This window comes from Plecotus auritus (genome assembly GCF_963455305.1).
Source record: "Plecotus auritus genome assembly, chromosome: 8".
Classification (NCBI taxonomy): Eukaryota; Metazoa; Chordata; class Mammalia; order Chiroptera; family Vespertilionidae; genus Plecotus; species Plecotus auritus.
Genome location: NC_137782.1, coordinates 124839523 through 124911611, shown reverse-complemented (window position 1 = coordinate 124911611; position 72089 = coordinate 124839523). Strand labels below are relative to the sequence as shown.

At 43.5% G+C, this 72089-nt stretch overlaps 2 protein-coding genes across 2 annotated transcripts; one reads left to right on the top strand and one right to left on the bottom strand.

Annotated features, from left to right (window-relative positions):
- Positions 1-43738: 43738 nt before the first annotated feature.
- On the top strand, positions 43739-47756 carry LOC308256673 (lithostathine-like; the record flags this gene model as incomplete). The annotated part of the gene is made up of 5 exons (XM_080684949.1): positions 43739-43814; positions 44374-44489; positions 44683-44820; positions 45414-45540; positions 47689-47756. 5 exons carry the CDS (start codon positions 43739-43741, stop codon positions 47754-47756), a joined length of 525 nt encoding a protein of 174 aa, XP_080541075.1.
- An 18955-nt stretch (positions 47757-66711) lies between these two features.
- Positions 66712-68867, bottom strand: LOC308256407 (lithostathine-like; the record flags this gene model as incomplete). Its single annotated transcript, XM_080684663.1, has 5 exons — positions 66712-66779; positions 67062-67188; positions 67787-67924; positions 68118-68233; positions 68792-68867. The coding sequence occupies 5 exons, from the start codon at positions 68865-68867 to the stop codon at positions 66712-66714; spliced, it is 525 nt and encodes a 174-aa protein (XP_080540789.1).
- Positions 68868-72089: the final 3222 nt, after the last annotated feature.

Genomic DNA, 72089 nt, shown 5'->3' with positions numbered 1-72089 from the left:
TACCGAGCTATGTGGCTCGGTGTCAGAATTTAAAGAGAGAGACAGAGACAGAGAAAGACATTAACCATTAATGATGCAGGTTTATGACAGGATACTCAGAAATGTGGTACAGCACACAAATGTGACATCAGCAACGAGATCACCTAGACTCCACTATGAACATAGGCTGGAAATTGAAAACCCTTTCAGTGTCACTCAGCACAGAAAACTTAGTCCAGATGGCCCATTTCAAAATATATTTTAACTAGCACAAATATGTCCTCAAAATGCTTTATCTGGGATTTCTTTTTGGAAGGAGTTAGCTATAAGCCACCCATAGGTAAATGAACTCTCTCATCCCAGACATATGGCTGCCTCTACGATCAAAGTTCCTCTGACCATAATATCCCAAGCTTTCCCTCACGCACAAAACACACAGCAGGAATTATAGCACTGGCGCCTGGGAAACCCGATAGTCACTTTGTTTCTCCAAAGGCGCCCTATGTCCCCAACAGTCAAAGCGAGCCTGACCCGTATGCCAGGTCACCAGTTCAATGCGCCCAGAGAGTTGGCGGCAGTGATCCTGATCTAAGAGCTTCTGAACTTACCGAACTAGAAAATATTGAAGCTAAGTATTAATGTTCCCTTGAGGGATGTGTCCTATTTTTTGTAAGCTCTAACTAGCTACTTAAATATTTAACTCATGAGTCTGTCAAAATATTTAATGAACACCTATTGTGAAACTGGAAGAAAATATTTTTTACGCATGAAGAAGTCAGTATTTCTTAAAAGTGATACATGATGTTTGCCTGATGGAGGGCACCCACCACAAATAGCACAGTTGTTCAGAGGGTTAGGCGCTTAGTGTTCAGAGGAAGTGCTATAGGAGGATTCGATATAAAAACAGGACTGGGAGAAGCATCCCATGAAAGGTAGATAGCTACTTGCAAAGACAAAGAATTAGTGCAATTGACTGTGGATCTTCTACTAATTCTTCTCATGTCTTCCTCCCTGCTCAGTGCTTACCAACATCTAAAAGCCAGCCCCTGCTTCTCTTTATGGGTATGGGACATAAAACTCCACCACTACTTACTGCCTGGGAGACCTTGGGCAAGTCATGTAACCTCTCTGAGCTCCAGGTGTTGAATTCACAAATTGAGGGTAGTAACATCAGCTAGCAGTCTGTTTGGGGGATTAAAGGACTACTTGTGTACAAAGGAAACAGGCACAGTGCCTGGAAGAGAGAAGCCAGTCAAATAACATCACTCCCTTTTGCCTGTTCAGAATTCCTCTTTAGCTAAGGCCAAGGCACCGTAAATGTAAGGGGGGAAAGAGTAACTGAGAGGGCGACGACCTGAATTCTATTCTCGACTGTACCACATACCAGCTGTGTGGTCTGGGGTGGATAATTTTGGTTTGCTTCAGTTGGTGTCTGTGAATGAGGAGGATGGCCCTGTATTATTGAGCATCACCCAGGGAACGTTTTATCATAAAGAGCAAGGAGGAAAGATGAGCAGCAATGCCTGTGTTCCCCTCTCACATTTTAGCTACCTGGACCGTGTCTGGAAGACAAGGTTTTTCTGGAGAGTGCTATCGGATGGCATGGCTCTGACTCGGCTTCAGACCAGTGGTCTCCAGCAGAACTTTTTTTCCAAATTGTCCCCATGAGACAACAAGAGGACAGGTAAGCTGGCAGGATGGTCCCACCCCGAAAGGTAAGGATTCTGGGAGTGGTGCTTCACCCGCCCTCTGCAGCTGGTGGAGAAAAGATCATGGCTGGTGGGTTTCTACCTTTCATAGAGCAAAGAAACTTTTTTTTTTTTTTGAAATTTTCCTTTTAACTTTATTGTTTTTTAAAATACATTTTTATTGTTGATAATATTTACAGATACCTTTCATTCCCCCACACACACTTTTTTACCCCCTCCTCCCAGCCCCTACCCACCCCTTCCCCCACCCTCAGGTCTTTACTACCCTATTGCCCCTGTCCATTTGCTATAACTAGTTGTCAACCTGAGGTGGGACTCATCCTTAAGAAGGAGGTAGTCCCTCACTGGTAGGGAAACACTGCCACCTTCTGGCTCTCTGCTTTTTTACACCAAAGAATGCTTTTCAAGGCCAAAGCAATGGACTCTCCCAGGCAGCCTATCTATACTAGTATATACCAGAAAATATCAATAGTTTCGAATCTATTAATTCTGAATGTATAACCAAATATTGAGAGCTTAATGGAATAAAAATTTTAAAATAATTCCTCTGTGGAGAAAAACCAAGATGGTGGCATAAGTAAACACCTAAACTGCTGCCTCGCACAACAATTTCAAAACTACAACTAAAAGACAAAATGGACATCATCCAGAACCACAGGAAGGCTGGCTGAGTGGAAATTCTACAACTAGAAGGAAAGAGAAAAGCACACTGAGACTCAGAGGAGCTGCACAAGGCAGAGGTACTGAGACACACGTGCAGAGAGGACTGGCAACTGAGTGCATGGCTGGCTTTCTCAGGAGGGAGGGAGAAAAAAGCTCCCGACTGCACTGAACTACAGTTCCAGGCAAGACTCTGGGGACCCAGACTCATTCGGGGAGAGGTTCGACTGTAAGGAAAGAGAAAAGCACGCTGAGATTCAGAGGAACTGTGGAGGGCAGAGGTACCGAGGCGCACACGTGGAGAGGGTGGGCAGCTGAGTACGCGGCTGGCTTTCTCAAGTGGGAGGGAGACAAAAGCTCCTGACTGCACTGAACTCCAGTTCCAGGGGAGACACTGGGGACCCAGACTCATTTGGGGAGAAACTGGACTGTCTGGCAGTGGGCAGAATTCGAGGGCGGCTTTCTCTCAGAGGTGTTTGCAGCGATTACCACGGGACACTGAGACACAGGAGCCTATTAGGGCAGGGCTAATGGGAAACCAATTCTGTCTGCTCCGCCCTGAGACTCCGCCCCATCCAAGCTGACCACAGAGGCTTTTGCAAGTATTGTCTCATGCGGGTGTCTCCAACACAGAAGTTCTCCCAGCATACACACAGCTGATCATCACAGTCAATTGGCCTGGAGGTCAATTCCTCCCAGTGATAGCAACAACAATCAAGGCTTAACTACAACAAGACTGTGCACACAGCCCACAAAGGGGTGCACCAAGAGTGTCCACCTCAGGTAACTGGAGAGGCTGAGCCACTGGGCCCTATAGGACACCGAGCACACAAAGCCACTCTATCAACTCAGGGAAGCAGCCAAAATGTGGAGACAAAGAAACAGATCACAAATGAAAGAAATGGAGGAAAGCAAACGACTGGATATAGAGTTCAAAACCACAGTTATAAGGTTTTACAAGAATTTTCTAGAAAAAGCTGATAAATTTAGTGAGACCCTCAAGGATATGAAAAAGGACCAACTAGAAATTAAGCATACACTGACTGAAATAAAAAATATTATACAGAGATCTAACAGCAGACTAGAGGATCACAAGAATCAAGTCAAAGATTTGAAATACAAAGAAGCAAAAAACACTCAACCCAAAAAGAAAAAAGAATTCAAAAATATGAAGATAGTGTAAGGAGCCTCTGGGACAACTTCAAGCATACCAACATCAGAATTATGGGGGTGCCAGAAGAAGAGAGAGAGCAGGATAGTGAAAACCTATTTGAAGAAATAATGACTGAAAACTTCCCCCACCTGGTGAAAGAAATAGACTTACAAGTCCAGGAAGTGCACAGAACCCCAAACAAAAGGAATCCAAAAAGGACCACATCAAGACACATCATAATTAAAATGCCAAGAGCAAAAGACAAAGAGAGAATATTAAAAGCAGCAAGAGAAAAACAGTTAGTTACCTACAAGGGAGCACCCATACAACTGTCAGCTGATTTCTCAACAGAAACTATGCAGGCCAGATGGGAGTGGCAAGAAATATTCAAAGTTATGAATAACAAGAACCTACAACCAAGATTACTCTACCCAGCAAAGCTATCATTCAGAATTGAAGGGTAGATAAAGAGCTTCACAGATAAGAAAAAGCTAAAGGAGTTCATCACCACCAAACCAGTATTATATGAAATGCTGAAAGGTATTCTTTAAGAAGAGGAAGAAGAAGAAAAAGGTAAAGATAAAAATTATGAACAACAAATACATGTCTATCAACAAGTGAATCTAAAAATCAAGTGAATAAAAAAATCTGATGAACAGAATAAACTGGTGAATATAATAGAATCAGGGGCATAGAAAGGGAGTGGACTGACAATTCTCAGGGGGAAAGGGGTGTGGGGGGTGCGGGAAGAGACTGGACAAAAATCGTACACCTATGGATGAGGACAGTGGTGGGGGGGGCGGTAAGTGCAGAGGGTGGGGTGGGAACCGGGTGGAGGGGAGCTATGGGGGAAAAAAGAGAAACAATTGTAATAATCTGAACAATAAAGATTTATTAAATTAAAAAAATAATAAAAAAATAATAATTCCTCTGTGGATATTCAAGGTCACCCATCTAAAAAAGATTTTCACTAAAATTAGTAGCCAAGGATATTTGAAGATATTAATTTTATTAACTTATTTATGTGTATGAGGCATTTTTTAACACAAAGGAGTACTTTAAGTACATTGTGTCACTTGATATTGTGGAAAGAGCTTTATTTCACTTGGAACTTATTAATTTACTATTTACATACACAGTAAGAGATAATACAACTGCATTCTTATGAAACACTTCTGGCACTTGGTACTATCAGTAATTCAGATTTGCCCTCACTAATTTTCATGATTAGGCTCTGTGAGTAATCTTCTTCTATTGGAATGGTGCAGAGGTTAAAAATTAATACAGATATAAATGGAACAAGCTCTGTACTTTGATCAGGAAAGTGGTTTGAGGCTAAGAGTTCAGGAGCAATTTATTTGAAATGGCTTTTGTGTTTCTCCATCACTGACAGTGTTCTTTGGGTCTGGAACCTCTAATTGCTTTTACCCCTCCCCGCAAATTGTTCAGTTGTGTGTGACCGGTGTGTGTATCTACACTAATGCATAACGTTTGATAGCGAAGTAGTCACCTTCCCTTTTCACCTTGCAATTAGGTCTGTAGAGAAATAATGTTTGGATTTTTATGCAGACAAGTCATTTAGTTCCACATTGTCTTGGCTTTCTCCATTTTGAAGATACATTTTGGCTTTACACTTTGATAACCAAAAGGTTCATTAAAATATTTTATTTGGCTCTGTTTTTTGATCCATTTCTAGAGTAACAAGAAGAAGAAAAAACTCCTTGGCATTTCTAGCCAATAAGGCTTTTAAAAATATTGGTGTCCAGTCTCAGATCATCCCATTTCATAAGCCTAATGAGGCAAGAAAAAGCCCCACCTTCACCTACCTCCCCCTGGAACCTTTCCCCTCTCTTTCAAGAGACAGTATTCTCCAAAATCATTAAAACATTTTCCATAGCCTGGCCAGTGTGGCTCAGTAGTTGAGCATCGACCTATGAACCATGAGGTCAGGGTTCAATTCCCGGTCAGGGCACATGCCCGGGTTGTGGGCTTGATCCCCAGAGTGAGGCGTGCAGGAGGCAGCCGACCCCTGATTTTCTGTCATCATCATTGTTTCTATCGTTCTCTTCCTCTCCCTTCCTCTCTGAAATAAAAAACAAATATTTTTTTAAAGCAAAACACTTTCTTGACTGCAGATGGATGTCATGCTCCTGACAGGGAAGAAGAGGTCGCCAGTGGTGCTGAGATCCCCCTTTCTCCACAGCTGGGCCTCTGCCGGGTGCCCCAGCAACATGAGAACACGCTTAGTGGGTGGCTAACTGCTCTCTGGGCTCATTCGTTACTCTCTTGACCCACATTGAACCCTAGCGTGTGCCAGCCTCTTATTCAGCAGTCTGGGCTGTATGCTCCCTGCTTTGGGAGGCAGCGCAGCGGAAGGGACGTGAACTTTGGGGAGCTGCACACCAGGTTTGCTCTGTCTCTTATTAAAGGCACAAAGATACAGTAGTTACACATTCTTCCTGTGGAACAGTTGTACATCCAGCCCTGTGCAAACCCCTGCCAGGAAGTAGCTTAACGGATGCTCACAACAACCTCTTTATGAGGCAAAGGAGAGGCTAAGTCCTTTCCCCCAGGTAACACCGTACAGAGAGGGGAGGGCCTCACACACAAGCAGATCTGACTCCAGAGGTGGCGCTCATTTCGTGACATGGACTCCTCACCCCAGTTAGTGCCTGGCAATAGTAAATGAGAAATAAATCATAAGCATTATGTCAGCCAACACATAGGCCAGATTTGAGATATCTGACGTGCCCATTATTCTTGATCTTGTGCTCTGTACAGAGCAAACTTGGCTTTACGGATTCTGTGTGGTTTGCTTGCTTTAATGGATATTCCAATAATACATACATACATACATACATATGCACTTAACCCAAGAGTTTCCTAGGGTTTGCTATCAAAAGTACCAGAAATTGGGTGGCTTAAAACAACAAAAATGTATTGTTTCACAGATCTGTAGGCTCAGAGTCTAAACTCAAGGTGTGGGCAGAGCTATTCTCTCTGAAACTTAGTGGTTTGTGGGCAATCTTTGGCAGGAATTGGCTAATAAATGCAATCCTCCATCCTCACAGAGCATTTTCCCTGTGTCTGCCTTCACATCCTATCTTCTTTAAGGACCCACCCTACTCCGGTATGACCTCATCATAGTTGATTACATCTGCAAAGACCCTATTTCCAAACAAGTTCACATTCTAGGGTGCCCGGGGTCAGGGCTTTAACATATCTAGGGGGTTACATTCAACCCGTAATAAGAACCATCTCTCCTTAGCCACACCCGGATCATCTCAACTGGGCCCTGAGAACCCAGGGTCAGAGAGACCTTAGGACATTTACTTAAGTGACTAAGGCCTAGTTTTCTTGTCTGGAAAGTGAGGGTATTTACAGCCCCTCCCCCAGAGAGTTGTAGTGATCTTCAGATGGAAGAAGATGCACAGGGCACTGAGCACTGAGCCTGGCACATGGTCATCCCAGTTCCACTAGTAGTAGCTGGACACGGTGCCTGGGTCTCCCCTGGGAAGCACCGCCGCTGAAATGGCTCTGACCCCCAGGCAGACGGAGACCAGAGCCTTCAATCAGGCAGTCCTGTTCCCAGCCCTCCCTCCAACCTCCTCTGCTCTCTTTTGAAAAACAGTGAATGACACCCGCCTACCCATAACGGCGAGTCAGAATAACCACTCTGATTTCAAAATGAGAAGTTTCACTAGCTTGGCATGATCCTTGGAGATTTAGCATTTATTCCAGACTAAGCTGACTTTGCCTCTCATCATTGTCAAATCTGGCTTCTCTGACACAGGAACTGGCTGCAGCATGAAGGCACCACTGAAGCGATTGCAAGGCAAGGGAAGTAAAAGACGATGGTTTTCACATGCCTGCTGCAGAAGCTAGCCTCCTTCATCACGACTTTGCATCCAGATCCTTCCGCTGACAGAAATGATAATCATTTGGTTCATTGATTCTGGGATTAATCACTGAAGTTAATCTTGGCAGGTATTGATCCCATTTCTGCTGGCTGTAACTAAAGTGTTCGAATTACTTATTCCTACTCTGACAGCAGTAGGATCCCAAAACAAAGGAAGTCAAAACTGAGCTATTACACCTGACAGCTCTGAACAGCACCCAGTGACAGTGATGACTACCCATCTCTTGGTGGGAGAGCCCCTAATAGGGAACGATCAACCACCTGTTCTTCCTGTTATACATGGGCATCTTATAAAGTTGATCCATCAGTGTCTAGAAGAATTGAAGGAAGTTTTATCTCAAAGAATCTGAACTCAAAACTTGGCTGCAAAGGCAAGAAAATCATGTAGGCAACACAGTACAACAGACTCTTGTCACCAACCTGATTTCCATCAGGAAACACCTATTGCCTTGAAATCCTCCAGGTTCCAGGGGCTGACCACCAGCCAAAAGATGCTTCCATACAAAGTACACTTTCCAAAGCCGCAGTGCAGTGGACTCACCTCTTCCTGAATGTGCTGCCTGGAGATCTGGTCTCAGAACCAGTAGACTATCTTTTATGAAGCATTCTTCTGTATGGCAAATATATATATACACATACACACACACACACACACACACACACACACACACACACACTAGAGGCCCAGTGCATGAATTCATGCACCAGTGGGGTCCCTCAGCCTGGCCTGAGGGATCAGGCCAAAACCGGCTCTCTGGCATCCCCCAAGGGGTCCCAGATTGCTAGAGGGTGCAGGCCAGGCCAAGGGACCCCACCGGTGCACAATCAGGGCCAGGGAGGGACAGGGGAAGTTGGCCAGCAAGGAAGGGACCACTGGAAAGCTCCAGGGCATGTCCAGCCCAACTCGCTCAGTCCAGATCAGCTGGAAGCTAACCTACTGGTCAGAGGATCTGCCCCCTGGTGGTCAGTGCACATCATAGCAAGTGGTTTAGCAACCTTAGCATATCATTAGCATATTGCACTTTGATTGGTTCAATGGACGACCGGACACTTAGCATCTTAGGCTTTTATTATATAGGATTGATTTCAGAGAGGAAGGAAGAGGGAGAGACAGATAGAAACATCAATGATGAGAGAGAATCATTGATCGACTGCCTCCTGCACACACCCTACTGGGGGTCAAGCCCACAATCCAGCCATGTGCCCTTGACCAGAAACGAACCTGGGATCCTTTAGTCCGTAGGCCAACACTCTATCCACTGAGCCAAACAAGCTAGGGCCTGTATCACTTTTTGAAAGTGATATAAGGAGGCTTGCACCCTGATGTTGCAGCTGACTAGAATTTCCAAGTCATCCCTCACTACAGCACAACTTGAGTGGAGAAAGGACACAATATCTGTGACATGGCCAGTTTCACAAAAGGTAGGGAAAACCTCAAAACATAGTAATATTACACATTAAAATCACTTGGGAGCCCTGGCTGGTGTGGTTCAGTGGGTTGGGCATCATCATGTGCACCAGGAGGTTGCTGGTTTGATTCCTGGTCAAGTGCACATGCCTGGGTTGCAGGCTCAATCCCCCCAGTAGGGGGCGTGCAGGGTGCAGCTGATAGATGTTTCTCTCTTTCTCCCTCTCCCTTCCTCTCTCTCTAAAAATCAATAAACTATTCTAAAAACAAAACACCACAGAGTAATAGTAAACAGGGACCAGAGTGATAGTAACTGTGGGGGTGAAATTAGATAACTTGTTATTGTGAAGGGCAGTCCTGTGTTTTGCAGGATATTTAACAGCATTTTTGTCATCTAGCTGGAGGGTCATGGGGCAAAATCACTCCCAGTTGAGAATCACTAATTTAACCTTACACTTTTTAAAACTCAACATATATGGTAAAATTTCAAGGATAACTACTAAAATAGAAATACACTATATAAATTCCAAACAAATTGAGGGGGAAAAAAGTAATAAACAATGTTTTAAAAGCTCAAAATAAACCAAAGCACATAAAAATGAAATAGATGCACACATCATAAAAAATGATGGCATAAAACAAATCCAAATGTATCCATCATAATAGAGTTCCATTTCCACAAAGGTGTGTGAGGAGCTTTTGTCTTGGGGGAAACATTAAATAAAAACATTTAAAGTCTCTGAAAAGTGTCCTAAGAGCACACAGAAAATAAAAAACATGTCTTTAATAAAATCGAGTAAATCCTGCTGAAAACAGTGAGAGTCTATGGCATTTGAACCATGATATGCTGCCTCCTTCCCCCTCCCTCTCAACTCCCAACTCAGCCTGCTGGAGTCATAGGAAATCTGAGACTATCCTATATAATAAAAGGTTAATATGCAAATAGACCTACTGTGGAACGACTGTTCACTATGATGCGCACTGACTATCAGGGGGCAGACACTCAATTCAGGAGCTGCCCCCTGGTGGTCAGTGAGCTCCCACAGGGGGAGTGCCACTCAGCCAGAAGCCATGAGCTGGGCTCATGGCTGGCAAGTGCAGCAGCGGTGGCCGGAGCCTCTCCTGCCTCTGCAGCAGCACTAAGGATGTCCGACTGTCAGCTTAGGCCCACTCCCCCCCAGGGCTCCTGGACTGCGAGAGGGCACAGGCCAGGCTGAGGGACCCTCCAGAGTGCACGGATTTCATGCACCAGGCCTCTAGTGTTAAATAACACATTGGGAATGCAATAAGCCAAATACAAAATGTTATAAATTTATAAGAAATATAGTAAACTAGATGCCCAATGCACGAAGATTTGTGCAGAATGGGCCTTCCTTACCCTGGCTGCCGGCACAGCCTTTGCTCCAGCCCTGAGCCGCCTTTCTGCCTTCGCTCTGCCTGGGGCCACCTTTCCCCCTTCCCATGCTGCCCAGAGGCCCGGAGCAGCTGGGGCGGTGCGAAACGCCTGCGTCATCATGGCGACAACACAAGCGTCCCACCCCCAGCTGCTGGGAGCCTGTGTAGGCAAATTAACCTGCCATCTTTGTTGGGTTAATTTGCATACTCACTCCTGATTGGTGTTGTGAAGGTATGGTCAATTTGCATCTTTCTCTTTTATTAGTGTAGATAATATTGTATGGTCCAGTGTATGAATGGCAAGTAAAAAAAAAAAAAAAAAACCAGAAAGGCAACAGCCTGATTTCTCTGCCTGATCTGTGTCATTTCAAGAAATTTGATTCCCACTCTCAACTGCCAGGATAGAGTCCTCACCTTTGCCTCAGCCAATCCCTCAGTCCTTTCCCCTCTGGCTCCCGTGAGGCCTTCATAGGTGATCATGTGATCCAAGGAGTCTAAACAAATAGGACCAAAATAAATTGGAGGCCTTCTGCTGGGTGCACTCACCTGGTCATTTCAGTATACACATGCCAGATTTGGAATTGCTACAAAATATTGAACCACAATGGAAACAAATCTGAGAAACAAACTAATAAGCATAGAGAGACAAGAGGCTGAGAGCATCACAGCAGAAAGGAGCTGGAACCTTGGATAAGCTGTCCTGGAACCCTGGAACACAACTCTTTTCAGTTGTGTTAGCTAATATATTCCCTTTCCTCACAAGCCAGTTTGACTTGAGAGACCATACACCCTGCAGAAATTCTGCCACTGGGATTTGAAAGTAGGTCAGTTCTGGAAGCAGAGACTGTGTTCTGAACCACTAGGCAATCCCACCTTTCCAAGGACTAGATCAAGAATGAGGAGTCAAGTTGGCCATTTATCGTGCACCAGTTTTCCTAACTGATCAAGTCACCACCCTTTTTTTTTTTTCTTCGTATTTTGGAGTTCTTTATTAGGAATATTTTTTTTTCAAATTTTTATTAAGGTATTGTATGTGTACATATCTTACCATTGCCCCCCACCCCCACCCCACTCCCATACATGCCCTCACCCCCCAATGTTTTGCATCCGTTGGTTACTCTTATATGCATGCATACAAGTCCTTCAGTTGATCTCTTATTTCCCCCACCTCTCCCTAACCTTACCGCTGTAATTTGACAGTCTGTTTGATGCTTTACTGCCTCTGTAACTATCTTTTTGTTCATCAGTTTATAATGTTTTTCATTATCCCCAAATGAGTGGGATCATGTGGTATTTTTCTTTCATTGACTGGCTTATTTCACTTAGCATGATGTTCTCTAATTCCATCCAAGTGTCTACAAATGGTAGTAATTCCTTCTTTTTTTATGGCAGCATAGTATTCCATTGTGTAGATGTACCATAGTTTTCTGATCCAGTCATCTGCTGATGGGCACCTAGGCTGTTTCCAAATCTCAGCTATTGTAAATTGTGCTGCTATGAACATAGGGGTGCATATATCCTTTCTGATTGGTGTTTCTGGTTTCTTAGGATATATTCCTAGGAGTGGGATTACTGGGTCAAATGGGATTTCCATTTTCAGTTTTTTGAGGAAACTCCATACTGTTCTCCACAGTGGCTGCACCAGTCTGCATTCCCACCAGCAGTGCACGAGGGTTCCTTTTTCTCCGCATCCTCGCCAACACTTGTCGTTTGTTGATTTGTTGATGATAGCCATTCTGACAGGCGTGAGATGGTATCGCATTGTCGTTTTGATTTGCATCTCTCGGATAATTAGTGACTTTGAGCATGTTTTCATGTGTCTCTTGGCCTTCCTTCTGTCTTCTTTGGAAAAGATTCTATTTAGGTCCGTTGCCCATTTTTTTATTGGATCCTTTATCTTCCTTTTATTAAGTTGTATAAGCTGCCTGTAGATGTTGGAAATTAAACCTTTATCAGTGATACCATTTGCAAATATGTTCTCCCATACAGTGGGGTTTCTTGTTGTTTTGTTGATGGTTTCTTTTGCTGTGCAAAAGCTTTTTATTTTGATGTAGTCCCATTTGTTTATTTTCTCTTTGGCTTCCATTGCCCTAGGGGCAGTATCACTGAAAAAGTTCTTTTGGCATATGTCTGAGATTTTGCTGCCTGTGGATTCCTCTAGTATTTTTATGGTTTCCCATCTTATATTTAAGTCCTGTATCCATTTTGAGTTTATTTTTGTGTATGGTGTAAGTTGGTGATCTAGTTTCATTTTTTTGCATGTATCTGTCCAATTTTCCCAACACCATTTATTGAAGAGACTGTCTTGACTCCATTGTATGCTCATGCCTCCTTTGTCAAATATTAATTGTGCATATTGGTTTGGGTCGATATCTGGATTCTCTATTCTATTCCATTGATCTATATGTCTGTTCTTGTGCCAGTACCAGGCTGTTTTGAGGACAGTGGCTTTGTAATACAGTTTGAAATCTGGTATTGAGATCCCTCCTACTTTATTCTTCTTTCTCAGGATTGCTGTGGCTATTCAGGGTCTTTTTTTATTCCAGATGAATTTTTGGAGAGTTCTTTCTAGGTCTGTGAAATATGCTGTTGGTATTTTAATGGGGAGTGCATTGAATCTATAGATTGCTTTGGGTAGTATGGACATTTTGATGATGTAGATTCTACCAATCCATGAACATGGTATGTTCTTCCATCTATTTACATCTTCCTCTATCTCTTTTCTCAGTGTCCTGTAGTTTTCCACATATAGGTCTTTTACCTCCTTGGTTAGGTTTATTCCTAAGTATCTTAATTTTTTTGGTGCGATGGAGAATGGGATTGCTTTTTTAGTCTCTCTTTCTGTAAGTTCACTGTTGGTGTATAGAAATGCCATAGATTTGTTGGCATTAATTTTGTATCCTGCTACATTGCCGAATTCATTTATTAAGTCTGTTAGTTTTTTGATGGAGTCTTTCGGGTTTTTTATGTACAATATCATGTCATCTGCAAATAAGGACAGCTTACTTCTTCTTTTCCAATTTGGATGCCTTTTATTTCTTCTTCTTGTCTAACTGTAGTGGCTAATACCTCCAGTACTATGTCAAACAGGAGTGGTGAGAGTGGGCATCCTTGTCTTGTTCCTGTTCTTAGGGGAAATGGTTTTAGTTTTTGCTCATTGAGTATGATGTTAGCTGTGGGTTTATCATATATAGCTTTTATTATGTTGAGGTATGATCCCTCTATTCCCACCTTGTTGAGAGTTTTTATCAAGAAAGGGTGTTGGATTTTGTCAAATGCTTTTTCTGCATCAATTGATATGACTATGTGATTTTTATCTTTCAATTTGTTTATGTGATGTATCACATTTATTGATTTTCGGATATTGTACCATCCTTGCATTCCTGGAATAAACCCTACTTGGTCATGGTGTATGATCTTTCTGATGTACTGCTGGATCTGATTTGCTAGAATTTTGTTGAGGATTTTGGCATCTACATTCATGAGGGATATTGGCCTGTAATTCTCCTTCATTGTGTTGTCTTTATCTGGTTTTGGTATTAGGGTGATGCTGGCTTCATAGAAAGAGCTTGGAAGTGTTCCTTCCTCTTGAATTTTTTGGAATAGTCTGAGGAGGATAGGTTTTAGTTCTTCCTTGAATGTTTGGTAAAAGTCTCCCGTGAAGCCGTCTGGCCCCGGGCTTTTGTTTGCCGGAAGCTCTTTGATGACTGCTTCAATTTCTTCCATAGTTACTGGCATATTGAGCTGTTTAGATTCTTCTTGATTGAGTTTTGGAAGGTTATATTTTTCTAGGAATCTGTCCATTTCCTCCAGGTTGTCCAGTTTGTTGGAATAGAGTTGTTTGTAGTATTTTTTAACAATCCTTTGTATTTCGGCGGGATCTGTTGTTATTTCACCTCTTTCATTTCTGATTTTGTTTATTTGGGTCCTCTCTCTTTGCTTCTTGGTGAGCCTGGCTAGAGGTTCATCAATCTTGTTTATCTTTTCAAAGAACCAGCTCTTGGTTTTGTTGATCTTTTGTATTGTTTCTTTGGTCTCTATGTTGTTTATCTCTGCTCTGATCTTTATTATTTCCTTCCTTCTGCTTACACTGGGCTTTTCTTGTTGCTCTTTTTCTAACTCTTTGAGTTGTTGGGTTAGGTAATTTATTACCATTGTTTCTTGTTTTTTGCAGTAGGCTTGTAGAGCTATGAACTTCCCTCTCAAGACTGCTTTCGCTGTGTCCCATAGATTTTGGATTGTAGTGTTTTCATTGTCATTTGTTGTCATGATGTTTTTTATTTCTTCTTTGATCTCTCTGGTAACCCAGTCATGGTTTAATAGCATGCTGTTTAGCCTCCATGTGTTTGATTTCTTTGGGTTGTTTTTATTGTAGTTGATTTCTAGTTTTATGCCACTGTGGTCTGAGAAGATGCTTGATATGATTTCTATCTTCTTGAATTTGAAGAGACTTTGCCTATGTCCCAACATATGGTCTATCTTTGAGAATGACCCATGTGCACTTGAGAAGAATGTATATTCTGTGGCTTTGGGGTGAAATGTTCTGAAGATGTCAATTAATTCCATCTGGTCTAGTGAGTCATTTAGGATTGATGTTTCTTTGCTGATTTTTTGTTTAGAGGATTTGTCTAATGGTGATAGTGGGGTATTAAAGTCTCCTACTATGATTGTATTGCTGTCAATCTCTCCCTTGATATCCTCCAGGAGTTTTTTTATGTATTTGGGTGCTCCTGTATTGGGTGCATATATGTTTACCAGAGTTATTTCTTCTTGTTGGATTGCTCCCTTTAGTATTATGAAGTGGCCTTCCTTATCTCTTGTTATGTCCTTCACTTTGAGATCTAATTTGTCAGATATAAGTATTGCTACCCCAGCTTTTTTTTCAGTTCCATTTGCCTGGAAAACCTTTTTCCATCCCTTCGCCCTCAGTCTGTGTGCGTCTTTTTTTCTGAGGTGGGTTTCTTGTAGACAGCAGATATATGGGTCATGTTTTCTTATCCAAACCATTACCCTATGTCTTTTGATTGGGGCATTTAATCCATTTACATTTAAAGTTATTATTGATAGGTACTTATTTGTTGCCATTCCTATTCTTTACACCTGTGTTCCTTCTTCACTTCCTATTTCTTTTTTTTTTTTTTTTTTTTTTTACAGCAGACCCCTTAGCATTTCTTGCATTGCTGGTTTGGTGGTAATAAATTCCCTTAGTCCTTTTTTGTCTGTGAAGCTCCTGATTTCACTTTCAGTTTTGATTGATAGCCTTGCTGGGTACAGTATTCTTGGATTCAGACCCTTCCTTTGCATGACTTTGTATATTTCATTCCATTCCCTTCTGGCCTGATGAGTTTCTGTTGAGAAATCAGTTGCTAGTCTGATGGGGGTTCCTTTGTATGTAACTTTCTGTCTCTCTCTTGCCGCTTTTAAGATTATTGATTAACTTATTACATATGTGTCCTTATCACCCCATTGTCCCTCCCCCACCTCCCCACTCATGTCCTCACCTCCCTGTTGTCTTTGTCCATTGGTTAGGCTTATATGCATGCATACAAGTCCTTTGGTTGATCTATCCCCCTTACCCCTACCCTCCCCTACCTTCCCTCTGAGGTTTGACAGTCTGATCGATGCTTCTCTGCCTCTGGATCTGTTTTTCTTTTTTAAGGAGGAAGAGAAGAGCAGGCATTCAAAGGCATAAAAAGCATAGCTACATCATCAGACATCAGACTCATTGTTTTGTTTGTTTTTAATCAATATGTGTGTTTGATAACTTTTAATTTTTTGGTACTCATTATGATTATGTTAAGCTATTGTACCCATTTTTCTGGTAATGTTTCATTCCTGTTTTTCAGATTAATTCAACTGTTCAAGTCAGTAAATGTGTATTGCGTTCCTACTGTGAGGAAGTAGGTGATGTCAAAGTGCTGTTGGCTGAAAGACAAACAGAATCGTGCTCTTCCCCAAAGGAAGTCATGGCTCTTCCCCAAAGGAAGACACTGTGTCAAAAAAATCCTCACACTGGATCCTCACTTTCACGGAAGTGTTACACACAGGGGAGGAGGTGCAGACCCTGACAAGTGGGCATCACTCAAGCCTCATAGTTTATGCAATTATTTTCCCACAAATCAGACCATCTGCTGATCCCTAGAATAAAAATATGATACATATGACATGTCATTTTTTTTTTTCATTTGGACAAGATCAGCCTGCACACTCAGATACCATCATATAAGGAAAAAATAAACTTCTATCTTAAAAGATGGCAAGAAAAAAGGAGAGGCAGCAACAGAAAAATGTGCCTCGATTCCCAAGTTTCCTCTGTTGTCAATAGCCTCTTGGACCATTTGGAGCAAATTTTTAAGTATGCTCTGTCCTAAACCCTGCTTTGTTTTTAGTTTTCTGAGTCTTGGAATTGGCTTCTGGCCCCCTGAGGTCAGAAGACACACAGTTCTTACCCTTTCATTCAGTCTAGTGATAATACTAATCTCCACTCCCTCTCTGAAAAAGAAGGGCCTGACTTAGTTATCTGCCTCAACTCCTCTATGTTTGTCTGTTCCTGAAACTTCTCAATCATCACATAATAAGCTATTTTGCAGAGGTAGATTGGTTGGCTCATTGGTAAGATTTTCTAACATTTCAATTATTTGCTCAGTTGACCCTTGAACAGCATGGGGATTAGGAACACCTACTCCTTATGCAGTTGAGAATCCACATATAACTTCTGAATCCACAAATGAAATCTTCATTAGAAACCCACGTAGTGTGCCAATGCAAGTAGAAGCCTTACCAATAACATAAATAGTCAATTAACACATATTTTGTATGTTATATGTATTATATACTTTATTCTTACAATAAATGAAGATAGAAGAAAATGTATGAAGAAAATCATAATGAAGAGAAAATATATTTATAGTATTTTTGCGAAAAAAAAAATCTGCATATAAGTAGACCCATGCAGTTCAAACCCATTTTGGTTAAGGTCAACCGTACTTTATAATTCCCTACTTTTTCTAAGTGTCCTCTTCCTAATATACTCTAAATTGGTATTCCTCAAACATTTGAAAACTACAAGATATCAATTTTACATCACAATCTTATATAAACATACACATACAGGAAACAAAAGTATCATAGAACATTTGCTTTTACTACTTCAATTTACTGTCTTATAAAAATGTTTTTAAATTCTGGTTGCAAACCATCAAACTGACTTCCCCACCCATAATGTTTTGACAACATAGCTTTAAAGAATCAAACAAAATAAATAAAAGTAGATATTTCTTCTAAAATTTTAGTTTTCAAATTTAACTTGGTTATTACTCATCTCTAATTATTTCTATTATCAACAAGGGACTATATGGAGAATTCTTCAAGTAATATCTAAAATATATACCAAATAAAGAAATAGAGTTGTAGTACTGAATCCTTCCTACAGTAAAATACTTGGATCCACCCTTGGTATGTAACAAAGTTTAGTTCATTCTATTACTTTTCTACAAATGTTTCTGTTGATTTCCTGAGGCTGGAAATCACTCCTAGTGAAATCATTGCTCCTAGTCACTGTCCCTTGCTTTTGATCTTTAACATCACCAGTTTGCTTCTTCCTTCTCCTCAAAGCCTATACATCATTAGGGACATGGCCATGGAATCCAAAGGGGAAATTTTATGTCCATACCCATTGCCTATAGTAGCAAATCATTGCTGTCATAAATTCAATTTACAAATATTTCAGAAATTCTCTAATCCACAAAGTGGCTGCCCTTTTCTTTTTAATTTCATCTAAGTAGATGTATACATAGTTCATAAATCTGGCAACGTACATAAAATGAAATCTTCATTAGAAACCCAAGTAGTGTGCCAAACTTTGGTTTTCAGTCACGTGGTCCAAAAAATCTAACTAACAGTCTAATTCATGTAAGTTCTAATAGCCTATCCAAATAAATATATCAATATATTTCTAAATTAAATTTAAAAATAAATAAAACCTGTAAGCATCATTCTTGGCTGTTATGCCTGCAGAGTAAATAATAGTCAAGCAGACTTGCAGCTGACTGGCTAAGCAATGTTTCAAAGAGCTCTTATAAACACTAAGAATCTAATAGACCCCAAGACCCTGATCCCCAGAGGTGGCCAGGGAGCATGGAGTGCTCAAGACCAGGTTCAGATGGATCTCCAGCTCCATCTGCCAATTCTTCAATCATCCCTGGAGGGCTTGTTCTTCTGTTCTCAATAGTATCTTCCCAACATTTTAAATTTAACCTAGTTTTAGATTTTAACACTAGTGTTTCTAATTATAGCTAACATGTATTGAAGGTTTACTATGGCTAGGCTCACTTTTAATTAATTTATATGTATTAGTTGACTTAACACTCCTAACAACCCTAGAAGGTAGAAACTGTTATAATTTCCCTTTTAAGGATGAAGAAACTGAGGCACCTTAAGGTTAAGGTAACTACTCAAAATCATATAGCCACTATGTGGAGAACAGAGATAAAAATCAGAAAATGTGACTCCAAAGGCAGCAATTTTGATAATGATATTAAAAAAAGTGCTCTTGATAAAAAACTTTCTCAATAATTCTTCTCTTTACATCTACATATATCTAATCTGTACCAATGATTGCAACCTACCTACACCTGCCTGAGATCACCCTTCAACTTCTGTTTTAGAATTGGCCTCCTCCTATAGCTACTTGTTCCTTTTTTTCTAATCCTTTCCATCTCTTCCATACCAGCCCTTCTTTGTCTATCATTTTGTTAATTTGGGATGTCATATTGATTTGTGCATGTTGAACTATCCTTGCAGTCCAGAGATAAATCCCACTTGGCCATGGTGTATGATCATTTTAATATTCTCTAGAACTCAGTTCACCAGTATTTTACAGAATATTTTTACAACTGTGTTCTTCAAGAATATTAGTCTATAGTTTCTATTTATTGTGGTGTCTTTGGCTTTGGTATCACATTATCTTTCTAGTGTGACCACATTAGAAAGAAAAATACTGCATGATTACCTCAGGAGACATAGAAATAATATTTGAAAATATTCACATACATCCACTTATGATTAAAAGTCTCAACAAAATATGTATAAAAGGAACTTACCTCACACAACTGAAAGATCAGAGCTATGGGAGGTGAAGGATATGTTAATGAACTTGATTGTGGTAATCATTTCACAATGTAAACATGTATCAAAACATCATGTTGTAAATCCTAAATATATACAATTTTTATTTGTCAAGTATATCTCAATAAAATGGGTGGAGGAGGAGAATGGTAAAACTAAGACAAACCTACCTTCAACCCTACCTAATCTGAACTTTGAGAATTATCTTTCTTCCCTTTACTACTGAGCTACTTGAGAAGGCAGTCTATTTCTCAATTCCGAATACTTACATTTATTTATCTCGAATTTAACCCTAAATTTACAAATGATTTCTTCCCTTTGAGCTCAGTACTCATTATCTGGTTCTAATTTTTCAGTATAGTCAACAGAGTCAGGCATAGTAGAGTGCTTCCTCCTAGAAGTAGTTCCTTTCATTCCCATGATCCTCTCTGGTTATTCCCATCCTATTTACCAAAGATCTCATTACTAATAGACAATCTTTCCCCTTTTATACTACTCATTACTTAACTATAATGTTGACCTCAATGTACTATCTCCATAGCCTCATGTCTTCTTGATATGGACACATGGTCTCAACTATCATTCTCAGGTTGCTGAGCCCAAAAATGTGCATTCCCAGCCTCAACTCCAACTCTGAAACAAACCCATGTGAATATTTGTAGGCAACTGCATTTCAAAACTAAAATCTAACTCTCTCCCCTTAACTCCCAATGGTTCTTTCTTTTGAATTCCATCTGGTTAATGAGACCACCATCAACCACCATCCATCTTAAAATAGTGACCTGAGAGTTCTCCTACTTCCTTCTCTCTCTCCTCTCCCTCCCTCTTTTCTAAGCAGGCTTCATCTAACAAGACTGTTGAACCAGTTTCCTTGTGGCCAATAAATCGATAAGTGAAATGTGATGATGCCAGGACTACACAGTTTCCAACTCCTACTTTTAATGCCTTTTTCACAACTCTACATCCTGGCAGTGGAGAGTCTTACCATGTGCCAAGAACTGTGCTGACCACTTTATACACTTAATCTAGCTGAGTCCTCCAAAAATAATTAGAAAATAGAAAACCTAACATACATTAAATTGGTTTCTCCAAGTCACACAGAACCAAAATTCCAACCTGGGGCTTATCTGACACCAAAACCATTCTCTTAGTCACTAAATGATGCTGCCACTGCCTCCCACCATCCTTCCTAAAGCTTTCAGTCACTCTATCCAAACTATTGAAACAGCACCCCAAGTGGTCTCCAAACTGCCAGCCCCTGGTCCACCTCATCCCTAAACCCATTCCTCATAGCCCTAAGATTTCATAAAGGAAATAAACAATAAAGTATACTAACTATATCCTTCTAAAAAACTAAAAGCAGAACTCTTTGGCCTGACATGCAAAGCCACATATATCTTTTCACCATCTTCTCCCTACCTTTTGTTCCTACCCTCTCTCCACTCACAAAGTTCTTGCTCTCATGAAATGTATCCATCATTTGTACCAACTGAACAGTTTTACTCTTCTGTGCTGTTCCCTTTCCCGGGAAATACCCAGCATCACCCTTTACCCTCACTCTATTTGTTGTATTCACCCTTCAAAACCTAATTAATTCTTTAAATATATTTTTATTGATTTCAGAGAGGAAGGGAGAGGGAGAGAAATATAGAAACATCAGTGATGAGAGAATCATTGATTGACTGCCTCTTGCAGTACCCTACTGGGGATTCAGCCCGATACCCCGGGCATGTGCCCTTGACCAAATTATAAGTGTCACTGCATCTCTAGGGTCAAGTCTCAACTCCTGCCCTGGACACCTGGCTTTATTTATATATCCCTGCCTTGATTTATGTATCACACCTTAGTTCAATTAGTTTACATATCCATCTCCCTCACTAGTTTTCTGACCCCAGCCCCTATTTCATGACAAACACAGAGTCTCAATGTTTTAAAAGCTAAAGGATAAATAAATGAAGTGATCATAGTTAAAGGAATTAAAACAGTAAGGGCCAGGATGTTAAGATGACATAAAAATATCCAAGAAAAACAGCCACTTATTCTAATTTACAGAAACAGAGAGTGAGAGCAAGAGAGAGAGAAACCTCAGGTGCCCCAGTAAAACATTGCCTCACTTCTGTAAAGTGAGTCTCTATGTTTCCAGATTCTGCAGGAAGGGCAGAAACTAAAAAGCAATGAACTAAAATTCAGTAGAATTGGTTATCTAGTACACCGGGCATCAGTGATAATTTTTTTCTTCTTTTTTTTTTTTAAATATATTTTACTGATTTTCTTACAGAGAGGAAAGGAAAGGGATAGAGAGTTAGAAACATCGATCAGCTGCCTCCTGCACACTCCCTACTGGGGATGTGCCCACAACCAAGGTACAGGCCCTTGACCGGAATCAAACCTGGGACCCTTCAGTCTGCAGGCCGACGCTCTATCCACTGAGCCAAACCGGTTAGGGCGATTTTTTTTCTTCTTAATGAAATCATTTAATCCTTGATCCTCAGTTTCCCCTCTGTTGTGATATGGAGTGTTAAAGCCTGCACCATGCTCCTGAAGGGCCAGGGGAAATAGCAGGGGTGAGCATGATCTCAAGTTATTTTCACATGGGCCTCAGAGAGCTACAGGGAACAGCCTACAGCTCCTCACCATTGAGACACACAGTACAAGGAAGGTGGAATTGGACTCGCCTTGGTCCTCCTCTCAGGGCTGAGTTCCCGAGGCAGGGCTAGCTCCCCCTTCAGGGCTGCCTTCTCCCCTCAGGCTGCACTCTATCCAAACTATTGAAACAGCACCCCAAGTTCACCTTGAACAGCTTTTCCTCCCTGCTCAGAACCCACTACTGTCAGATGCCACGGAAGACTCGGAGGACCATAGCCCAGGTCCTCTGCAAACCATAGCCCAGGGACAAACTTCCTTCTCCACTTGTGCTAGAAAGGATGTCAGTTACCGCTGGCCTGAGCCCTGGACTGAAAAATCTCTCTCCAATACTACATGCTATTTGGCCAAAAGCTGCTGGAATGAAAGAAAGCCAATTGGCTAACAGCCACAATTCAGTTAAAATGATACTTTGGAAAGAAGGTAAAGTCCCCACCAACTTATTTTTTTCATTTGCTTGTTTCTTTTTAAATATGTCTTTATTGATTTTTTTAGAGAGAGGAAGGGAGAGGGAAAAAGACACAGAAACACCAGGGATGGAGCCCGCAACCCAGGCATGTGCCCTATGCTCAGACCATGAGTCCACTGGTGACCTGTTGGTGCTCAACCAACTGAGCAACACTGGCCAGGCCCCATTGACTTGTTTTACTGATACATGTGGGGTGTCCATTGGGGTTTGGGGATGAGTTGGCTTTTGCAACTCTTCCTAAGCATTTGGCTATTCATTAGAATGACTGAAGTCTACTTGTTGTTGTTGTTGCATAAATTCTAATTCGTTTTCAGCCAATAGTGTGTTCTGTGTAATGTGTAGTCATCACAACTGGGCACAGATCCGAGCATGGCCCTGCAGTCCAAGGGGAAGGCGGTAGGCGGCGCTGTGCGGAGCTGGCTGAAGGTCAACCTCCCACTGGTCCAGCGAGTCAGGGTCGGAGGAGATGTCCTCAGATCCGCTTCAGAAGAGCCACTCCTGCAAGTTTTCCCTCTCCTTTATTTCCCAGAGTTCTCTTATCTCCCAATTTCGTCTCCATCTCTCTCACCCTGTATCTCTTTACTTTTCTCTGTTCCGCCCTCAATCTGCTTCTCGTTTTATAGAAGTTTTGGCCTTTTATGTGTGAATATTGGAAATGTTTCTGCGCTCTTTGAAACGGCCACCAGAGGGGGCCCTCTCACCCCGCGGTCCTGTTTCTGCGGCTCTGCGCGCCCCAAAACGACCCTACCAATTCTCAGTTCCCTACATTTCTCCCTCTCCCCGCACCAGGGCTACCCCGCGGCTCCTCTAACCTCCCCGCGTATTCTGCTCCCAGCCCCGCACCAAGGAACTTCAGTTTCCCGCTTCGTCCACGCACGCTGCTTTCCCCCCTCTTTCCGCCTCCGATGCCAGAGTCCCCGTCCGTGCCACAGTATCCCAATTCCTTCACATGTCCTCCACTGTCAGGAACTCACATCGGAAGTCTCCTCTCAGTGGCCCTGGGCCCTGGCCCCACACCCTCGCCCTTTGGTCCTTTGACCGAAATGCCTGCCCTCCCAGGGGAGGCGGCCTACGACCCAATTAGGACTCACCCTCAACAACTTCTCCTCCCTGCTCAGAGCCCCCTGCCTTCGGATGGCCCCGGAGACCCCGCGGACCAACGCCCCCTGCCACTCCCCGCCCCAGTCCGGCCGCCCCCCGAGTGGACCCCCTCCTCCCCCCCCCCCCCCCCCCCCCGCCTTTGGAGGCTCTAAACCTCCTCCTGGGACCCAGACACCGAGGTTCCTAGCCCCTTCGCGCCTTCCTCCGCGCTTCGGGCACCGGAAGACCCGCATGGCTTTAGTCTACCTCCCCCTCCGCCCCCCAGGATCTGCCCGGCACCCTACCCACTCTCCCTGAGGTTTCTAAGCCGATCAAGCCTTCCTAGAGGACCGCGCGGACGCACCCTGGGCTGGCCTCCGGCGCCTGCGAGAGTGCAGGGGGATGTTTAGGGGTGCCCAGCTCCTGCTCCTGTCTCTCTGACACTGCCCCAAGCTCCCCTGGTCAGATCTCAGACGCCCTTTGATATTGCCCCCTGCTCCCCGCTCCTCTGTGTTGCTCCAGGAACCCTGCTTCTTGCTCTCCTGGGTCTTTCTATTCAAAATCCGTCAAGGACGCTCTAACCTGCTCATCCCTGGAGACCCAGGCCCTGTCGCGGGTGTCCGCGGGTCCCTGGTCTCTCCTCTAGAGGGAAGGATTGGCTGTGCATCACTCGTCATTGTTCCAGAGAGTGGGCTGCTCTGAGTAGCCGCTCTGGCCACGCTGAGGTTTCTGGGGATCCCCAGGACTCCCCTTTCCCAGGCTTCTCAGGGGCTCTCCTTGGCACCCAGGGAGCCTTGGCGCCCTAAGCCCGGCAGCGCCTTATGGACCCTCCCCCGAGCCCAGGCCGCGCTGCTGCAGGCCCTGGACATCTGTTCCCAAACCTCCCGCCTCGCTGACCCTACCAGGGATGCGCCTTCCTTAGCTACCTTTAGGACACCCTCACCCCTAAGCTGCCACTTTCCCGTGCCGCACCTACTCCCACGTCCCCAGCCCAGGAGATCCGTCTTCTCACCAGTAAAATGGTAAGATACTGACTCCCGCCCCTCTCGGTGGTTAGGAAGATCAAAAGGGAGTGATGTACAGTTTACAACCATGCCCGACGCGTGGTGAGTGTGATCTTCCCCCGCCAGCACCAGGGGGCGCCCCGGGCCCCCTTCTAGTTCTCTCCAGGGGCACCAGCTGTTTTGGTCAAAGCCTCCCTTAGTTTAAGAAACCCTAAGTGCCCACCTGCAAGAACTCTTAATCGCAGAGCCCATTTCAGGGCAAACAGGAGCACACCCTCTGGTTCTCATTCTGAATCTGACTCTAAGAGGGGCCTGCCCCTTCCTTGTCTTTAGAGCTATTTTATAGCAGTGACTGATAACAACCAGATAATTATTGTCTATAGACATGCCAAAAAAAAAAAATCTGTTGGAACAGACCTCTCCCCTAAATCAATTGTAAATACCCTGGTTTTGTAACCATTTCAAAATTCACTTTATCACTCCTGATCTATAAACAGCTCTTTTGACTTCTTTAAACCTCTTGTAATATCTTCTTGGTCCCCTCACTTAAAAATGAATTGAATACAATATTTATTTTATATCTTAGTCTTGATGTTACCTGTTTTCAATATACCCTTTAACAAAACCCAGGAGCCCATTAGCAGTCATAGTCCCTTTTTTTATGGAAGAGAAGCCAAGATTGTGATTCAGTCTGAGAGAGGTCCTGCTTGACCCTAAGGGAGACTTTCCCCCATGTGCTTCTTCACAAATCCAAGCCCTTTAGCAAAGCTGCCTCTAAAGGACGCCCCATTGAAGCCCTGTGGTTTGCTCTCCTAGCCACTGTAGGAGGGCTAGGACTCTGTGTCCCACCCAACCCCACAGAGCTTCCCCATAACCCACACCCCAACCTAACCTTCCCCAAGGCAGCCCTGCATCCTGGCCACCTCAAAGAATCCTGTATTCTGGATACTTTGAAGAATCTTGCTCTCCTTCAACCTCAGTCCACCCACCTTTACCCTCACAGGACTGTGCAGATCAGGGCCTCCAGAAAAGGGCGCCCTAGACCACTGCTGAGATCAGCCACCAGCCTGATATTTAAGTGAAAGGCCCGGAGACAAGTCAATAAAACCATCTTCACTCTTGGCCAGGTCCTTCTTTTGGACAACAGTTATGCCATTACCTTCAGCTGTGTGTCCAGGGCATTGCTGGAATCCCTGTGGTTAACCTGAATTGTAGGTCTTCAGTCTGCTGCTCCTCTTTCAGATAATGAGAGAAACAGCAGATAAGCGGGGCGGGGGCCAAGACTAGCATCCTAGTAAATTCACAGGAATCCCTGGGGAGCAGTGTGCAAAACCCTTCCCCTTACCCCTGCACCTTCACCTCCAGCTTTTCCCTGGAAGAAGGCATTCCACATGATCTAGTTCAAGAGGAAACTACCCCTACCCTCCAGCTTTGAGGTGCTTCCATCTCCCGCCCTGGATCTGCCCCAGGCGGATCCCTCTTCTTCTTTCCGTCCTTTGTAGATCACCAGACATTTCTCAACTAAGTCTTAAAATGTGCCAGTTATCAGGACTGAGATGCATATAAATGAATGAAGATAGAGATTTTGATTGTAAAACAACAGGGAATAGAGAAGCCAGGCAAAACCCACTTATTAGAATGATTGCACCAGGTCAGAATTGGACTAGGTCAAGCTGACACACCCCTGATAAGTGTCCCATGTTCACCCTTGAATGGGGAACATCAGTGCTGCAGACAGAGGTGCAGGGAACTCCTTAAATCAGAAAGGAAATTCCTAGGCCCTCACAGACCCTTTAGCTGGGTCTATGGCACCCTCTTGTGTCTTCTTATAAGCAATGCAGGCTTCTATCAGAACTGAGCAATTTTTTTTTTGAGATCTTTGGCATTTCCATTTTTTAAAAATAATTTGAGCTGCCATATTCATCCCCCAGAGAAATAACATCGCATCTAAATCCAATATCATTCTCAAATCTACGTATCATTCCATTTCACTTTCAAAATGTCCATCTGGAGAAGGAGGCCATGCAGGGATTGACCCCATTGGAAATAGTGGAGGCAAAGGGCTTTCCCTGTGGTCACAAAGTTAACCCGTGACCCCAGGGCAGAGTAGCCAGTGACATCATCAGGGCTTCTGGCTGCACTTGGCTTTATGCTGGTTATTCTTCATTGCTTATTTCTCAGGACTTTTCAGGGTGAGCACAAGCCTCCACAGCTCCCATCTCTCCCTGGAACAGGTCGTCATCAAAGCAGGCAGAGGTCAGTCATCTCAAGCTAAATTAAAACATAGTTCAAGCTAAATGAAATTTACCACTATTTTCAGATTAAATAGTAGTAAATGTCTCCCAAGTCCTATTGATGTTGAAATATTTTTGATACTTTGGGAGTATTTCTTGAAGAACATCAAATTGTTTAAACTATAAATAAATTGACTTTCAAGTCATCTATGGACCTACTTGTACAACTTTATTAAACTCAAGCTTCCCTTGGCTGTAGTAAGTCCATCTTTAAAGTGGGGCTATCACCCCAGTTATACTGGAGGGGGCCCCCATTTATGCTCTGTGCAGCTGAAGGGCAGGGCAAGGAGTCAGGAGCAGAGACCTCAGCGCTGACAGCTGAGTAGCCTGCACCTCAGCCACAGAACCTCACCCCAGGTCCTCTCCCCGGGCTTCCTATGTTACAGCCACTCTCTGCTTCTCTGCCAAAGTCATATGGGCATGTCTGTATTTCTTCATCTGTTCTCACACTGATCATGCTGCCTGGATAAGTCCCCTGTTTCAGCCTAAAAAATCATACTCATCCTTCATAGCCAAGTTCAAATGTCACCTCTTCCTTCTGGTTCCCTGATCATCACTTATTCTGTTACTAGAGGCCCGGTGCATGAAATTCATGCACAGATAGGGTCCCTAGGCCTGGCCGATGATCACGGCCAATCCTGGCATTCCGGCTGCCAGCCAGGGCCTTCCTTTGTTCTGCACCACCCCCTGGTGGTCAGCGCACATCATACCGAGCAATTGAACTCCCGGTCTCCTGGTCGAACTCCTGATGGGACACTTTGCATATTAGCCTTTTTTATATATAGACTACTGGCCTGGTGCATGAAGATTTGTGCACAGGGAGGTTAGGGGTGGTCCCTTAGCCCAACCTGTACCCTTTCCAATCTGGGAGCCCTCAGGGGAGCCCTCTCCAATCTGGGAGTTTGTGTCTGTCTTTGCAATCATGTGAGCGAATTGTCTGAGACTCCAACCCAGTTTGGTTTGGTGCTCACAGAATAATAGAGGTGGGTTTTTTTGTTTGTTTGTTTTTTCCATTGGTGGAGATTTGCTAGAAGTTGCAGGATATCTTCCCTTTAATTTTTCCTCAACACTGTGACTTTAGTTAAGTGTGTCACCTGTGTTTTCCCTTCATCTCCACCCGCAACAATAACTTGCTCCAGGCTCACTTTGCTCTAGTGTCTAAGTGATCCCTCAACTCCTCTGCCACCAAAACTACGATTCCTGGCATTCCTGGTGCTCCCCATGCTCTTGGTTTCCACTTTCAGTCAGGTGGCTGCACAAACCAAGAAGACTGCCAACTCCAGCCACCCCCAGGCTGACAGTACAACACTCCAGTGACATCCCTGGACCCAGCTGCTAGGCGCCAGCATGGGAGCACACTGGCCGCAGGCTTGAAGCAGGCAGATCTCGAGGACTCCCGTTGCATCGCCCCTGGTACACAGAGGGCAGGAGGCCGTCCCCAGCCTCTTTCGCCACCCCACAGATCGCAATCCCCATGGAGGCTCTGCCTCTATCCAAGCCTCATTCGCTGCCCCGCAGATTGCAATCCCCAGCTCAGTGCCCGGCCATCTCGGCCCAGGCCTGTTCACCCAAGCAACACGGCTGGCATCTCCAGACCCTGAGCAGGCAGGAGAGCATCCCACCCCGCCCCAGAGCTCAGCGTGCTGCCCACTGCCCACACACTCCTGCTGGCTCCATGGCCTCCACCATCTTTGTCCCACTAATTTGCATATTCACTCCTGATTGGCTGGTGGGCATAGCAGAGGGATGGTCAATTTACATGTTTCTCTTTTATTAGTGTAGATGCCCTTTCCATCACACACATATGTCTCTCCTCTGTGGACTCATAATTTCCTGTGCACCTGTTCAAGACATATATTGTTTATAGTCATTGTCTCCCCTATAGTCTGTGAGCATCTTGAGGGCAGAGACTACTCACTCATTTTATTTGGTGCCCATAGGAATCCACAGGGACTCATCGTAGAAGAATGCATGAGCTTTGGACCAGAGAGACCTGGGTGCAGATCTTGACCCAGCTACCTGGGGCAGTTGCATGGGTTAGAGGCCATGCTGATGCAGAATGGAGAAGGAAGTGAGTGGAAGGCAATGGTTACAAGGAGTCCAGGGAGTCAGAGTCACTCATTGTTATGGTGGGGTCTCTCTTTTCCGTGTCCAACATGGAGAGAGATGAACCGGTTCTTCGAATAGAGGTGGTTGGGGATTGAGAAATAAAAGAAAGAAAGAGACAAGACACAAAATAGAAGGAATAAGCTGGGAACCGGGTGGGACCACTGCCCTCTTCTGCTGGAAAGACAATGACCCGGAGCCGAGGCAGCGTGTTTATTTATATTCCAAATACCAGGGGGTTTCACCAAAAGCTTAGGATCAAAGGAGCTTGGGTGGGCCCAGGTCCTATTCATTCCCTCATTCCCGGTGCTAGACTGGATTTACATATCAAAGCCCACTCCCAACACCTGGGCAAAGGTAAGAGTCAGTGCTGATAACACATCTGCCTTTTTGGTAAATGTGTATCCAAGATGCGGCTCTGCCTGTCGCCTTGGATTCAGCTGACAATAATTTAAAGAATGCCCATGTGTCTTCCCAGGGGCCCTCTACACTTTGTTGTTGTGGTGGCAGTTATTGACCCTCCTGCGTCAGCTACCAAACCAAAGTCCTTCTGCCCAGTGACATTGGTGCCAACAGAAGGAGACTGAGCTCTGTAAAGCAGAGCAGAAGCTTTATTCTTTCATCCAGGAATGGAGAAGGGTGAGCTCACGCTCTAAGGGCACCTCCTCCTCAACTCAGAAGAAGCCCTCCCTATCTACAGGCTGTGATGCCACATCCTTCTAGGCACTCATAGTTATTCCCCTGTTGCACTCGGCCCTTTTGCACATGATGCCCCATTGCTATCTTGGCCTTTGCTCCAAGCATCTTGGTCTTTCCAATCAGGAATCAGTTCCCATAAGCAAGCAGAGCTCCTGACACAGTTTAGGTGCTGAGAAATGTTAGGGTCTTTGGGTGATAGCCCCGTGACAGCTGCCATCCTCAGGTGGGCTGTCCTAAGGTAGCACAGAAGTGTCTCTGTCCTGAACATCACCAGCAGACTCCAAGCATGATCCTGTCCCCACCCATACCCATACCCTAGCCCCAAAAAACTCACTTTCCCTGGTCATTAGAGCAGAAATTACCCCGGTTCTAGACCATTTCTTGGAATTGCTTGAGTCAGGGTTCTGAGGCTCCACCTTGCTGAGCAGCCAGAGCGTCTCTCCCCAGCCCATCTTCAGTGTTTCTGGCTTATGAGCCAGGAACTTCTCCAGAGAGGCCAGGCTCTCAGCCATCTCTCTGGGCACTGAGCACACTCCATTGGCAGCTAGGTTATGTCCCAAGCCCAGGCCTGACCCTGCAGCCAGATTCCATCCATGTCCAGGTTCAGTGCCTGGGTCTCCGCAGGCCTAAAAACCCCTGCATCCTACAATATCCAGGACTCCCCACTGTTCTAGTCCCCAGAGTAATGGCAGGGCAGTGGTACTGGAGGCAGCTTCCCCAGCTGGGTAACACAGCCTCACTGCCAAAGCTCAGGGGACGTGGCAAAATTGCAGCATGACACCCAGCAACCCAGACATGTCCTGAGGTATCCTCACTGCCATGAATGCCTGCTTTGCTCATGTCAGTCTCCAGGAGCCTGGCCTCTCTGCCCCTGAGATGACCAAGTCTATGACCTAACCAAAAAGTGAGGTCCAGCCAACCTTCCGTTCAGCCTGTTGTGCTTTTTTGAATTTTCCAGTGATTTGTAATGAGTACTTATTGCTCATGTAATCAAGGAGAAAGCAGCCACAGTCATTACAGAAACAAGATTATTTTCCAAGACTATATGGTCCTGGAAAGGTTCTCTGGTTTTCTCAGGACATGCTTAGCATGTCTAGATCTCTGAGGTCTGAGTGACTCACTGAGTAACCACCCATCATTAATCAACCTTGCCATGGCAGGAAGAACTTAAAAGTTGAATAAATGGAAGATATCAAACACCCAATTCTTTGACCCACAATTTGTCTTTTATATGCACCAACATCACGTGTGTGTGTGTGTGTGTGTGCGCTCGCGCATGCACGTGCATGTGTTTTTCCCCATCTCAAACCCCACCTGTGGTAACAAACCCTGGAGTCAGATCAACTGAAATCTGGATGGAGACCTGGATGGACAGAGAGTCAGTTGGTGCCTCCATATCTCCCTTTCTCTTGCCTCAGCGTGTGTGCATGGAAATAAAGGACACAAAGGCATCAGGAAAAGAGCAGCTGTTACAGAACAATGTCCATGCTCTTTCCCTCCTCCAAATTCTAGATTCTCGAACAGTCACAAATGCCTGCTCCATCAAGCCATCAGACGATTAATTTATTTATTTTTATTTATTTCTCCAGAAAAGTAAATTCCTCAAACCCAGAAACAGATCATTTCCTCTGGATTTCTCCTCTTTAAATCCTTGAGCTTGAATTACAAGCGGAGGACAAGGGCAGAAGCTCAGAGGCCCGGCAGAGGACACTGACACAAGGAAATCATGACCTCAGGAGTAACCTCCTGGTTCACTCTGGGAATTGTCACAGATGTGGTCTCCTTCCCGCAAAGAGTTTGGCAAACTGTCCAAGTCAAAGGCAGACTTAGCCCTTCCCCGAAGCAAGCAGGTGCCTAGTTCCCGTGGCCCTGAGCAGCTCAGGAAGGAAATGTTGGTGGGGGGAAGGAGAGGGCAGCAGGAGGTGGGCCGAGAGTGTGTGAACCTATAACAGGGCAATCTGTGAGAAACAGGGACAAGGGAAGCAGAGGCACATCTGGAGCAACTCTGCTTGGACAGTGGGAAAAGCAGTTTGAAATTTACATAACTGGTTTGTCCAACATCATACTTCTACTCTTTTTTTCTTCTTTCAGGTAAAGATGTTCTTTCTTTTGTCTCTGAACACCCACTTCTTAGAGATTCCGGCTGTTGGCCCTCCCCTACTATGAGTTTCCTGACCTGTCCTCTGCCTGTATCACCCTGATATGTCACTGTACTTACTAAACCGGTCTTTTATTTGAACATTAACCATCACACAAGTAGCCTACAAGCCCATGATGCTCTTCCTCTATTGAGCACACTTACAGGTCAATCAGGATTACAGTGTCTTGTGTGAAAACACCTCTCAGTATCTGCTAAGCATCTCCCTGATGGGACCCTGCTGGCCTGCCCTCAGATCCTGCCATCGGGTAGAATTGTTTCTTAAATTTCCCCTAAACATCCCCTTCTTCCTCAATAAAACAAGAGGGCCTGTTTCACTTATGAGAGTAAGTGATTTTTAGAAAAAGATGATTTATATGGGCTTAAGAGTCAGAGTAACAGATTGTTTTCCAAGACTATATGCTCCTGGAAATGTTCTCTGGTTTTCTCAGAAGATAAACCTGGAATATGTTGTAGGGTTTATTCTGAGAGCAGCTCACAAGTAATAGAGATTCAGAGTATAGATGACAGCTTTCCAGTGTGGCAGCCCCTGGCATCCACTGAGGAGGGCAAAGGCGGGCACCAGACAGCAAAGGACCAGAGTTGGAGGCCAGCCCTCACTGCAGCACCGTGTCCAATGTGAGAAGTCATAACTAGAACAGCAGAAATATTGATCATTCAGTCCTTCCACTTGAAGCTTGACCTTTGAAAACTGCCAAAGAGATGAAGACATTTTCTGCAATAGTAACGACGAGCATGATTGACGTTTATTATGAACCAGGCGCTCTACCAAAGTGTCATCTTATTGAAGATGACGTTCCGCCTAAGAGGTAGTATTATTTCCCTCAGCTACTAAAAGGCAGAGCCAGTATGCAAATATCAGTCTGAAGATGGCAAAGCTCATGCTTTTAAATGATATGATATGTTGTCTCTCATTTATATACAAAAGGACTCAGCTGGTATGAAACTCCAGTACACACATATACACACACACGCGCACACACACACACAGATTTACCCACTCAGTAGATTACTACATGAATCTTTGATAGATGATACATACATACATAGGTAAATATAACCTATGCTTTAGTCCTTACCAAATCCTCGCCAATTATTAACATCACCGTTTTAGTTGGGGTCCAATTTTAGAAAGTCACAAGCTGTTAAGCACAAAGGTGGCCCTCTTCTGGATGAGTTTTCTATGTGACACCTGATGGAACCTCGCAGGCAGGACCGTGAAGGCAGGGCTGGCTGTCAGGCAGAGCGGAGGGTGACCTTTTTCTGGGCATGATTGTTCTTGACAGGGGCAGGCACCGTTTCAGGATCCTAAAATACATCACCAAATTGCAAAGCACCATGTCCCTCCTGGTTGATATAATCCCCCACCCTGAGCTTTGAAACTCTTTTATCATCAGTTTTTCTGTAGTACAGAAGAAGCTCTTTCAAGTTTTTCAGGTAAAGCTATCAATGAAGAACTCCCTAGCCCAGCCATTGTGTCTCAGTGGTTGAGCGTTGACCTATGAACCAGGAGGTCACAGTTCGATTCCCAGTCTGGGTTGTGGGCTCCATCCCCAGTGAGTATGGGAGGGGGATGCAGGTGGCAGCTGAACAATGATTCTCTCTCTTCATTGATGTTTCTATCTCTCCCTCTCCCTTCCTCTCTGAAATCAATAAAGATATACTTTTTTTAAAGGACTCCCTCGTTTTCATTTTGAAATTCACTAGACTGAGGCACTTTTTTCCCAGTCCTCAAATTTTAAAAAATCAATTATCCATTTGAATGCAAGTAAGTATTTATCTCTTTGCAAAAACCACCAAGCCATGAGTCAGATGAGCTCAACCTTTTTCTCTTCCGTTCTTGTTTTGTCTTCATTCAGAGAAATGCATCATGAAAACGTACAATTTTCCCACTTTGCTCCTCATGCTTAATTGATTTCCAGCATGAAGAATATTTGCCAGGAAAAGGAAACCTCAAGCCTCATGCATATCCCCTTAGTAACGATTTAATCTTAAATTGTGTTCATAAATGCTAATTATCAACATCTTTAATTGTGCGTGTCACCCACCATGGTTGAGTGCAATTCAATTTCTTGGGCTTTGACATAATGTTCTACTACTACATCAGCAGCCAAGGAACTGTCAGGAGTTGAGCTTTTTTACTTTCTACTCAAGGAAGCAAAATTGGTCATCAGTTCAAGCCCAGTAAATCAGTATCCGTCAGTGAGAAATGTGTCTGGGGATGTTGCAGCCCGTGCCTGGGTGTGAGATAGAACCACTTGCAGGAACAGCTCTGTATTAATTAATGAATCAAGGGAATTAATTAATTCAATTACCATGTGCGGGGAACCTGGTATAGTTTGTGAGAGTCAGAGATGAGTTGAGATACAGTTCCTGCCTCCAGAGGCAATTTTCCTTAGAAAGAGAGACACTTTCCAACATACTAAGGCAAGCCCTGCTGAGAGCTGTGATACTAGCATGAGCAAGCAGTAGCAGAGGGCAGAGAATTCTTCAGACAGAAAAGAGACAGGGGAAAGGGAGACAGGCCTTCCAGCAGGCAGAAGGGACAGCATGACCAGAATCTCACAGGGGACAACCTGTTTGAGATATTGGCGGCGGGGGAGAGGCGGCGGGGGCTAGCCCTGTGGGGCTGTCTAGAGGGTTATGCCTGGCAGAGTCCCTGCAAAGGCAGTGTGAGATCAGAGAGGACCTGTGATGTTTGCATAAGGGGCCTGGACTTCATCACTTAGACAGGGAGTCACTGAAGTGCTCTCACCTGCAATTGAATGCGGTCACACTCCCATTCACAGACACTGACCTGCGGCTCCCTTGTGTAGGTGATGTTTGTGACTGAACCCTCCACACTCTCATCCCCGCCCCCTTTTTGTGCTATTTCTCTTCAGACCTGGCACCCCTGCTCCATGGCAGGACTCCAGCTGGGGATCCTTTCAGAATGGACAGGCTCTCAATGGATCTAGGCTTATGGCCTCCAAAACCTTAACAGGAAACAGCTCAGGAGCTGCTCCTGTCTCCCTTTTACAGGATACTTTTCCTGCAAACGTCCCCCTTCTGGAAGGAAGCCATCCAATGTGTAAGGAGCCTGGGCAGCCACTGCCTGTCTGTGTGAAATCAGACAGCCTCAGTCTAGGCTCCCACTTCAGGGGAGAGTCAGAGGAAAAGCCAGAACTGCTGTGTCCTGGAGTTGAGACTGATAGTGACGGCCACAATGGGGGAAGGGGGCAGATGTAATGAACTGAGCACAAATGCAGGCTGAGTGGGGAGAGACAGGGACCACAGGGAAGGAAAGGGGCGGGAGAGGAGGTGTGGAGCCCAGTAATGAATTCACTGGACACCGTACTGCTCTGTGAAGTGTTCTGTGACATTCTGTGAACTACAGCTCAAAAGCAGAAAATCAGTTGGTTTTTTTCTTTGACTGTGAATCTCTTCATCTTGCTCTGGACCGCTCATTCTCAGTGGTGGCAGAAATAAAGGAAAAAAAAAAAAAAAGGAGGAAACTTTAACTTTCCAGACAAAGATATTGCATTAATTTGTAGTTTAGAATTTATCTTCTAGGACCAGTGGTCGGCAAACTCATTAGTCAACAGAGCCAAATATCAACAGTACAACAATTGAAATTTCTTTTGAGAGCCAAATTTTTTAAACTTAAACTTCTTCTAACGCCACTTCTTCAAAATAGACTCGCCCAGGCTGTGGTATTTTGTGGAAGAGCCATACTCAAGGGGACAAAGAACCGCATGTGGCTCGCGAGCCACAGTTTGCTGGCCACAGTTCTAGGTAAATAGGCTATCAGGTTGAAAATGTAAAAAATGCATTTGTTTTTATAGAGTATTGATTTCTGAGTCAAGGATCTTGGCTTTTGCCTTGAGCTTAAGCCAAGAATACCAAAGGAAGCCTATTCTGCTAAATACTGTAATTGAACAACTGGCGTTTTTCTGTTGTCTTCTCCATTTGAATGCTGACCACCCACACATTAGTCTCTGTGAGCCATATCCTCTACAGAGGAGAAGGTTCTGTTGATTCATGCTCATTCCCTGCAAGTAGAATGCCTGCAGGTGTGAGCAGCTGGTGGGGTACAAGGTCAATACTTGACTTCCCTTAAACCAGATGTGTTAAACCATAGGAGGCTAGAGAACAAGCATCCAGAGATTTAAGTTCCTACTGGTCTTTCCCTTTAATGAAATAAAGCAAGTAGGGCTGTTCACTTCTTTCATTTGACATAAAAATATAAATGTTCACCACAATGAGCTCCAAGAAAATTTTATATAAGAAAAATTGTTTTAAAGAATTATAGGCTAATGCAAGTTCTACTGCAGAATTAGGAGTTATTTGGACATCAGTTTGATATAGTGGACTGGGATTTTATACACATAAAATATGCACACACAGTTTATATGTATAAAATCCTAGACTGAATGACCTTATGAAATGCCTTTGATGCTTGAGATGAAAAGCACTATGAAAAGTGTGAAAAGAAGAATGTTACTATCACCTGTGTTCCTGTCCATGGTTACAGAACAATTTTCTCAAAAAGTTTTTCAGCATTGGTCCCACTAGATTCTCACATCATACCTCTGAACTAGGAAGGATCATAGGTGCACCATTTCTCAGGGAGTGGACAGTTGTTGCCAGAGAAGTTTCGTCCAAATTCATTGATTGTCCAAGCAAGCCAAATGGCGTTCAGGATTCAGAACACCAGTCTTTTAGTGCAGAATTCTTTTGTACTATCTAGACCAGTGGTTGTCAACCTTTCTAATGCCGTGACCCTTTAATACAGTTCCTCATGTTGTGATGACCCCAACCATAAAATCATTTTCGTTGCTACTTCATAACTGTAATTTTGCTATTGTTAATGAATCGTAATGTAAATATCTGTGTTTTCCGATGGTCTTAGGCAACGCTGCTAGCGGTTCTCAACCTGTGGGTCGCAAACCGCTGCTGTAGAGCCTAAGACCATCGGAAAACACAGATATTTACATTACAATTCATTAACAGTAGCAAAATTACAGTTATGAAGTAGCAATGAAAATGATTTTATGGTTGGGGTCATCACAATATGAGGAACTATATTAAAGGGTCACGGCATTAGAAAGGTTGAGAACCACTGATCTAGACCAAAACCCCACCAGATTAGAAGTCAGGAAACCTGGGTTTGAGCCTCAGCTCCAATAATTATAGTCACATGCCCTTGAGAGAAATCCCTTTACTGAGTCTCTGTTGGCTCAGACTCAGGCCAGATCCAATGTTAAGGATTGAGATATAGCAGTAGGCAAGAAAACTAGTCTCTTCCTTCACTAGCCTATAGCCTAGAGCCGTGGTCGGCAAACTGTGGCTCAAGAGCCACATGAGGCTCTTTGGCCCCTTGAGTATGGCTCTTCCACAAAATACCACGGCCTGGGCGAGTCTATTTTAAGAAGTGGCGTTAGAAGAAGTTTAAGTTTAAAAAATTTGGCTCTCAAAAGAAATTTCAATCGTTGTACTGTTGATATTTGGCTCTGTTGACTAATGAGTTTGCCGACCACTGGCCTAGAGGGAAAATAGGTGTTGGATAACTAATGAAGAGAGAGCAGAAGAACCCAATCTAGACAGGATTTCAAGAAAGGACTTCTGAAGAAGTGATGTTTAAGCTGGGGCCTCAGTGATAAGTAGAAATAAACTTGGGAATGTATAAAGGAAGTAGAAGATGAGTGCTTCATTAGGAAGGAGGAACCTGCATCAAATGCTTGAAGCTGGAGAAAACGTGGTGGGTTTAAGTATCATTTTCTCCACACTGGTGCCATTCATGTTGACCACACAGCCAATCAAAAGTGGCCAGTGTTTTAGTAGATCTACCCACTCTCTTATGGTATCTGAGTTCACTCTTCATGCTTCCAGCCTAGAAGCTGCTGAACTTGGACTAGATCCCCAGGTTGCCCTGAGACAAATCACTCTCATCCTATCAGCCTATTTAGCTTGCCTGAGTTCCAGCCTTTGTTTTATGGTTTGCACCTGAGTTCATCAGGGGTCAATAACCCAGTTTTGCAAATCTACCCTTTACAACTGACAGCACCATTCCCCAAGACTCTTGATATTTTCTTGTATTGTCTCAGATCCCCCAAATTCCAGACAAATGGCTGAGGCCTGAAACCACTGCAGCTCCCAGACATTGACATTTATCCTCAGTCCATCCCTTTGGGTGAAGAAAGCTGTATCTAACGCTTTTCTGTTTGTACCCATCCCTCGCACTTACTGTTCTGAATTTGGAAGGCTGTCCTCTTATTGAGTTTTCTCTGTACTCTTTAGAAGTGCTGATTAGCATACCTTCCCACTCCAGAGGGATTTTCTAGAATACACTGCAGTCAAGCTCTTGTATTACCTACAGCTGGAACAATTGTGGGAAAAGATTCCACCTGAAAAAAATCTTGGAATACATGTCTTCAGTTTTGCAAAGCAAGATCACTATTCTGAACCTACGTACACATACATGTGCACCTAAATTCACACATGTGAGTGCACATGCATTACCATGAAATCCCAATGGCATTTTCAAGGCCAATGGTGCAACTGCAGACAAGAATAACGTAGGGCAATTCCTGCTTGCTCTCCAAAATTAATTAGACCAATATTACGTGCAGTAAATATCTTAGTATAAAATGGCATTTAAACTCTGCATGAAGGTTAGAATAGCTAACCAATCACCTGCTGAAAATTCCATTAGCAGAAAGCAAATAAGATGTTGGAAAATTAATGAATCCATCAACTCAGTTGAAACCTTTCAAAAACCTATCATGGCAAAGAGCAATTAATTGGATCTTTTCAGAATTTAACTCAATGCTTCTGAATGCCAGAAATAATGGAAGGAATTGGCAATTTAGACAACTGTCTAAATCAAAGAGAATTGGAGTTCACAGCATTTGCATGATTTATTATAGCTACAGGAACAATATCAGTGCTTGTCTGGAAACGGAATTGTTAGTATTGTACTTGTGTACATAAAGAGGATCTGTTAACCCTATTGAACACATTCTTTTTCTTAGTGTCCTTTAGGTTAATGTAGCTTAGCAAATAACCACAGATGGCCGTTGGTCACAGAACTTCCCTGGTGTTTTCAATCCTCTCCATGAACATACTATATCAGAAATATGATTTTCTGGGCTTTGGGTCTTCTAAATGTCAGATCCATCCCAATGGTAAATTAAATATCTTAGGAAAAACATTTCCTCTCACAAAGCGCAGAAGTTAATGGTCTTGCAGCAAAGGCCAATATTCTATTTTTTTTTTTTTTCTAGGAGAAAATCTCTTTCCTCCAGAAGTGAATAACATTGATTAAGACCACAGCTTTAGTGTTTGGGTTTTAATCCTCTTTCTAAAGAGGAATCACGACCAAGTTCAACCTCTCCAAAGTTTCATTTTCTTGTGTGAAAAACAACATAAGCATAGCTGTCTCATAATGACAATCTGGATATTAAATACAACAATTTATGTAGAGTGCTTGGCTCAGTGGTAGGCACAAAATTACCAGTAGTGCTGAGTAACTGGTACCTATTATCAGATGAGTTTCTGCACAAATTCATTTGGCAATTCCATGGTGACTGAATTTATGAGGAAAGTGCTTTCCTAAATTAGTAACATCTGAACACCTTTTAAAAATAAAGACCATTTCACTGTACTTAATGCTATATAGAGAAAACAAAAGGCTGGACAGCATTGCTAGCTTGATGTCCTCAAGAGAACATAGTTAAAAGTCAGATCAACTCATAGGTGAGCTACACAAATAATTCAGAGGATTCACTGCTCCATGACTTACATCTGCAGACCATATTTATGTATGTATGTTATTCCAGTGAAAATTATTGAGCATATATTCTGACACTATCAGGCACTGAAGACAATGTTATTATTAGCTGTCATTTACTGTATGATTATATGTATCTGGAATTATGCTTAAGGATATTCATTCATTATTTTGTTTAATTGCCACCTCAATCTGCTGAGATGGGTCTGTCTGACTTAAGAGCCCAACCTTTAATCACTATGCCTCACTGATTATCCTTTCTACTAACCCACTGTCTGGGCTGGCATGGCAATAAATAAGCATGGGTATCTGGAGGCTCAGGGAACATCTCGAATAAAGGAAAGTGAGCACCATAACTTTGAAGCATTCATACTCTCTCAGATAATTTCCAGCCTAAGAATCCTATTGGGAATCCCAACCCCATGTTTCTTTACTCCACACACCCAGGCTCGCTAGTCTGGTTGAGTCATCTAATTCCAAGTACCTCTGAGGGCTGGAGCCAGCATTCTCACCATTCCTGAAAGTATGTCCTCTTGAATTTGTATTCAGAAAGTTCTCCTCCTCGACTCTCTTCAGTTGTCTTGGATCAATCTCAGCTTTGAGACACACCATTCCTTTTCTGCCTAGAACCTAGTTTGGGGTATCCGATTATTTTACCTTCCTTACCTACTATTCCATTTCTAGCTAATACTCAGGTTGGTGTCTACATTTTGATTTGACCTAACTCTTGGCCATCCCTTCAGTTAAAATAGAATCTTATTCATATCTCCATTTTCCCCTAAGCAACAAAGGTGTGATCTATGAAGCATCAAGAGAAAAGGAATTATGAAAAAGAAAAGCTTTTGATGTTATGCACTGTGCTTTGAGTAGTATTTTCTATAAAAGTCCTTTCCTCTCTCTTCTTCCCACTCCAGACCATGAAATAAGAGGTTAAGGAGCAAAACTTGATTTCACTCTGATTTCTTGCTAACTGACAAAATCAGATTATCTGCTAACCGACAAAATCAGATATCTGAAAATTTCAGATTACCTGATGTTTACTTCCTACACTTAATCCTTCTATTTTCTTTTTCCTTTTCTTTTATTAAACTGATCTCTAAAAATTGACCTTCAGAACATTCTCTTTCATAGAACCTATTGCTGCATCAACCTGTGGGCCCTATTCTGTTCTTTGATTTAGCTCAAATGTCAGTGTATTAATGTACACAGTCACCCTACTATACTCACATTAACCCATAGGACAAGGAGTACTTAGAAACAGCACCTATGAAGCTTTACTAAGTTTTAAAAAGATTTTCTGAAAGAATATGATCTTTTAGTAGCTGAATTCTTCCCTGATCATTTTTCATACATGTGCCAGTAGCCATATGAAATACTTTAAGCAAAGTGCTCTTTCTTCTCAAGCACCATAGGGGCTGAGCTCACAGAATTTAACAAAGTATTTCACTTTGAATAAAGATATTGAATTGAAAATATGATGAGCTGATTCTTTAAGTATAATATTTTATGCAAATATGCAAGGAGCTCCTAGCTTATGTGTTTTCATTTTGGAAATCAGTTGTTTCTAATAGCCAAGTATTAACCACCTACCTCAATAATAAAGTGAAAATTCTCTGCAATGTCTGTTTCCAGATAGGTTTCCTGGCAGTGTACTTTTCTCAATGCTTGCTCACAAATGATCCCTCTGGTGCAATAAGATAAAAAAGGTGGCCTTCCTAAAGATTATCTGAGATTTTAATATGGGCTCAGTAACTATTTTCCAGAGTGTCTCTTGACACACATTCCTGATATTCCAGCATTCCAGCCAACAATAGCAGGATTATAGAATGTACCTCTGATTCCTCTCTGGCCAACATCCTTATTGAAAACATGAGAATCAAAGAGGCAAGGAGGCAAAGATAAAGTCACTTATTCAAAATGACACATTAAATAGAAGACATAAAATTAAAATCCAAGTCTCCTAAACCTTTAAGGTATTATGCAATTAAAGGCAACTGCTGTCCTAACCGGTTTGGCTCAGTGGATAGAGCATTGGCCTGGGACTGAAGGATCCCAGGTTTGATTCCAGTCAAGGGCATGTACCTTGGTTGCGGGCACATCCCCAGTAGAGGGTGTCCTGGAGGCAGCTGATCGATGTTTTTCTCTCATCCATGTTTCTAACTCTCTCTCTCCCTTCCTCTCTATAAAAAAATCAATACAATATTTTTTAAGTCAACTGTTGTAATTATCTAAATCATTGTGAATAAATAGATTAATTTATTAAATAAACATGATGTTTGCTTCATGTTCTTCATGAATACAAACTCAGGCTTGACCAATAGAGTATGAGGGAAAAGCATTATGCCATTTCTCAACCTATTCTAAGAGGACTGGCAGTTTCTGCTTTGCCATCTGGGAATCCTGACCAACAATGAAAGAAGTCCTGCTATCCTGACACCTCTGTGTGATAAGAAATTCAAGCTACATGTCAAAGTTCTGTGTTGTCACTGTTTAACAGCCCCAACTGAGCCCTCAGCCAATAGTTAGCTTCAATGACTACTCATGTGTGTCAAACTCTTTGAGGTCCAGTTCATTTGATCCTTCATATGACTAAAGATTCAGCCACTATCTGCATGAGAAACCCCAAGGAAAAACCATATCAGTAAACCCAGTCAACTCACAGAACCATGTGAAATAATAATAAATTGTTACTTCAATCTCCTAACTTTGAAATAGCTCTTGTACAGCAAGAGGTAATTAAGAGTCAGTAATAAAGGAACCACTGAAAGGTTTTAAACAGGAGAGTGATAATAATTCAGTTCTTAACTGAACATTTTAACTAGGCAGGGCCTTAGGAATCAGATTATTTAGCAAGTAGGAGATAAACACTTTGATCCCTACTCCCACCCACATTCAAGTTTATTAGAAGTTTTAGAGCTACTGGATGGAACCAAGTGACGCTTCTCCTCCCACATACAAATGGTATGTTTCACATAGATTCAGAAGGATCTCCTAGGAGACAGAGAAAATAAAAAAGAACCAAAATGCTTACACAGAACTTCAGATCCATGACTGACAAAGTACCAGGTCCCAACTCTGGTAGCAAGCTATAAAGATAGCACCAATGATCCCTACTTCTCAGTATTCACACTCTCATGCTGTGTAATTCCATGCTATTTCAGATAAGCTGACCCATGTAACCAATATGATACTGCAGAAATGGCCATGGGCAATGTGTGAGGCTAAGTTAAATGGCATTGCAGATTTTGCCTTGTTTTCCTGAGCCATTCATGCTGGTCAAATTTGCTATCCCCATATCTGTATTACTTTATAGTAAAAAGCCTTCTGTATTGCAAAAAAATTCAGTACCTCATTGTTTTTCTTCAGAAATTTGTTGACTATCCATGGTCCTTTGTTTTTCCCTCTGAATGTTTAAATTAGTTTATGAAATTATCAAGAAAACCTTATTTGTATTTTAATTGCACTTTCATATACAGAAAAAAATAAAACATATCTATATATATTCTAAGAAGATCGAGTTCTTGGCAGATTGCTAAAAAATACACTATTGACATTTTCCTTATCTACCCAATGACACATTTTCTAAACCATGTAACCTCAGAATTTGTGCCAAGGGCTGCCTTCATTCCCAGAAGTTTTGCAGAACAAGAAATCCGGGCATGGGATGATAAAGTCCCAACTTCACCTGTTCCTAAGGAAAGCGCTGACCATTGCCAGGAAGAAGCTGTAACCCATAGCATAAACCTCCTTGAAGCAATGCCAAGCCCTTTCCCACTATCCCTGTCCTGGATTCCTTTCAGGACCCCACCCTCAGATCCCCTTATAAAAGCCTAGTCTTTTCTGATTTGACCAACCATCACAGATACCTGCAAAACAGGTAAGTGGGAGCTGAGAGAAGGTGAGAGCCATGGCAGGGGTTCACCTCACACATTTGGGGGAAGGAGGATTCTAGGCTTCAACAAACATTGGTCTCAAGGGAAGTAAGGTGTACAGATTCCCCAATTATTTCCAGAATCCCATAAGGAATGATGTCTTCAAGTTCAATTTACTCATAGGGAACTAGCCAAAAGAAAGACAAGATGGAGAACAGAGGGTTCTCTGAATGCCCTCTCTCGGGTCATACTTCATTAATGATCTCTGATTGCTTCTTTAAGTTAGACACACAATGCTGCCTCCCATGGCCCTGCCCAGAATGTCCTGGATGCTGCTCTCCTGCCTGATGCTCCTATCTCAGGTGCAAGGTGAGCTTTCTCTGCCTGTAGCACTGGGTTCCCTGTGAACACTTAGGCCAAGAAGACAAGGAAGCCCCCTGTGTGGCCCATGTGGCAATGGTGAGGTATAGCCTCACCAAGTGAAACTGTTTGCAATTCCTCCATCATCACTCCTTCCTTCAAGGCAACTCAGGGTGGGAGGCACCACAGTGGTCCTTTAACAATGGAGTAAGATGGCTTTCATGTTGTGAGTGGACTTTAATTTATTTTGGCATGTGAAGAGAGAAAGAATGAAGGGTCAGTGGTGAGATAAGCACAAGAATGATTGGAGGACCCATTGTGAGAACAGTCAGCTCAGAGTGGGGGAAGTGCTGGACTTTTGAATAAAGGGGAAGAATAGAACAAAAAGAGATGGTCCTTCATTTAATGAGGCTGGTTTGAGATCAAGCTATCCAGTGGTGAGGTAGTCAGGAGTTGGTGTCACTTCCCCAAGCACTTGCTTTACAGATACTTCCCAAGGTCACTTCCCAACACCCATTTATACTCTTCATTTCCCTCCATCCCTCTCCTTTATTCCCTTCCTCCCCAGGTGAAGATACCAAGGAGGAGTCTCTCCCAAAAATCAGCTGTCCCAGAGGCTCTTATGCCTTTGGCTCCCACTGCTATGCCTTGTTTAGGACACCAAAAACCTGGCCTGATGCAGATGTGAGTAGATGCATTTATAGTAAGAGGTGATAAGGGAAAGAACATTAGATGAGACAGGGGTCTGCATTCTCCAGAGTTTCTTGGGGGTGAGAGTCAGCACCCTCATCTTTTGCACACACACCTCTTCTCTCCTACATTAGTTTCCCCCACTGACATTTCAAGCTCCTTCTCAGTGTCTGCCTTCCCCACACAGTTGGCCTGCCAGAAGCGACCTTCAGGATTTCTTGCGTCTGTGCTCAGTGGAGCTGAGGCATCCTTCTTGGCCTCACTGGTCAGGAAAAATTTGAACACCTGCAATTACATCTGGATTGGGCTCCATGATCCCACAGAGGTGTGATACCATCTCCTGTCTGTTACCTTTCTAGCTGCTATTGTTACCCAGGCCTCCTCCCTGTCCCATGTGCCTCTGCGGGAAATATGCTAGAGAGCCCTGGAGCTTAGAGATTCCAGGGATTATTTGGGCTAAAGGTAGGAGGATACTAATTTCCAGTTGAAAATAATCTATCTCTTATGAAGCTTTTTACAACATTGGCACATGAAGCTTTGAAATTCAGTTCTCTGAGTTTACTGAGTCTACACATAGTGTCCTGGTGGAATCCTAAATGAAAATAATACACATTTTCCCCTATATAATTGACATTATCTTTGAGGTTCAAAGGGTAATCACAAATGCACCCATTATTGTCCAGCCAATAACATGTTACTCTTAGTGGTACCATTGGTGTTTGTGATTATGGCTTTGAGATTTTTCAGTAGGATCAAGTTGTTAGGGAAAATTTCCCGGTGGTGAGCTCTGCGGCAACATCTGGAATAGCAGACCAAATGCCAGCCTGCTGAGAAGGGGATCAAACATACCCCAGAGAGGGCTATGCAAAAATTCCAATAGCCATTCAACCTTACCTGGCTCCATTATCTACTCTCCAGGGCCTTGAGCCCAATGCAGGTGGATGGGAGTGGAGTAATAGAGATGTGATGAATTACTTTGCCTGGGAGAAAGACCCAGCCAGCATCCCAAACCCTGGCCATTGTGGGAGCCTGTCTGGAAACTCAGGTAAGAGACAAAGGAGCTCCCTTCTTGCCAACCTTTCTATCCCTTCATCTTCCATTTCTGGGTCTGAACTTCAGGGAATCCTCCTCAACTAGGAAAGGCAATGTAGGTTTGTCTTCTCCCATTTCCTTTCATCTCTCCTTCCTTTGAGTCTCTTTCCCTGGAGTGGGTCCCTGGTGACAATGAGGACAGGGCTTTGACCCCTAGGCCAGAGTCTGGGATGCCTCTCCTTTGGGTCACAAGCTCCACCAGCCCCATTCACTTTATCTCTTCTCTCTCTCTCCAGGATATCTGTTATGGCAAGATTATAACTGTTATGAGAAGTTACCCTATGTCTGTAAGTTCAAGGGTTAAGTCAGGTGGGAGTCAGAAGCCTGAGTTAGGATGCAACTCATCATGGGACCAAGTGAAGACCCACCTCGGAAAGGAATATTTTCCTCACACCCTCAAACCTGACCTCTTCTTTTTTGACCTTGCCTCCTCCTCCCCTTAATTTCAAGCTTTGAATGCCCAATAGCCTGAGGTCTCAGAGAGTAACAATAAATGTTTTACTTAATACTTGTGTGCCTTTGTGTTACAGTCTCATAGCAAGACTGAGGAATTATTGGGTGTGAGGTAAAAATCTAACTGTTGCCTTTGTTTCATTTCGTTCAGGCCCCTGGGACAATGATTAATGTACATACCCACAGTGAATTTGTGATGAGTATGGAGGCACTGCTCATGTAGGATTTATGTTGTGTGCAGACAAATCATTGGGCTCCACACACTCTACTGTGCAGTCCTCCTGATGGTGTGACACCAGCAGCATCCGTGGGGTTACTGTTAGCCTCTGGTGCTATAATAACAGCACTTCTGAAATTACTTGCCAGAGGGCTGATTTTTTTTCTTTTAATTAGCAATCTACCTTGGACCATAACTTTTATAAAATACAGTAAAGTATTAATCACTTGGACTCTGGTAACAGTGCTGAAGTGTAGAGATCATTAAAAGTTGTTACTCTTCCTTAAAACAAGAAAAAGTCTGAACTATTTGAAAACCAACAACTTTTCCTGGGTTCCTCACCCTGATGCCTGCAGAGGCTCCAGAGTGCAGGGCCCTTGTCATTTCTGCCGGGAGCAGGAGCTGCTGGACCCTTGAACTCTTAGGAACATTACATGGTAACTGGAGGCCCAATGCATGAAATTCATGGAAGAGTAGGCTTCCCCCAGCTGCCGGCACTGGCTTCCCTTGCAGCCCCGGCTTCGGCTTCGTCTGGAAGGTCTAATTAGCATATTACGCTTTTATTATTATAGATTGTGACACATTGTGGGATGCTGAGTGTGGACTGGGGTTTGAGAGTGAGAAACTGCAGGAGGCTTCAGTCTTAGGGAGGTTGCCACTCTTCCATGGGTTTTAATTCTGGAACCCCACCAGATTCTTGTGATGAAGAGAAAAGTAACCATTTTGAAATCTGTCCAGAAAAAGACGCCTCAGGAAAAGAAAACTGCAGGATAATGTCTCTGATAATTATAGTAGTAAGGATCCTCAACAAAATGTTTGCAAGCTGATTTCAACAGAACATGAAAAGGGGCATACATTGTGAACACAAAAGATTAACTATATCCTCAATGAACAAGTTCATTTTCAGGAGAAAATCTGAGTATTCTAGCTAAAACTGGGTATTCACCCCAGTACCAGTTCAATCAGCTGGGGTAAGTAATATTAGGAGTCGCATGGTATTATTATGGGAGCTACACTAATCTCTTGAGTAGGACCTGAGGATGAGACCTAGTTCTTAGAAAAAGGGGGGCAGGAAGGCACCCTAACAGAATTTCACTGCAGTGAATAAGACTTAACTGTATCATTCTGACCTTAGCTTCTTTTCTGACATAGACTCTCTTCCTCAGATACTGCCATGTTGATATGCTTCTGACCTTGCCCTGTCCTGCAGACTTCCAGGATTTGTCTAGCTGACTATTGCTCTCACCACTTTCCTAACATGTATGCATTCTACAGCTGTTTTGAGAACTATGTATTTAGCCTGTTGTTATTCTGCCAGTCCCTGTGAACCAATGAACTAGGCAAATTTTTTTCCTGAATTGGATCAGCACATCCCCACAAACTTCTGGGCCTCTGGTGACCCCTCTGTCATTGACTTTACCCTCCTTCTAGACTTTGAGAGACAACCATTTAGTAATAGCAGGTGCAAAAAAGCTTCAGGATATCTGGATAAGAGGTGAACTGAGGGACCCTATTTCCGAATGTCCTGACTGTCACTTGGTGATTCACCCTTTTTAGCCTGAACAGAGTTCTTCCCTCTTGACCTCCAAATTTCCTACCAGGACACCAGATTTGTCCATTCATCCTCCATGGTTTTTAAAGTGCACCTCAGGGGGTCACTGCACACCAGCCCCTCAGATCTCTGCTACAATTTATTGTGCATTTGGCACTTGGATTTGTTTGTGGATTTCTTCCTCAGTTTAAAGCAGAATTACCCAAAATCTCATTCCTTGGAATACTCATTTCATGAGCTACTCATAGACTGTTTAATTTTGTTGCTTCTGTATACTTTGGGAATACTCATTCAATACTTAGATTAAGAAAACACTAGTTATGCAAAGTGAAGCAGGTTTCCTTACTGCAGGGATTTTCCAAGTCTTTGTAAGCAAATGTATGAAAATAAAAGAAAGGAATAGGGCGGGCAGCTTATCAGGCATTTGGTTACAGGTGTGTGTGTGTGTGTGTGTGTGTGTGTGTGTGTGTATCTATTTGGGAGAAATGCCTATTAATAGATTGCAAGATAAATTCAGTTTTAATAGTAGTCTAATGTGTTGCAAATTACTGGTGTTTGAAATTATTAAATCCACTTAGTGGTTAAACTAACATAAATGAAAGGAGACCAGAATAGAAAAGTCCACAGAATATTGCACAAAAACAGAAAATACTATTTTTTAAACTTTTATTTTAGTTATATATGTGTATGTGAACAGAGTTGAGATTTAAAAGATAGTTTTTATTATAAATAGCAGTCCAAGTTTTGAATGACACTAGTCTAAAGCGGTGATTTTCAACTGGTGTGCCATGGCACCCTGGTGGTGCTGCAAGAAATTTTAAAACATGCAATACCTGACTATTTAGTCAGGGGCATTGACCTTTTTCCCCTTAAAATGTCAAATAAGAAAATGACAACAGCCAACACATTGATAGCTGTCCAGTGTGAATGAATCAAAATTATATCCAACTTTTGTTAGATCAACAAAAAAAATATAACATATTTTTGGTGTGCCACAGAATTTTAGTAATGAGTTTCTGTGTGCCATCTGATGAAAAAGGTTGAAAATCGCTGGCCTTTAGCTCTTAGTAACTGTAGGAAGATTAAACAAATAACCACTAGAGGGAGACTTGGCCCAGCTCTAGCACTAGGGAAAATTAGAAGCATGAGCTGGCTGCTTCTAAAAAAGGAAATGGTTGGAAAAAGACATTAGGAAAAAGTTTAATCTATTCCTACATCCTCTAAGATTAAATATCTGCTTACAGTAGCACATACCAGAAAACAGAGGAGCAAATCTTGCAAGTGAAAATACACAGTATGTAACAAAGAGTTCAGCACTGGGTCCTTCAGAGGGGGGCGGGGAACCTCTGGGATTGGATAAAAAGTGAAATGATGGACACATGCTTCTTTTACTTAGGTGGGTACAGGATAGTTAACAATTAACAGGATAACAATAACAATGAGGGAATTTGTGGTCTCCACCCTGGTGCCCTTTTTGGGCCCTGAGGAGTCCGGAAAAAGGGAAGTTACAAGTTACCCTGATGTTGCACAGGTATGTTATCTTAGATGCAGAAAGTCATTAGGTTCAATAAAGATTGAGTTGATCTTTGTCAGGGAAAATACTGGCCTAGGACATGACTACCCACTACAAACTGCTTTTAGTTACATTTTTAATTTCAGACCATCCTTTGTGATTACTTTAGGTCTTTGACTTTGCAAAACTGCCATGCAGGCGTTCCCTGAGCTGGTCAAGTTAGCTTGTGGCTTTTTTTTTTTTTCCACAACAGAAAATAATTTCCTTCTTCTCTCCAGTTCTCATAGCATTTAGCCTTAAATTCTTAGCGAGAAGGGCATGCTCCAGGCTTTGACATTCTAAATATAGTCTTCTCAGCATCACTTAGAAGTTTGTTAGAAATACAGAATCTTAGGTTCAAGGAATTGAATCGTGTTCATTTAAACAAGATTTACAGGTGATTTAAATGTGTAGGAAAGTTTGAGAAGCATTGTTCTGGTATACTAACTTTTGGTGAGACAAACTGACCCCTGATTCATGAGCTCAGGCTGTAGAAGGCTGTAGACCGAGCAGGTTAGCATCCTTTGGGGATGAGTTCTGGTCTAGGCTTGTAAAATAGAAGAGTGTCCATATCTCAGTGCAATTATTTTTAATTTATCTTTATTGTTGAAAATATTACCATATTTCAGTGTAATTCATCTTTATAGTCTGCTCTTCTCACCTATTCGTAAGGTCTCCTAAATATAGCCTGGTCCCAGCTATTACTGGGAGCATTTAAGAAGAGGTCTTTGCTGATTGTCATGTAGCCACACAGTAGATGACAGTAGCAATCAGGGACCAGGTCTAGAGGTGGTCCCTCTCATGGCAGAGCAAACAGTAAATGTGATACATATGCAAATGGCCAAGGAAGTGAAACAGGAATTTTAGGGGATATACGCAGGCTTAGGGGATTTTTAGAATAGGGGTCCATGGAAAAACACAGGGCTACAGATTGGAAGAAGGTACATCTCCATAACACAAGGAAGCCAGGTGCAGTTACATCTCCATAAGACAAGGGAGCAGCAACAGGTACATCGCCATGACACAAGGTAGTAAGGTGCAGGGAGCAGCAACAGTTTCATTTACATAAGACAAGGGAACTGGAAGTAGCCAAACAGGTCTATATTTACAAAATAAAGAAGAAGGAAGAAGGCCAGAAAGAAAAGAACAATGAGGGAGGAGGGCATCACATGTCCCATGTGGTGTTTGACCTTTGAGTTCAGGAGTTACTATAGTAACCAGTCTAAGGGAATAGTGACCAATCAGAGGGGATATCAAGGCACCAGGTATCTGCAGCCTTTATAAGCCATAGGGAAAAAGAACTCAGTGGGACTCTTTCCCCCTCCCTATGTGGGAGCCTGTACTTGTTCTTCAATAAATCTCCACCTTTGCTATACCATCTTCTGTCCGTGGATTCATTCTTCGACTCTGGCAGACAAAGAATCCGGGTTCCAGTCCAAAATTTCCATTTCAGAAGCAAGCAATGCCAGCAGGTTCTGTGGAGCATGCATGCATCCCCTGAGAATTCTCAGAGTGACAGAAGGAGGGGACATTATAAGAACTTGGGTTCCAGAGAGTCAGTGGATGGGAGCTTCATCTTAGTGACCTGGGTGATGTTACCTCATTGGGTAGTCACATGTTGGTGAGATACTGACAATCTAAGAAGTGATACCGAATTTTTGGACTAGAACCCAGATTCTTTGGCCACCAGAATCAAAGAATGAATCCATGGACAGAAAAGTGGTATAGCAAAGGTGGAGATTTATTGAAGAACTAGAGGCCTGGTGCACAAAATTCATGCATAGAAGGGTGTGTCCCTCAGCCCAGCCTGCACCCTCTCCAATCTGGGACCCCTCAAGGGATGTCCAACTGCCCGTTTAGGCCCAATCCAGGTAGGATCGGGCCTAAATGGGCAGTTGGACATCCCTCTCACAATCCAGGACTGCTGGCTCCAAACTGCTTGCCTGCTTGCCTTCCTGATTGCCCCTAACCACTTCTGCCTGCCAGCCTGATCACCCCCTAACCACTCCCCTGACAGCCTGATTGATGCCTAACTGCTCCCCTGCCAGCCTGATTGCCCCTAACTGCCCTCCCCTGCAGTTCTGGTCACCCCTAACTGCCTTCCTCTGTAGTCCTGGTCCCCCCCAACTGCCCTCCCCTGCTGGCCATCTTGTCATGGCCATCTTGTGTCCACATGGGGGCAGCCATCTTTGACCACATGGGGGCAGCTCTTGTGTGTTGGAGTGATGGTCAATTTGCATATTACTATTTTATTAGTTAGGACAAGTACAGACTCCCAAATGGGGAGGGGGAGAAGGGTCCCTGAACTGACTCCCACGTGGGGAGGGGGAAAAGTCCCACTGGGTTCCTCTTCCCAACAGCTTATAAAGGCTGTAGATCCTGGCGCCTTGATGTCCCCTCTGATTGGTCACTATTCCAAATCCAGACAGAGGTAGAGAATAGACCAAGGTCTCCACCCAGAAAATCCCTCTTTTAAATCATATAACCCAGGAGTTAGGGGCCATTGTCTCTCTCTATTGGCCCACTCCTCCTCGTTTGGAATCTGTCTTCAATAAACACCACTTTGCTTTACTTTCATTTTCATTGACCTTAAAATCTTTTCTGCATCAAAGAACTGAGGTCCCAGGTGGTAACCCCAATCAGTGACGGGGGTGTGGGGGGTGGGGGGGGCTGGGGGGTAATGGGGGGCATGTGCAGAAAATGCTGGGCATGACATGTGCCACTGAACTGCTGACTATAAGCAAAACTCACTGAGAGAATAGATAAGATTTCACTAACAAACATAATAGCTTACTATTAAAACAACAAGAAGTAACAAAGCATATGCTTGTGACTTACAGAAACCGATAATTAAACAGAATATGGACATGCTGACAATTTACTAAAAGTGGTGTCACCACTTAGATTTTGGCACTCCCAACCCCTCCACAACCCCCACCCCCCCACCCCCCGTCTGCAAACACAATCTGAGCTCTGCAGACAGTATATTCCATCTGTTTGTTCATGCCAGCAGTGCCAGCTCTCCCTTGGAAAACTCTGGAATGCTCACCAAGAGAGAGAAGTGGGAAATCTTTTCAGGAGATTCTAGTGGCTGGATTTTGAATGATGTGAGAACATCTGGTAGCTGACTTCTGGCAGCTTCTAGCTGACAAATCCTGATACCACCAGGTTCCAAGTAAGCTGTCCTCAGGGAGGGAAGGAGCAATAATTGAAAGTGTTGCAAATTAGACACTGGCTATTTATTCGCTCCCAGATCTAAATACATCCACATCCAACTGCCAAGTTTCTAAGATGTATGGAAACTTACAGATTCTCTCAGGTAACAGACTAGTTCCTCTCCAACCAAAGCCATTGGATGCTTTGCTCCTTCATGTTCCTATAAAGTTTCTGGTGCTTCCATAATATTTTTCTCTTTCTTCTTCTTCCCAAACTATTAAAACCTTCCTCTCTTGGAATAAAAATAGAAACATCTCTGGCCCTGGCCAGTGTGGGTCAGTTGGTTGGGCATCATCCTGAACACTGAAAAGTTGCTGGTTAGATTCCTGGTCAGGTCACATGCCCAGGCTGTGGGCTCCATCCCCAGTGGGGGGCAAGCAGGAGGCAGCCCACTGATTTCCACGTTCACATATATATTTCTCTCTCCCTCTCCCTTCCTCTTGCTCTAAAAATCAATAAAAATATTTTTATAAAAAACACATCTCTGGCAAAAGGAATCCAGGCCTGGAAGTGAGACAAGCACCTGTCTCAGACACCAGAGGCATGTTACAGATAGCCCCCTGAATCAGAGGGAGAGGGCAGTCCCCGCACCTGGATTCTTGCCATGCTCCTAGGAATGAATGTGTTATGCCCAGATTTCGTGATCCCCAAAGACCACCAGGGAGCCGAGTCCGATGCAAAAGCAAAGAGCCTTTAATCGAGCTAGCTCGAGCCCAGTCCCCCCTCCACACACACACTGGCGCAGCGGCGAGGTGGGGAGAGAGAGAGAGCCCAACACCCCAAACGCGCTGATTTATAGGGGGCCTGGGAGAGGTAGGAGGGGTGAGGTAGTGTGGCCTCTGCTGATTGGTCGGGGTCAGGTTGCACATGGGGGCAGGGCAAGGCTTACTTTCCCTTGCATTTCTATTGGCTAATTCAAAGGTGTGGGTTGGACTCTTGGAGAGGTTCTAGGGCGGGAACCTGACTCCACGAGGTGGAGGACATGGAACAAAGGGAACATGGAGTCGGTCTCTCCTCACCCTTTCATTCCCCCCTTGTCTTGAAACTTACAGGCCCAATCATGGGTCGGTTTGTATTTCTACTGAACAACATTCCTGGGTCACGAGGGTACACCATCCCAAATTCCCTGCACTGATAAAATCGGAGTCCCCAAGTCTTTCCGGTGTCCAGTAGCCTTCCTTCCCCCTCCAGCATCAGGCAGGTCGAGCTCGCCGAAGCTTGAGCTTGAGCGGGTTGCGTTGATCTCGATCGATGCTCCATTTGGTGACGAAGTCTTCCTGGATCACAGATGGGTCCACTGACCGGACGTGAGTGTGATGGACCCAGGTCCCGATGCCCTCTACCTTGAGAGCGGTGGGGGTTGTCAGCACCACAACGTAGGGACCCTTCTAACGTGGCTCAAGGGTCTCCCGGCAGTGTCTCTTGATGTAGACCCAGTCCCCGGGCTTATGCTGATGAGGAGTCGGGGCTGGGCCGGTCTCGTAGATAGCGCGGAGGCGAGGCCAAATGTCCTCGTGCGCCCTCTGGAGCCCTCTCAAGTAAAGAAATAGTTCTTGACTTTCAAATTCTGTAAGAAATTCAGCTTTAAGGTTAGGGATAATAGGGGGTGGCCGGCCAAACATGATCTCATAAGGAGTAAAACCCAGGGTATAGGGGGAGTTCCTAACCTGGTAAAGGGCATATGGAAGGAGAGCCACCCAGTCCCCGCCAGTCTCCATGGTCAATTTGGTCAGGGTCTCTTTTAGAGTTCTATTCATCCTCTCTACTTGCCCTGAGCTTTGGGGCCTATAAGCACAATGCAATTTCCAATTTGCCCCAATGGCCTTGGCCACTGCCTGCGTTACCTGCGAGACAAAAGCTGGTCCATTGTCTGACCCTATCTCAGCGGGAAAACCGTACCTGGGCAAGATGTCTTCCAGCATATACCGTCATCCCTTCTCCTCCTTTGCTTGGGGAAGCTTTTTAATGCGCTGTAACTCCTCCAGGGAATATCCTGGCTGAACTGGCAGAACTGGGTCTCCTGGGTCTGGGAGCTGTAGGGCCATGGTGAGGATCGGAGAAAGGGATTCCGGTCAAGGGCATGTACCTTGGCTGCCTGGTCAGCCCTGCGGTTTCCTCTTGCCACTGGGTCATCAGCCTTCTGGTGTCCTTGGCAGTGTATGATGGCCAATTTGGCAGGGAGCCATAAGGCTGAGAGTAAGTCGAGTCCACCCCTCTGCTGTTAGTAGCCCTCTCTCTTGGTAGATTGCCCCATGTAACATGAGCGGTGGTGAACGCATACCAGCTGTCTGTGTAGATGTTGAGCCGCTTTCCAGCTCCCAGTGTCAGGGCCTTGGTGAGGGCCACAAGCTCTGCTCTCTGGGCTGACGTCTCGGAGGCAGAGCCTCTGCCCATACAGTGTCCATTTCAGTGTCTACAGCTGCACCCGCATACCTGCTCCCGTCCCGTACGAAGCTGCTTCCATCCGTGAACCAGGTGACGTCTGCATCTGGAAGGGGCTGGTCGGTCAGGTCCTTCCAGAGCCCATTCACTTGCTCTAGGATTCCCAGGTCCTCATGCAGGCCTCGTCGAAGATGGTGGGCGAGTTCTTGAATCCGAGGCAACCGAGTCCACGTCAGTTGTCCGCTGTAGCCCTCTATTGGAGAGGCTTTTTGGTGAAGCCAGTACTCATCCTCCAGCCTTATGGTCAGGACCGTCCTCCTGGTTGCCGGCGAGTTGGCGGAGACGGCGGTTCTGTTCCTCGGAAGAGTCCGCGGTGGTGGCGAGCAGGATCTTAGCTAGGTCTCGGGTTTGTTTGCTGCTCGCAGCCGCAGCAGCGTGAGCCTGCCTTTCTTCCGGGGGGGCTCCCTGTTATTATACACCTTCTCGGCTACCTCCAGTAGGTCCTTTAAACTCTTCTCCCCCAACCTATCTACTTTTTGCAGTTTCTTTTTAATATCCGCAGCCGATTGGTTTACAAAGCTTATGATCACAGCTGCCTTGTTTTCAGGAGCTTCTGGATTCATGGGGGTGTAGGTGCGGTATGCTTCCATGATCCGTTCTAAAAAGACAGCTGGAGACTCATCCCTTTCCTGCTGAACATTCCCTACCTTGGCCAAATTAGTTGGCTTTCTAGCAGCCATTCGGAGACCCCCCATTAGAGTCTGGCAGTAGACCCGGAGCCTCTCCTTACCTTCTGCCATGTTGAAATCCCATTCAGGCCTAGTTAAGGGAAAAGAGACATCTATCTGGACCGGGTTGGTGGTTGGGTTCCCATCCACGCCTGGAACCACTTTCCGGGCCTCATTGAGGATTCTTTCCCTCTCCTCAGTTGTGAACAGGACCTGTAAAAGCTGTTGGCAGTCATCCCACGTGGGCTGGTGGGTGAAAAGGACAGAATCTAACAGATCAATAAGCCCTGCTGGCTTCTCAGAGAACTTAGGATTCTGAGCCTTCCAGTTGCAAAGGTCACTAGTGGCAAAAGGCCAATAGTGATGGGGTTGATTGCCATCTGCATCTGGGAGCCCACCGGAACCGTAGCCGCTCCCGGAACTCCGCCCCCAGCCGCTCCCGGAACTCCGCCCCCAGCCACTCCCGGAACTCTGCTCCCCGTGGCGTCCGCTTCCCCTCGCGTGGGAGGATCACCCCCCTGTGGACTCCTAGGGGCCTGATATGAGGGAGGAAAGATTAGTTCCTCTTCAGTTCCCCCCTGAAAGACAGGGTAGAGGGGAGCTGATGGCGGGGTGAGGGCCTTCTTCTTCTTCACCTTCTCCGTTTCCTGCAAAGCAAGTATGGGTTTCAGCTCCAGGGGGCGCAGGGACAGAAAGGGCTTAAGCCAGGAGGGTGGATCTTCCATGAGGTCCTGCCAAGTAATAATGTAAGGGAGTTGATCAGGATGTCCCTTCTTGGGCTGAGAGACGATGTCCCTCACCTGGTGGATGGTGGGGAGGTCGAAGGTCCCCTCCGGCGGCCAACCGACACTAAAAGTCGGCCACTCCCTAGAACAAAAAGTTTACCACCGGCCCTTCCGGACCTCTACACTGAGGTTGCTAGCTCTTCCCTTAACCTCTTTGAAATGATCAACCATAATGCTTAAAGGAGTGGTTTGAGTCTGTCCCATGATGTCCGTCAACAGAGTCCACAAAACAAAACAGAAAAACACAGACACAGACAAACAAAGGGCCCTTGAGACAAGCTTTCCAACGCAAGTCCGTTGGAACAAAACTGACAAAACCGAAAGTGTGGACGACGGCCTCACGGCGATCGGTGGGAGCGACCCACCTCGTCCCAGAGGTTTGAGGGGAATACTCGTCCCTCGTGAGGGGAATACGCATCCCTCCTGAAGGAGGATCGGACGTCTCCTGATTCCTCCCGCCCGTGGTCCTCCGGTGCGTCCACCTAGACCGCTTCGGGCACTGCCAGAGATCCAGAAATGAGCTCACACAAAAGAGACAAGGAAGAGACAGACACCTACCGTGGCCAGTCAGACTCTACAGATCGGGGGTCCCTTGAGGTTCTTGGGGATCCCGGGCGAGCCCCCAAATGTTATGCCCAGATTTCATGATCCCCAAAGACCACCAGGGAGCCGAGTCCGATGCAAAAGCAAAGAGCCTTTAATCGAGCTAGCTCGAGCCCAGTCCCCCCCCCCCCCCCCCCCGCCCCACACACACACCGGCGCAGCGGCGAGGTGGAGAGAGAGAGAGCCCACGACCCCAAACGCGCTGATTTATAAGGGGCCTGGTAGAGGTAGGAGGGGTGAGGTAGTGTGGCCTCCGCTGATTGGTCGGGTCAGGTTGCACATGGGGGCAGGGCAAGGCTTACTTTCCCTTGCATTTCTATTGGCTAATTCAAAGGTGTGGGTTGGACTCTTGGAGAGGTTCTAGGGCAGGAACCTGACTCCAGGAGGTGGAGGACATGGAACAAAGGGAACATGGAGTCGGTCTCTCCCCGCCCTTTCAAATGCAAACAAGTGACTTCTGAAAATCATTGCATTGTGTTAAAGTGAATTTGTTTTAAAAAGTAAAGAAAGTGAATTTAGTTTAAAAATTAAAGCATATGCCCTGACCAGTTTGGCTCAGTGGAGAGAGCGTCGGCCTGCGGACTGAAGGGTCCCAGGTTCGATTCCGGTCAAGGGCATGTACCTTGGTTGTGGGCACATCCCCGGTGGGGGGGTGCAGCTGATCAATGTTTCTAACTCTCTATCCTTCTCCCTTCCTCTCTGTAAAATTCAATAAAATATAATTAAAAAAAAGAGCTTATAACCACAGAAAGATGTCTTTTTATTTTTTATCTTTTTTTAGTTTATTTTTTAATTATCTTTGTTGTTCAAAGAATCACAGATGTCTCCTTTTTTTTCCCCATTGACCCCCTCCTCCCGGCTCTCGACCCCTCCCCAGGCCTTCACCACACTGTTGTCCATGGGTTATGGGTATATGCATATAAGTTTTTTGGTTAATCTCTTCCCACCTCCCCTCCCCTTTTCCTCTGAGATTGGTCAGACTGTTACATGCTTCCATGTCTCTGGATCTATTTTGTGTGTCAGTTTATTTTGTTCATTAGATTTCACATATAAGTGAAATCAAGTGATATTTGTTATTCTCTGATTGGCTTATTTCCCTTAGCATAATAATCTCCAGGTCCCTCCATGTAGTCTAAAAGGGTTTTGCTTCAGTATCATTATGTTTTTTATATTAACAAGACTTGCTGATTTCCCTCTCTTTAATGTCTTTGTGCTTAGCATGTCTAGATCTCTGAGGCCTGAGTGACTCACTGAGTAACCACCCATCATTAATCATCTTTGCCATGGCAGGAAGAGCTTAAACAGTGAATAATTGGAAGATATCAAACACCCAATTCTTTGACCCACAATTTGTCTTTTATATGCATCATCACTTGTGTGTGTGTGTGTGTGTGTGTGTGTGTGTGTGTGTGCGCGCGCATGCACGTATTTTGGGAGGGAGGTGTTGTTTTTCCCCATCTCAAACCCCACCTGTGGTAACAAACCCTGGGGTCAGAACAACTGAAATCTGGATGGAGACCTGGATGGACAGAGAGTCAGTTGGTGCCTCCATATCTCCCTTTCTCTTGCCTCAGCGTGTGTGCATGGAAATAAAGGACACAAAGGCATCAGGAAAAGAGCAGCTGTTATAGAACAATGTCCATGCTCTTTCCCTTCTCCAAATTCTAGATCCTTGAACAGTCACAAACACTTGCTCCATCAAGCCATCAGACGCTTTATTTATTTATTGTTTAAGTAGGGAATCTCCAGAAAAGTTGTAAATTTCTCAAACCCAGAAACAGATCATTTCCTCTAGATTTCTCCTCTTTAAATCCTTGAGCTTGAATTACAAGTGGAGGACAAGGGCAGAGGACACTGACACAAGGAAATCGTGACCTCAGGAGTAACCTCCTGGTTCACTCTGGGAATTGTCACAGATGTGGTCTCCTTCCTGCAAAGAGTTTGGCAAACTGTCCAAGTCAAAGGCAGACTTAGCCCTTCCCCGAAGCAAGCAGGTGCCTAGTTCCCGTGGCCCTGAGCAGCTCAGGAAGGAAACGATGGTGGGGGAAGGGGAGGGCAGCAGGAGGTGGGCCCAGAGTGTGTGAACCTATAACAGGGCAATCTGTAAGACACAAGGACAAGGGAAGTGGATACACAACATCTGGAGCAACTCTGCTTGGACAGTGGGAAAAGCAGTTTGAAATTCACATAACTGGCTTGTCCAACATCATACTTCTACTCTTTTTTCTTCTTTCAGGTAAAGATGTTCTTTCTTTTGTCTCTGAACACCCACTTCTTAGAGATTCTGGCTGTTGGCCCTCCCCTACTGTGAATGTCCCCCCACGTCCTGCGTGGTTCAGGGTTAGAGCTCTGGAAGAGGGGCCAAACGCAAATGAAAGAGACAAGACAAGAGATAATTTGGAAATATTGGGGAACCAGGCAGGAGCCAAGCTCAAGAAAAAGGACTCATCTTGGGCTCAGGCCTTGTGATCCTTTTATTCAATTTGGGATCCACCTATAGCTCTTAGGCAGGCAATTTCCAGTAACAGGCAGACTATCTTATCAGTAAGGATTTACATGACTGTCTGATGGGGAAGTTGCTTCAGCTACAATTGTCTGGACTAAACAGTGGGTGTACAGCCCTGACCTTTGCCAGAGCTTAAGGTTCACCAGCCTTCCGGGATCTCTGTCCACACCTCTCTGCTAGTGAAGACAATGGGAGGTTTCCCACACCCTACTATGAGTTTCCTGACCTGTCCTCTGCCTGTATCACCCTGATATGTCACTGTACTTACTAAACCGGTCTTTTATTTGAACATTGACCATCACACAAGTAGCCTACAAGCCCATGATGCTCTTCCTCTATTGAGCACACTTACAGGTCAATCAGGATTACAGTGTCATGTGTGAAAACACCTCTCAGTATCTGCTAAGCATCTCCCTGATGGGACCCTGCTGGCCTGCCCTTAGTTCCTGCCATCGGGTGGAATTGTTTTTTAAATTTTCCCTGAATATCCCCTTCTTCCTCAATAAAATAAGAGGGCCTGTTTCACTTATGAGAGTAAATGATTTTTAAAAAAAGATGATTTGTATGGGCTTAAGAGTCAGAGTAACAGTTTGTGCAGAACTGGCAGCAGAGAGATGCTGAACATTTGACAATCTTTGAAAGGATGGAACTGAAGGATAAATGCACACAAATTATTATACAACTAGAAAACTTTCATCATCCCCATGATAAATTCTGAGTAACACCTAAGATATTATAGGCATATTCTGCACATAGCATCTCTGGTTAACATTTTCTTGATAGAAAACCTCTTGGTTTTTAATGAACCAAACTCCATAGTATGTGTATATCCCGCAGTGCAACATTTTTCAGCCAAAGTTTATATAAGAAAATTTTGCATATGCATCTCCAAATTTCCACATAAATCTTTCAGTACAATTACAAGTGGGATAAGCCTCAAGTTACATTCAAACACAATTGATAAAATATCAGAATCACGTGTTCTTTAAAAAGAATACTAAGGGTCAACAAAGGGGATAGATGTTGCTGGTGTAAAGAGAGGCATCATTAGGTCATGGTACCTCATACAAATAAAGAAAAGCTTTTAACAAACTCTTTAATAGTCTGCCAATCAGGAAGTCAAGTTTAAAAAAATTTCCACTTAAACATGATAGTTTCCTATATATATGAATGTTTATGTGTTTTAGAGAATCGATTGTGAGGTTGGAATGGAAACCTACTTTATCATATTTTTAAAATTTTAAAATAATGTGATATAAGCTCACAGGTAAAATTGTTATACTGAAGTCAGATTTTCAGGAAATACTTATGGTTGGATTCAACTGGAAGAATTATTATCTTTTTTTTTTTATCATCCTCACCTGTTACCACCAGATTCTACATAGATAAGTACTGGTCATTTTCATGCGTTTGGGAGAAAGGAATCAGGAGGTGAAATGGGCTGTCAGTAGAAGGAATGTTCTGTCTACTCTTTTCTGCTTTTCTCTTCCATGAATCTCTCCCAAAATACTTTCATTCTTCTCAGGCCTGGTTTCCTTCATCCCCTTCTGGACCACAACCTCTATGAAAAGATCTGGTTCTTATGCCCTCTGCCTCTCAGGGGCATGGGAGCTGGACACCTGCCTATACCTAGAAAATCAAAAACTCCACCTTTGCCTGAAGGACAGCTGGTACAGACTGTGGGGAGGGTGGCTTATGCAGGGCCATGCCAACCTCTGCCGGAAAGAGCCCCTTCCCACACTGGGATTCTCTCTGAGCTCACATCTCTTGTGTTCTCTCTCTCAGTGTCCTATTTGCTCTGCTCACTTGCTCAGCTATGATTTGAGCTCTGCATCTCTCTTAGACCCAGTTTATGATAAAACTTCCCCATCCTCCCTGACAAAGGCACTCAAGCTGGACAGTAAGTCAGGGAATGAAAAAGGTGGACCTTCATTGCCTCCTCCTCCCACATGTACATTTTATAACTTAACAACTGTGAAACATTTCAGCTTAATTTATAATGGTAAATATTCAATTCAATAGCTGTAACGCAAATTACAATAGCTGTAACGCAATAGCTGTAACGCAAACTAGATTAAACAAATCTAGTTTGTTGAATGTTTATTATTTTAATTTTAGAAAACATAGGAGTAAATATTATTATTTTTAATTTTTAATCCTCACCCAAGGATATGTTTATTGATTTTTAGAGAGAGGAAGGGGAAGAGAGAGAGAGAGAAACATCAATTGGTTGCCTTCCATACACTCCTGACTGGGATTGAACCCAAAGCCTGTATATACGCTCTGACCTGGAATTGAACCAGCAACCTTTGGGTGTGCAGGATGATGGTCCAACCAACTTAGCCACACTGGCAGGGCATAAATATTATTTTAAATAAATTATTTAAAATTCTAATGATTGTTTGCAATGATGTTTCATATTGTTTTCATTTTAAGAGAGTCAGAAAGCACTTCTTTCTCAGGAAATGGCTGGCAGCAAAAACCTGGTATGACTTTCTGGCATTTTAAGAAGTTGCTGAACAGCTAGTTGGTTTATAGCCCCAGAACATGGATAGTAGGTGGCCTTGTAGTAGTTCTAGGTAAGTTGAATATCATAGGGTCTACCACATCTGTAGGAGAACAGTAATGAGAATGACCGTGCCATAGTTACATAATTATCTGGGCAAAGGGAAAGTACAAAGGACCATTCACAAAGTAAGTTGGCAAAGAGAACCTAAAAAGTACAACCAAAGGTACAAGAAAAACTGGAAGGATGATATTTTATGAAGTCCGGTGTCAATAGCAAACTAACTATAAGAAAGTGAGTGATTCTTGACTTGAAGTTTGCCAAATTTGGATTGACGCCCCACTCTGGACATGCCTATATTTTTATTTCTTTGAGTAGTAATATGGTAATTTCTGATTTCCAAACAAATAAAAGAGAAGGTTTCCATCATTTTTCATATCCTTTACTCCCAATTGATTATAATGTCACGTTTTCTATACAGTAGCTTCCCCTTTCTTTATCCACAGTTCCTCTTTCTAAGGTTTCAGTTACCTATGGTCAACTGTGGTCTGAGAATATTAAATACAAAATTCCAGAAATAAGCAATTCATAAAATTTAAATCGCACCCCATACTGAGTAGTGTGATGAGATCTCATGCCATCCCACGGCATCCAGCCCAGGATGGGAAGCACCCATTTGTTCAGTGCATCCACGCTGTGTGCTCACTGCCCGCCAGCCACTGAGTATCCAACTTGGTTATCAGGTCCACCTTCTCAATGTCTCAGTGCTTGTGTGGAAGTAACCCTAATTTCACTGAGTAGTCACATTTATGTAACTTTCATTACAGTATATTTTATAATTATTCTATTTTACTATTAGTTATTGTTGTTAATCTCTTACAACAACAATCTCTATTGTTGTTAGTCCCTAATTTATAAATTAAACTTTATCATAGGCATGTATGTATAGGAAACAAATGTACTATCTACAGGGTTTGGTACTATCTACAGTCTCAGGCATCCACTGGGGAACTTGGAACATATGCCCTGTGGGTAAGGGGGGGGACCACTGTGCTTCTAATTCTCAGTCTGAATGTGTGTGTGGTTTAATTATTATTTTCCCTAATAGCACTCAGATGTTCCACTAAGAAAAACCACTCCCTTTGTCCTTCTAAGAGTAAACCTTCCTGAGGTTTAGTTGATAATATTACACTCCAGTATCCTAGTAAGATTATAACTTACGTGACTCAACCAGGATAGTATATACTCTGTGCTCCAATAATGGTTTAAAGATGTGCAGTAATTCATATTTCAAGCACCAGCTCATGACATTCACCTGGCCATCGAGATTTGCTCAGGTTTGTCTAAAAAAAAGGAAAGCTCAGGATTTTTCCTTCTGATATTGATGAGGAATCAGTAGCCCCAGCGGCTGCTGGCAACTATCTTGAGCTATAAAAGGAAACCAGGAGAGAGATAAAGCATGCAGATAAAAGAGAGCTCAGACAAGAGAACCATGGATAAATGACATGTGAGCCAAATATATAGATAAAGGTACTAGAATATGTATATTCTAGTAAGTACCTTTATTCTAAGGCCAAATTATATTGGGATCTTTCTTACTTGCAAATACAAGTGTCCTATCTTATGCAGTGGATCTCCAAGAGCAGGATCTGGTCCCCACAGCTTTGATGGCTCACCTGCCATTAAAGGGAGAACTCAAACTAAAACAGGAACTGGCACAAGCACAATCACTGTGAACATTTCTAACCCATTTAATGAACTTAACCAGGGCAGAAAATAAAAACCCATGGCATCACCCAACCATAATTTATTTAAACTGATGGAAAAGTGTTTTTAGCAAAAATGCTAAATGGGTTTTTAGTCAAGGCAGTCTATCTTAGAAAAAGCAAAATAAATTTAACAAACATCAATAAAAATAATGATGCTGTCATTTATCGCACCTACTTATTTGAGAAGCAATACCTCTTTATGACCCTGTTGTAGTGTTCTTGGTCCAAATGGATAACTTTTTTTGTGTCCTCATATGGATATTTCTTTTTCATATTAAGGAACTGTCCAGGTATATATTTTTTTCCACAGTAGAAACCTATGGGCAGGGAGGGCCAGTGATAAGGTGGAAAGCAGAATAGTGGTCTTGAAATATACAAATCATAAAAAGTCGGGCTTGCCTTCATTCAGGTAAGATAAATGTTTTTAAAAATTATATTTTTAACTTTTAAAACATTTTTATTTTTTTTATTGCACTTTATATTAAACTAGAGGCCCAGTGCACAAATTTGTGCACCAGTGCCTGACCTGTGGGACTGGACTGAAAGAGGCTCTCCTATATTCCCTGACAGGTCCCAGATTGCAAGAGGGCTCAGGCCAGGGTGAGGGACCCCTCCAGTGCATGATCGGGGGCTGGGGAGGGATGTAGGAGGCTGGCCAGCTGGGAAGGGACCACGGGAGGGCTCCACAGTGTGTCCAGACCATCTCGCTCAGTCCTGATTGGCCAGACCCCAGCAGCAAGCTAACCTTCTGATTGGAGCATCTGCCCCCTGGTGGTCAGTGCATGTCATAGTGAGCGGTTGAGCAGCCTTAGCATATCTATACTAATAAAAGGGTAATATGCTAATTAGACTGGGAGACTTTCCAGGAGACCTTCTGGACATCCTTCTGGACAAAGCCATGGTGGTGGGGCCAAGGCAGAGGTGGTTAGGGGCAACCAGGCCAGGAGGGGAGGGCAGTTGGGGGTGATCAGGCTGGCAAGGGGGGCAGTTGGGGGCGAACAGGCTGGCAGGCAGTATGGTGAGTGGTTAGGAGCCAACGGTCCCGGATTGCGAGAGGGATGTCCGACTGCCAGTTTAGGCCAGATCTGCAGTCGGACATCCCCTGAGGGGTTCCAGATTGGAGAGGGAGCAGGCCGGGCTGAGGGACATTCCCCCGCCCCCGTGCACAAATTTTGTGCACCAGGCACTAGTCATTAGCATATTACGCTTTGATTGGTTGAACAGCCAACCAGATGACTGTACATTTCGCATATTAGACTTTTCTTATGTAGAATTTTTTTTTTCATTTAAAAATTATCAATAAGAAATCCTGCCAGACATTGAAGTCATCCCAATTCCAACCTAATTGAAGTCAGAGTGTGGTTTTGTTGTTGTTACAGAGGGAGAGGAAGAGACAGAGAGATAGAAACATGGATTGACTGCCTCCTGCAGGCTCCCTACTGAGGACTAAGCCAGTAACCCAGGCATGAGCCCTGACCTGGGAATCGAATTGGGGACATTTTGGTTCATGGGTCAGTGCTCAACCACTGAGCTATACTGGCCAGACAAAGCCAGAATGTTTTTGGGTGTTTTTTTAATATATTTTTATTGATTTCAGAGAGGAAGGGAGAGGGAGAGACAGAAACATCAATGTTGAGAGAGAATCACTGATTGGCTGCCTCATGCACTCTCCCCACTGGGGAATGAGCCCGCAACCTGGGCATATGCTCTGACCGGGAATCGAACCAGTGACCTCTTGGCCCCTGGGTCGATGCTCAACCAACGAGGCACACCCGGCTGGGCAAAGCCAGAATGTTTTAAAGCCCAAAGATAGAGGACCTGCTGGGGTCCATTCTCACAAGAGACCTCTGGGAACAAAGCAACACATAATTCTATGGACCATTGCTCCCACTCAAACAGTTTTCCAGCCAACCATGGCATGGTAAGTACAGAAATTAAAAGATATTAGAAAATTTTATAACAAGTTGACATTATTTTTATATCTGTGTAAACTAATAAAAAATAGGTATATATTTTAATTAATTATATTTTATCCAGTTTTGTATTTATTCATTGTAGTTTCATGAGAGATCAGAATTTTTTTAAAATATATTTTATTGATTTTTTACAAAGAAAAAGGGAGAAGAAGAGGGATAGAGAGTTAGAAACATCGATGAGAGAGAAACATTGATTCAGCTGTCTCCTGCACACTCCCTACTGGGGATGTGCCTGCAACCAAGGTACATACCCTTGACCGGAATCGAACCTGAGACCTGTCAGTCCGCAGGCTGACACTCTACCCACTGTGCCAAACCAGTCAGGGCTAAGATCAGAATTTTTTAATTTAAAAAGAACTTTAAAAAATTAATAAACCAGTTGCTTCACCTAATAAGTATAGGAAGTACTAGGGCTGGTTGTGTCATTCCACCTGGCCTTTGGGAATGTGTGAGCAGTAGAGTTGTGAGAGAGTAATGTCTTCATATGTCACCTAGATCCTACATGCACAGGGCCGACACACTTCATCACAAATGTAGGATGTATAATTTAGTCATTTTTACAGGGATGGGGTGAAATTGGGCAGAAATAAAACCCACAAAGTCTCCTCCCCCACCAATTTCCTTTTCTTCTCTGTCAGTGAGAATAAAGCACACAAGACAGGTAATAACAGACTAAATTTTTATTATTGCTCTTTCAAAATTCAGGTTATGTAATTCTGAGCAGAGCCTGAAAAGAGGATGGGGAGGAGGGACGGTCAGAATTTGGTGGTCAGGTTTGAAGTGTGGGAAGAATATTCTCTTCTTGGGTGAATGTTCTCACTTGGTCCCATGTCCATGATGAGCTATTTACGAAACTCAGGTCATTGACTCCCACCTGACCTAACCTTTGAACTTGCAGACATAGGGTAACTCCTTTTTACAGTCATAATCTTTCCATAACAGATATCCTGGAGAGAGAGAAAAACTAAAGTGAATGGAGCTGGTGGAGTTTGTTACCTAACAGAGAGGCATCTTGGACTCTGACCTAGGATTCAAAACCCTTTCCTCATTTCCACCAAGGTCCCACTTGAGGAGAAGGAGACCCAAAGAAAGGAGAGACAAGAGGAGATGGGAAAAGACAAACATACATTGCCTTTCCTAGTTGAGGAGGATTCCCTGAAGTTCAGATCCATAAACAGGGGGAAAGGGGATGGAAAGGCTGGCAAAAAGGGAGCTCCTCTGTCTCTTACCTGAGCTTCCTAACAAGCTCCCGCAATAGCCAGGGTTTGAGATGCTGGCAGGGTCTTTGTCCCAGGCAAAGTAATCCATCACGTCATTATTACTCCACTGCCATCCACCTGCGTTGGACTCAAGGCCCTAGATAGTAGAGAATAGAGCCAGGTAAGGTTGAATGGCTATTGGAATTTTTGCATAGCCCTCTCTGGTGGATGCTTGATCCCCTCCTCAGCAGTGTGTAATTTGGTCTATTATTTCACATGTTGCCACAGAGCTCTCCACTGGGAAATTCTCCTTAACGACTTGCTCCTATTGTCCAATTCCAAAGGCATAATCACAAACACCAATGGTTCCACTGAGAGTAACATGTTATTGGCTGGACAATAAATAGTGCATCTGCTGTCACCCTCCAAACCTCAAAGACAATATCTGTTCTATAGGAGGAAATGCTTCTTATCTCAGCAAACTCTGTGTGGACTCAGTAAACTCAGAAAATTAAATCACAAGGCTTCATGTGTAAATGTTATAAAAAGCTTGACAAGAGATAGATTAATTTCAACTGGAAATTAGGATCCTCCACAACCCTTAGCTCAATGCCCTACCTTTACCCCAAATAAGCCCTGGAATCTCTGAGCTCCAGGGCTCTCTAGCATATTTCCCGCAGAGGCACATGGGACAGGGAGGAGGCCTGGGTAACAATAGCAGCTAGAAAGGTAACAGACAGGAGATGGTATCACACCTCTGTGGGATCATGGAGCCCAATCCAGACGTAATTGCAAGTGTTCAAATTTTTCTTGACCAGAGAAGCCAAGAAGGATGCCTCAGCTCCACTGAGCACAGACGCAAGAAATCCTGAAGGTCGCTTCTGGCAGGCCAACTGTGTGGGGAAAGCAGACACTGAGAAGGAGCTTGAAATGTCAGTGGGGGAAGCTAATGTAGGAGAGAAGAGATGTGTGTGCAAAAGATGAGGGTGCTGACTCTCACCCCCAAGAAACTCTGGAGAATGCAGACCCCTGTCTCATCTAATGTTCTTTCCCTTATCACCTCTTACTATAAATGCATCTACTCACATCTGCATCAGGCCAGGTTTTTGGTGTCCTAAACAAGGCATAGCAGTGGGAGCCAAAGGCATAAGAGCCTCTGGGACAGCTGATTTTTGGGAGAGACTCTTCCTTGGTATCTTCACCTGGGGAGGAAGGGAATAAAGGAGAGGGATGGAGGGAAATGAAGAGTATAAATGGGTGTTGGGAAGTGACCTCGGGAGTATCTGTGAAGCAAGTGCTTGGGGAAGTGACACCAACTCCTGACTACCTCACCACTGGATAGCTTGATCTCAAACCAGCCTCATTAAATGAAGGACCATCTCTTTTTGTTCTATTCTTCCCCTTTATTCAAAAGTCCAGCACTTCCCCCACTCTGAGCTGACTGTTCTCTTACTGGGTCCTCCAGTCATTCTTGTGCTTATCTCACCACTGACCCTTCATGCTTTCTCTCTTCACCTGCCATAATAAATTAAAGTCCACTCACAAAATTAAAACCATCTTACTCCATTGTTAAAGGACCACTGTGGTGCCTCCCACCCTGAGTTGCCTTGAAGGAAGGAGTGATGATGGAGGAATTGCAAACAGTTTCACTTGGTGAGGCTATACCTCACCATTGCCACATGGGCCACACAGGAGGCTTCCTTGTCTTCTTGGCCTAAGTGTTCACAGGGAACCCAGTGCTACAGGCAGAGAAAGCTCACCTTGCACCTGAGATAGGAGCATCAGGCAGGAGAGCAGCATCCAGGACATTCTGGGCAGGGCCATGGGAGGCAGCATCCTGTCTGTGACTTGAAGAAGCAATCAGAGATCATTAAAGAAATGTGGTCAGAGAAAGGTCATTAAGAAAAACTGTTCTCCTTCCTGTCTTTCCCTTTGGTTAGTCCCTTGGGAATAAATTGATATTAGTGACAATTATACCCTCCTGTGATTCTGGAAATAATTGGAGAATCTGCACACCTTATTTCCCCTGAGACCTATGTTCTTTGAAGCCCAGAATCCTCCTCTAGCCTTCTCCCAAATGTGTGAGGTAGCCCCCTGCCATGGCTCTCACCTTCTCTTAGCTCCCACTTACCTCTCCAGGTATCTGGGATGGTTGGTCAAGTCAGAAAAGCTTAGGTTTTTATAAGGGGATCTGAGGGAGGGGCCTGAAATGAATAACAGGAATGTGGATCCAGGAGAGGGATAGCTGGAAAGGGCTTGGCATTGGTTCAAGGAGGTTTGGGGCATGGGGAGTATACTGTTCCCGGCAATGGCTGGGAATTGCCACAGCTGTTGTTTCTTTCCTCTTAGCAGGCACGCACTTTGCCCAGAAACAGATGAAGTTTGCTCTTTCTCTGGCTCTTTCTTGTTACTGGCCTGTGGCACATGTGGTATTAAATTTTTAAGGGGGGCACCTCTGAAGTAGTTCTTTTGGTTGATACCTCACTTCTATAAACATATATATGTATTTGTTTCTATCTTGTATAGTACAATTAAATCAATGATGGACTATAAGGGGAGGTGAGAATGAGAATTATACGGGTCACAGATTGGTGAGGGTATAGAAAGAACTGAAGCTAAGTACCAGTGATGGTTCAGAGTTGTCTCTTAAACATGGTAGCTAGTTTGAAAAACCCCCCAAAACATCATTTATTCAGAATCATCTATCAAATCAATATATGAGCCAATATCTGAAGCAAATCAGATGAATAAACTTGTCTTGGCAGTTGTCTGAGAGATGGAACTTCCCTGATGGATAATGATGACACTGTGATAGAACAGGAGGCAATGAAGGAATCTAAAACCTAAGGATGATGATAGTCCAATGATGCAGAGCCAAAAGAAGAATGAGTGATGGTTAAAAAGGGCTTAGAGCAGGAACAGGATAAATTTGGAGACAGGATCTATATTGCATGGAAGTTAGACCTCTACTGCATCAAGATGCTCACTGCCCTAGGCCGCTAACAACTTTCTTGCAACACTGTCATTTGGTTTAGAATAAATATCATTTTTATTACATTCTTACTGTTAGGGTTGGCAGGTTCACGGAGGGATACTGAGTAAAGCTCCTTAGTCAGATTTATTTCTGAGTTGGCAATTTTGGCAACTGTGAGGAACATGTCATGTAGTTCAGCTTCAGTTTGGTCACTCTGGGAAAAAGTTAAGCTGCGGTTTTTGACAGACCTTGACTCTCATATTATTATTACAGGCCAGCTTGTTGGCAGGTGTCTACTGTAGGGATTTGTTATGGGATCCTTAAACAAAGGTCAAATTTATTCATGTCATCAGAATCCAAAAGTCAGTAGAACCCACAACTAACCCAATAAGCAGTATAGCAAACAAATCCTTTTGTTAAAAAAAAAAAATAAATTATTTTACAACACATAAACACAAATATGTAAATGCAAAAACATAACTAAAGGAGAGCTCCATGGATTAAAGTTTAAAATAATTTCTTATGCAAAGATGTGAGTTAAGGTGATTTTAACCTTGCTACACTAAAATAATTACTTGAGAATAAGTGAATAATAACAATCACAAATGAAGTATGCTCTTGAATTCATAAAAAATTCAGTGTTATGGGGAGAAAAAAACCCACATTTTAGATTAAAAGAGCCTAAACAGATATAAAAACCTAATCTAGTGAGTACATTTTCATTTGATCTTTATTAATAATGTACATCATTTCAGGGGCAACTGGGTAATTAATTATATGCAGATATTTTATAATGTCAGCCTTCTAAATTTCTGTCTTGTGATAATGGTGTTATAGTTAAAGGAAGAATTTCCTTACACCTTCAATATTTATGGTGAAGGACTTAGAAATAAAGTGTCATGATATCTGCAATTTGCTTTCAAACTATTCAAAAGAAAAGTATAGGTGTGTGTGCGCACGCGCGCGCGTGTGTGTGTGTGTGTGTGTGTGTGTGTGTGTGTGTATGGGGGAGACAGGCAGAGAGAGAAAGAGAAAGAGAGAGAGATGGGCCAAGGACAGAGAAGCAAAGCAAATATTATAAAATGACAATTACTGAATCTAAGCAGAAGATATAATTACTCATACTATTCTTTTAATGTTTTTGTATGCTTAAAATGTCCAAATAATAAGTTATAGTTCAATTTACATGATACCTATCAATAATAACACATTTCCCCATCACTAGCATAAGCTAGAAAGAGCATAATAGAGCAATAATATTTATGTGCAATCATATATACATATACATATTGAAAATAAATTTTAAGAATTCAAATAAAATATTGAAGTGTTATAAATAAATAATAAATTATCTGAATGTTTCATGGTTGGGGTACCTGATTTTTTGTACAAAACAAATAAATAAAAACAAGAAAGTTAATATTAAATCATCATTATTCAAATATCAATATTCTGTGTCCAACCAGAAAAAAATCATCTTCCTTCAGAATTACATTTTTTAAAATATATTTTTACTGATTTTAGAGAGGAAGGGAGAGGAAGAGGAAGATAGAAACATCAATGATGAGAGAGAATCTTTGATCAGCTGTACCAGCACGCCCCACACTAGGGATAGAAACACAACCCAGGCATGTACCCTGACTGGGAATCCAACTGTGACCTTCTGGTTCATAGGTCAATGCTGAACCATTGAGCCACACCAGCCCAGCCTGAGTTAAATTTTTTGATCATCAGACTCCACCTTTCAAAACAGAGATTACACACTATTGAGTATGAAAAACTTCTGAGTCGTTCACTTAACTATAAGAAGCAGAATTAAAGGCGGCTATCCATGATCTCACACTTTTCAAACTGTACTTGCTTTCCTGGTCTCCCAAATTTTCCTCATTACCAGGTAGAAGACAGTTAAGTTCAGATCTTCCCATGAGAAGTTATTAAAGTCACTTTTTAAATTTTTACTTGAAATAATGTGATATTTATAAATAATTTCCCTAATGTAAGATTTTTGTTTCACATGACAGCTCACAAACTTCACTATAATTTAGTTGTTTATGTTTCTTTGTAACTGTTCTTCCTAGCAATCC